Source organism: Chanos chanos, chromosome 2, assembly GCF_902362185.1.
Source record: "Chanos chanos chromosome 2, fChaCha1.1, whole genome shotgun sequence".
NCBI lineage: Eukaryota > Metazoa > Chordata > Actinopteri > Gonorynchiformes > Chanidae > Chanos > Chanos chanos.
Genome location: NC_044496.1, coordinates 17,762,135 through 17,834,223, shown reverse-complemented (window position 1 = coordinate 17,834,223; position 72,089 = coordinate 17,762,135). Strand labels below are relative to the sequence as shown.

Genomic DNA, 72,089 nt, shown 5'->3' with positions numbered 1-72,089 from the left:
GCTGTCGTCAACAACATTCAACTTTGCTATCCCAAAAATATACGAATTAAGTCTTAACTTACACAGAAATGAACTGAAACTTTGTAAATATTGGTCAACTTTCTGTTTTATTTCATTCAATTTCCCTTACATGTGATGACTTAAAATTCACTCTTTGGTTACTTTCTCTGGATAATGTGTGCTCTTAAAAACTATTAGAAAATTTAGAGAAATGCATGTTGTACTGGCGACCACCTTTGTGACCTGTAGGTTTAAATATGATTTTGTTGATTGCTTGATCTTATTCTATATCCACAAATCACCCCAAAAAAGCCAGTATATAACATGATGCAGAGTACCAGACTATAATAATCCAGTAATGACTGTGATGTTCATCATGATAGTTTCCTGCTCTTCTTCGACTAATAAATAAGATTTTAATATTATTAAAATATTTTCCATCTTCCCCTAAATTCTGTCAGACAAACAGTTTCTTTCCAAATGTGTTTTAAATTACAATTGTTCACACTGAAGACAATTTTAGTTTAAAAAATCAAAGTGTGTGTATATCATATCAATAATTACAAATGTGTCTATAAAGTGAAAAGGGAAAAAGAGTCGTCACTCACATAAGACACGTGCCATAATGAAACAGTGCATGCGGTGACAAGTAACCAATACCCACCAAGTTAGCATATTAATGAGCAGTCTATGCTAAGGTGGTACATTATTAGAATAAACATTTATTAAAAGTCCACAACGCAATCAGCACACTCAACAATAATTCACATTTAATGCATGACTATTACAAAATAAAACCAGCCAGGCTTTTCAGTGGCTGAAATCTTGGAGCTTTTAATAGTGAGTCTGGTGGCTCTAGTCAGCTTTCAGTTCAGTGTAGATTCTGTTGTGCACTGTGACCAACCCCGTCAGATGAAATGATTACACAGATATGAAGGTTAGGTAAGACATCCAGTGAAATATGAACTGTCTCTCAGAAAATCAGAGAGTAGAGCTTTAATTAAAAGAATTCATTAGAGAAGGTGGACATCCAGGGTAATTAGCATGCATAATTTATGCATTTCTTAATGTAAGTGGGCAGTGGTCTGAATAATGAGCTAGCCTTAACCTGGAGCAGGAGGAGATGGAATGGACAGAAACATGTTATTTATAATCAGACTGTGGGAGAGCTAATGTCAGGGGGCTGAAAATCAATGCACAGGATATGGAGTGAGCTCTTGCTCACAACAAGCTAAATGGGCTTATTTATTTTTCTCACTGTGATAACATTAAATTGGGGTATGCATATTTATGAGTGAAATACCTGAACGTGCACAGGCAGGCGATGACAGAGATATTTATATGACCATAAATCACCTGGCTGTAGACGACAGAGACTGAGGACAGAGAGAAAACAAAGACATTAGACTCTCTCAGGTTACAGTACTTTTCAGAGGCCATGCTGTGCACTGTAAACTTGCTGTAACCACAACCATAACCAATCATATGCTCGTCAGGATTTGCCTATACATTTGAACAAAGAACAAATGTGTTACCAGCTCGATGATGGCTTCTATTTGCGAGGCTGTATTAGATGTACTTTGTTTTAATGCTTACCATCATTGAAATGAATGTGTGGACCCCAGCATTATACTTACAGATGCATTTTATTTGTTACTCTTGGTGAATATGGAGAAAATAAAGGATAGAAATCTGTCACTTAAAATTCTGTCATTGTTAAATGATTCATTTTCACAAATTTATTACTGTACATTTATACATTAATAAAGCACAATTTACAGACCAGTTTCCTTTGCCTCTGGATTCGTAAGTAACATATTTTGTTACTCTGTCCTAAACCCATAAATATGGCCGATACAATATCTTTACACGTGTATATTTTTTCCATGTTTGTGTAGATTGCCTTTAATATTCCTAACTTGCATCTGATCAGTACTGTCTCTGAACTTGTAGAGAACACAGGTTTATAAATCAGTCATGATCTATCATTACTCATGATATATTTTATGTTCAGTCAAAACATAAGCCAAGATATAAACCATGAGCATCTTCCAATGACACCAAATGTCTGGTCAGCATTGTTTCATTTTCAGACACTTTATTTATTTTGGCTCATGGTGAGTTTCCATTAAAGTTAATAATTATCATAAGTCACTAAGAGGAGAATGAAAGTCACACGTGACGCTAAGAGGCCACTTGAGCAGGGCCAGATCAGTGCTGGAAGTAACAGGTGCTAGGGAGAGAACAGAACTTGACTCGACTAAATGCCCAAGTGTGCATGAAATCACTATGTCAACATCTGAATCAATGCTGCTGGGCAGAGACTGTGAGACAAATTATGTCAGTGGGTGGCACTGACAAAGGGAGAATAACCATTATCCTAAGGGAGCTGCAGCTCAGTGGTCTTTCTTGTACTACTGGACGTTTTCTGCCCTCCACATTATGGAAAGGGACAGTAAACTTCAATTTGTAAAAGTGCTTTTTCAATGTATTTTTTGTGTTTACAATCCAGGCAGTACTTGACATTCCAGCAGAATGTTTGGGAATTTTTAATCATATCTTTTAATCCTATATTTGCAAGAGTCTTCATAACTTCACAATGTATCACGTTTACTTTGTTTAGAGAAGATGACGAAAAACAGACATTTAAAAAAATATGTTTGAAGAGATATTAAAAATAACTTATTTAACAGCATGGTGAACAACTGAACCGAACAATACAATACAATACAATATAGCTGAATCTATAAAGTGCAAAGTAGCTATAATTTGAAGCATCAACACAAAACCCTTCACATTTCACCCAATGTGTTTGTCAACATGTATAGACACATTTTTGGGAATGGCCTTAAGCCATGGTTATTATACACCTGAGTTGGCTCTGTGACTGGAACCCTATGAGAGGTGACACTCATATGATTAGTGATTTTAGGAATGAAACAGACACTTGATCTCATGACTGTTTGAATAAAAGTCCTATAAATAAACACTCTTCAGCCTGTGAAGGGCTGTGAGAGAGTAGCAAGAACTGTCTAGTCAGCCACAAAAGATCACCCAGTTAACCAGGCCTAAAAGCCTAGACTATTGTGCCCCATCAATGCACTTAAGGCCATTCAACATGTTGCCAAGCAACAAGCTCTCTTGACATTGCGATGTTGGTCAAAGCATTCAGCTCTGTGTGTGTTTGAGAGACCTCTAGTGAGAATTATAGACCACATTTTAGGCCTGTACAACTTTGGGTCTGAGTTTTTAAGCAAGCAACAGAAGCAAGTGTGTGGTCCAGAAAGGCAGGGGGTTGGTGATGGTGGTAATTTTATTGAAATGCAACCTGTATTTCTCACCAAGCACTGATACAGCCCTCCTTCAGTCATAAAAGACATGGAGACAGTTTTACCTATATCCTTTGCACATGTTACCATTACTTGCATCTGCAAAACTGTGATGTCCCACCAATATTTAAAAAAAACGTAATATGTGTTTTAAATCATGTGCCCAGAGTGTTTCGACCCTGTCAGAGATGACTACAGATGTTCTGCTCCTCTCAGTGATGGCTGTACAGTGAAGGATATGGAGGAGTCATGCAGTCTGAGATCTTAGGCAGGTTCTGATCTGATAGAGCTCCTGAAACTTACACGGGGCACATGACTGACAGGACCCGAGGCGTAAAGGCCTTGGGGAGTCCGTATCAAAGCTGGTTGGCTGCAGTAAAGAACGCATGAAGTGAAAAGAATTCTTAGCGTTAATCATCCCAGAGGCTCCAGAACTGTCATGCCCAAACCTTTATGGGAAACAACACTTATTCAAACAGGCCTCTCCACTGCATTATTTGTTGTGATAAGTTATGGATCCCGTTGCTTGACCTTTTTGGTTGTGTATAACCTTCACGCTGAGGTTTCCAAAGAGTAAGATATTGTTGCTCTATCTCTCCTCATATTCTGTCCATTCACTGTCTCAGCTACCTCAAGCTGTCATATGCTGTACGAGAGCAAACATTTAAAATCATAGGATTTTAATGTAAAGAAATACTTATCTTGGACATTCCTACATTTAAGTAACCCTCCAGTACTGAGAGTCAGTAAAATAATGTATGTTGTAGTATGTGGTCTAAAAACATCTTTAACAGTCTTTCTCTAATGGTCAGCTCTCAGTCATACTCAGGTCTTTTAGAAATGACTGAGATGACCCTGGCCAAGCCATGATCTTCAATTTTCAGACACTAGCTAAGTGAAATTACACACATTCGCTAATTAAATCTATGTATGTATGTATGTATGTATGTATCTATCTGTCTATCTGTCTATCTATCTATCTATCTGTCTATCTATCTATCTATCTATCTATCTATCTATCTATCTATCTATCTATCTATCTATCTATCTATCTATCTATCTATCTATCTATCTTTATGAAAATGTATGTATTTATGAATATAAAACCATGAACTTTTTATTGAAGTTGTTGCTGTTTCTCGCAGGCATTCCAGGTATCAGGTGTTGTTTGTGACATGTGAAAGGTGTAAAGGTAATGACGGTGTCTGTGAGTTTTAGAGCCCTGCTATTTCCCCTGCAGCCTCAGTGTGACAGACTGATTTAGGATCACCAGGAATCTCTAACACCTCTGACACACCACTTCAAAGTGCTTGTCACACCCTAGGTGACAAAGGGCGGTGCTTTGGTCTACTGTGAGTGAGATGGATAGATAGTGCAGGAGAGCACTTATTGATTCGAGAGGTCAGGACGTGATTGGTTTCAGGGAATGATTGTTTTTTGAATTTTGACTGAGTAACGGGAGGACGCCCTCACCCCGTGCTTAAAGGCATATTCTGAGTCGCTCAGTGACACATATTCATTTGTCTGAAAGCTGTTACAGGGAAGGTCCATTTCAGCTTTACTCTCAGCAGTGTTAACTGTAAAACTTATTTTGTAGCATCAATGGTAATCTCATAAACCATTATACTGCAAATCAGCCGGTTAGCTGGTTAAAACAGACATCACAATCTGCTCCACATGAACTGTTAGTAGTCTAAATTTCAACAATGTTGCTCTGACAGGAAGGAAATTAGAATTCGCCTCTTACTCATAACAATGGATTGAATTTCTTTGATCTGTGTTAAATCCTTTCCCGAGTGAATGGGCTGTAACTGATCTTTTGTTATTGGGATTAAGTTATCTGTGCTTTGTCCACAGTTGCTTTGTTCTATTGTCTCTGCTTTAGCAACGTCAATGTGAAACTAATTAGCAGAGCAGAGTGCATTTTGCAATACCAAGGAATTAATTACTGCTTTGAGTTAGCTTTTGGAACAAACATTTCAGCTTATGCACACAACAGGATCATGTTAACAAGTGCTAAACCTCCTTTAACTCTACTAAATGCAACTCAGAGGCTGCACCAGTCTGTGAATCAACAACCACAATTATGAACTCTTCAGTTAATTTCAGTGCCATGAGCGTTCAAGGTAATGGAGCACTGGTAATGTTTATCCAAAGTCCTGTTCAGAAGGAGTGAGGTTGCAGTATCTAGGCTCCTGCAGAAAATGTGCCTGATTCAAGTTTTATTATCAATAATCCTCAAATATATGAGGTCAGCATAGCGACTGAAAATCAAAGATGTTAAATTACAATACCCTGGTATTTTCAGTGTAATCTCTGGAGTTGACTGGTGCCTGGATCAGTGAGAGCTGTTACCTCTGTCCACTACACAGGTGCACAGCCTCCAGCACACTGGGAGACACAGAAGGCATGAAGCTGTTAGGGTGAAAGCAGTTAGCCTACAAAGAGTAAATTGCTTAAACTTCAATAAAACTACTGCTGTGCCCAAACAGGGTTCACTTTGAGTACCCTGTTGTAATTCAGCCTTCTGCTAATTATCATACAAGCGAAGAGGGGAATTCGCTTGGTGTCTTCAGCCTGTCCCCTGATGGGGGAGGGGGTGGGGTGGAGTGGGAGGGCAGCTCTGACTAAACCTCACATCAAAATAAACCTGGTATGGAACAGACATTCAGTATTCAGTCAACATCCAGGTTTCCTACAGCTTCCCAGTAATACATAGTTTCTGGTCCAAAACATGTCTGATTTTTTGATCATATAGTTATAATCTTTTTGGGCTTTCTGAAAGAATATAATATTCGGCCCCCAAACCTTAATAGTATTATTAATAGTGTTCTATGAGGGCCCCATGTCAGTGCTGGGTCCTTGGAATCATCCCCCCCCCCCCCTTACGGCACCCCAGCACACACACACACATACACACACACACACACACACACATTTGGAGTACAATATGTCTGGGAGTAGTCATAACATGGTCCTGACTGTTGTGTTATTCAGGTCAAACTCAAATCAAACAGAAACACCTCTAGCTTAATGGAATGATTTATTGAAGTGTTGGCAGTGGATTGCTGTGACAACAGATTGCCTCTTGGTAAAGTTCCACTACAATAACAAAGCTCTCTGAAGAGCACATGCCATCAATTTTTCATACTGCAGAGTTTGAATATCTTCTCAATTGCTCATTTACATGATTATGACAAGGTTTTGGGCTTTTCTTCTATTCCAATTCCATATTTGACGAGAACACATATAAATACTGAAAGTTGCCTATTCAACAAAACATGAAATATTCCTTTGAGGATGCTGTTTGTCTGAGCGTGCTGCTCCTCACTGAGACATTGTAAGCACTCCTAATCAAGGCTGTGTGCTGGCAGAGTGAGTGATGCTGTCTTTTTGCCCTCTGGCTGCGTGTCAGTACTCCACTCATTTCTCAATGTGCTGATTATTTCGTAGTGTGTACACAGATAGTCCACAAATCTATGTGCCCGGGAAACCTTCAGCCGCTTGAAATTTGAAGAGAATGTTAAATCAACCTTATGTGTAAAATTCGGAAAATGTAAAACTTCAAAATAAAATATTTGTTTACTCTGAGTAGTTGAGAGGATGACTTTCACCTTTCAGTGTATATTATTTTATACAAAGTTAAAACAAACGTACAAAGTATAGATTAAAAAGAAAGATGACATCCCTCTAGTCCCTGAGATTTTACCCATCCTCTGACAGGAGTACAGTGTGTGTGTTGGACTGAGGACTCTGAATCTGGTGGTCTTCTACCCTTCACACTGCCTTGCCTGCACCTTCTCTGGGTACTACACTACTAGAACACTTCGCATTGCCCTGACTGCACATTCTCTGGGTACTACACTACTAGAACACTTCGCATTGCCCTGACTGCACATTCTCTGGGTACTACACTACTGGAACACTTCGCATTGCCCTGACTGCACATTCTCTGGGTACTACACTACTGGAACACTTCACATTGCCCTGACTGCGCATTCTCTAGGTACTACACTACTGGAACACTTCACATTGCCCTGACTGCGCATTCTCTAGGTACTACACTACTAGAACACTTCATATTGCCCTGACTGCGCATTCTCTGGGTACTACACTACTAGAACACTTCACATTGCTCTGACTGCGCGTTCTCTGGGTAGGCTAAGTAGAAGTCCTAAGTTATGTCTACTCTAATATGCTGATTAACATGCTTTATCTTGTAGAACAAATAAAGAAGAAAGAGCATGAATGCTTCCGCTTATTCATTTTTTGTGTCATTATATTCTTTTTCTTTTTCCTGTTCTTATGATGATGATAATGATGATGATGATGATGATTGCATCCAGAAAACTACATAATTAATAGAAGGCAAACATAGGTCACAAGATTACAGTAGGAAGGTGATGGACTTCAGGCAGGTTAAATAAATCAGTGCTTTTTCAGAAAAGCTAACTGTGGCTTGTTATAACATCTTTTCCATATGAATGACTGACATCACTTTCCTGAGCTGGGTAATTTCCAGATTTCCAGTTTTTCTTTGCTGTAACCTCAGCATCAGACCCATTTAGAAAGCTTAATGTTGGTTCTCAGGATTGGATAGCGTTAGAGAGGCTAAGGTTTGTTAAGAGCATCCAAAAATGAACAGGTTCCAGCCAGGCCGAATGTCTTTCCCATATACCTCAGAAAACCTGTCAAATATGTTTGAATAAGAGAGGTACTGCCATACTGCCTTGCACTGGATAAGGTTAAAGCTGGCGTTTATAGAACAGCTCTTCATTCCAGACAAGGCCTCTTTCCAGGTTTCATCAGACATGTCCCTGTTCAGCTGACCGGCTCAGGCTACGGTTAGGTGGCTGGCGTTTACCTAGTTGGTGAGAGGGCAATAATTTGAGAGGTGTCTTGTTCGAAAAGGAGTAGAAGGAATTCATAAAATGGGTGGCCTCGTGGTATAGCTCTGAATCACAGAAAATATTATTTAACATTTGTGTTTGATTTGGAGGTTCCTGAAGACATGTGATTGAAGAGGGTTGTATTTGATTCTAACCTGAATAAAAGAGGCAAACAGGTTACAGAGAATGTGGAAATGCAGATAAAGTTGAATCCCCTTTCCTCCAGGCAGCAAACACCATATCTGTCTTGGAAATGAAATACTGGCATATGGTTGGGGACATCTGGCATTTCATAAACATCTTTTAACTGGTTTTAGAATCCTTAACACATTAATTAGAAAAAAAGAGAGAAAAATCACTCCTTTTCACACTTTTTTTGAAAAGAAAAATTCTTTGAAAAAAGATTTCTTTGTTGCTAAGACCTCTGGCCTCAGCCAGAATGGAGCAGTGTTGAGCGCGACCTCATCTGGGAACCCTAATTTGAAAAACAATCAAATTGATTAATAAAAATATCCTTTCTTCTGAAAGTGTTAGAATACTTCCTCTTTTGAGCAGGGGACCCCATCCTGCCCCTGACTAACAGACTCCACTGTGTAGAAAAATAAATGGGCTGACTTCTCTGCATGCCATAATTCTTTAAAGTTAAACAACCATAAAGGCTAAGAACTCTGACCTTCACCATCTAACTAAGCAAGAAAAGCCAATGATGTGTGCAAGGCCCCACGCTCTCGCCACATACTGATTATGATAAAATATGTCTCAGCATTGCAAAAAATAACCGTAAGTCATCTATGGCACCTATAGAGCCAGACGTTCAATAAGACCCCAATTTCTTACGCACTAAAATCTTTTACTGGTGGCTGTAAAGAACCTGGAATATGAAATGTGTGTCAGAAAATGGCTAATTTGTAAAACATTATTTGCCATACTGTTTGAAACTACAAAATTTTAAAGCAGTTTATGTGTTACAAATACATAATTCCATACTGCAATTAAAAATATTACAAATACTTTTGGTTTATATGTTACAAGCCTAAATTTAATAAAACACAATTTGAAAGAGCCGCTACAATGTCTGGTAAAGTGTCTGCTAAAATATGAGAATGGTCCTTTAACTTAATTAAAATGCTCAGTATTCTTTTAATTTATGAATCTTTATTCTTGGTGACCACACAAATTATAAATTGGTAGCATAGCGCTTATATTTGGCACAACATACAGTATTATTAATTTAGCACTTGCTTTGTTAACAATATCTGGCAGGAGGACAGCTATCAGATCCATGATGCCGCTTTCAGTGCCTTTGTAGTAGATCCACGGAGCAGCGGGTGCCATGCCGAAAACGGTCTCCTCCAGGCCCTGCCTTCATCAATATCTGCGCCATATGTTTGGCTACCAAGTGAAATAAGAGTGCGTCCCCTTAAGCTTAAAGCTTAGCATTGTTTATTAGACATTTGGCAGGACATAGGATTCGGTTTTGTTGACCTGTTTTTACTGCTTCTAGAATAGGCCTACTGCACGGCTAAAATCAGATCGAGAATTCACAATTTTCATATTATATGTTACCATAAAAACAATCAAAAATCTGTCATTCAGACTCAAAGCAACTGATGAAAGTAACGTAAGGCAAGGCTTTACGCGATAATTTGAAATTGCAATGAACCTTAAGTAAGAGAGGAATGCGGCGCAGCGCACTGACGGCGTGCGGAGATTGACTGAGACTATAACGTGTTTTACTCTCTCCTTATTGCAGCAGACAGAGGATCTTCTTTCATTATCAGGGGTCGTTTACAATCCTATACCGCATTGAGACGCTGGAGGAACCGTCCCGTGATAAATTCTTTGTCGTGCCCTTCACAGTTGTCGTACCAGCACCATAAACAGCATTTATAATAATCTTGCACTCGAGACGCTCGCGACCCGCGCTGATTAGCATGCAGAATATGCTGGAATGTGAGCGGGTCATCAATAAATATTCTATATCGCTCATCAGTCGGTCTGCAATATGACCAAAAACAACAAACAGCCAATTACATAAAGCTTAAGGCACAAATAGAACAAATCGAGTCCTTCATAATTCTTGGAAAATCCAATGAATACATTTTACTTTTAACCACTCTCACAGAATCCTCTGACTGTAAAGCGGTGTGGCAAAGCTTACGCTTAGCATAAAATTAAAAACTGTTCGCAGGTACACAGCTGGTAATCAAACTGACCATTTAATAACATATAGTAGTAAGTAATATTTAACTTATTAGCTCTGCTCAGTTTTGAACCCGCACAAAACACAAAGCACCTAGACACAACTAGCCAGGTTTGTTTTTGATTTTTTGTTCAGTGAATCTGTGAGTTATGGACGTTTTCTAACGCATGTCGTTGCGAGTATCACTCAAGGTCGTTCGTATATGTTGGGACATATAAAATCAGATGAATAAATTGCTTTTTATAAAATGGACATTTACTTCTACATTCCTCCTCCTGTACACAAAGAAACTCTTCTGTTACACCTCCCAAGATTTAATTCTAGTTAATATGGTTTATATGCTTTGTAAAGAAAACAAAGGACAAAAAAACAATTAAGTGCTGTAATAAAAACTCAAGTACCATATCATGCAACATTAAATGCCCATCAGAGACTATCAATTACTCTTAGCACTCATGCTTTCTGTCTAGTTAAGATAGAGAAAGAGTTCACAGAAACTTGTGAGGTGTTGGTGCATCCCACATGCAGACTCAGCAGTCTGCAGGATCTGGGTGTGTTTCAGCTGTCAAAGCCCATTTATTCATCACTGACTGAAACAGCAGTAAGAAACCTCCTAACTCTCATATGGTGAATTTCTTACATGGCCCATTTGGGGAACAGGCAGTCTGAATTAGTGAATTTTGACAACAAAGAAGGAAGGAAAAGATATATATTTTTGAGGTCAGTGTGGTGGTAGGTCTAATGTCGGTGGTTGGTGGTACCTCACTCTCCTTTCACTCTCTATTTCTTTCTGTTTGTGTGTGTGTTTGAGAGTGAGTGTGTGTGCGTGAGTGTGTGTACTCTGGTGTTATCTTCTCCCTCATATAACATGTTTAATAGGAATAAATGAACACTGTGCCTCCAGTATGAGAAGTTTAGTATGTGCTTTTGGTGAGTACTGGGATTGTTTACTGTATCCGAGTGTTATATTATATTCATCAAAGGTGGCCCACATTACAAACAGCCCAACTCTGTTTGATTTCATAAATAAATTGCAGTCATTGGGGAGTCGTGTTGTTTTAGGCTGAAATCTGTTGTTTACTGATAGAGTGTGTAACGGGACAGACGTGATGGTTATGTTTGGAGAGAGAGAGAGTGAGAGAGAGGAACCTACCCAGGGCTAGAGCGCCTGGCACGGAAATGAGAGCGATTCTACTCGCAGGCTGACTGAGAGAGAGAGAGAGAGAGAGAGAGAGAGAGAGAGAGAGAGTTCAGCTTCAGTACTGCCTCAGGACCTGCAGGTCCCTAACCACCACTCAGCATGCAAAAACAATGTCTCCTCACCATCAGATCTACAGAAACATTCAGAGAGAGAGAGAGAGAGAGAGAGAGAGAGAGAGGATTTCATAGATGTAGTTACTGAACTGAAGACCCTACATCCTGGTGCTGGATCTGATCACCACACCTGTGCAAGTCTCACACTTGCCACTCAGTCATTCTGTACTCAAAGGTTATGACCCATCTCTCAGATTTTTAAGAAAGACATCTCCCTCTGGTGGTTATCAGCAGAAACACACATAAGATTGTGTTGGAACGTATTTCCATCAGTGGACATGAAAATAAAAAGTGGATGTATCAAGGTAGAGTCACACACAATTTTGCTGTTTTTTTGTTATAAATGTCAGTGTAGGATAAGAGTTGGATGCATAAGCACTTTATAACGGAGGCAGTGCTTTTATTACCCAACACATTTTGCTAGAGTCCTACAAAAGTCAGAAGTGCACTGATCAGAGTCTCTCTGAATTGTCAGTCACATTGTCATACACAGCAATATAACAGACTGACGCCTGAGGTCCTTCCTCTCTTTGACTGACATCCCGTCAACATCAATACACCAGAGACAAATCAACAAACCAATGTGATGTTCTGTCTGTCTGTCTATCTCTCTCTCTCTCCCTCTGTCTCTTGTTTCTTACTCTCTCTCTCCTCGCTTGCTCAATCACTCACTCACATACTCATACATTAAAACTATGAGAAACCTGTATTATGGGAAAAGAATGAGATGACTTTCTCACATTTTTCACTCACTCCTCAGCTGCTGATTTGAAATGTTGTGGAGTACTTTATTAAGAGACAGATGAGGACAAATCAAAATTCATCTCTGAGTGGTTTGGAGTGAGTGTGTGGAATATGTTTTGAGTGGTAGTGAACATTTGCAAAAGTCCCAGCTCACAGAACAATTATTAGCAGTGATAATTTGACATGCACAACTGTCGTCAACAACTTGCATTAAACAAAGTACAAGTTCAACGTAAACAATGTGAGGGGCCATATGAAATGGAGACAAGCGTGTCTATAAATTATACATGTAATCTAGCAGAGGGTGAGATGTCATCAGATGGACTCCTCTATCACAGTATCTATATGTAAAACAGCTCTGGTCAACGCTGCAGAGAGAAAGGGAGGGGGGGGGGGAGAGAGAGAGAGAGAGCGAGAGAGAGAGAGAGAGAGAGAGAGAGAGAGCTCCATGCTGTGTAATGTAAGATGCTTGCATCATTCTCACAGAGACATAATGAGGAGTGTTTTCCCTGGGGCCTTATCAGTTTGCTTTTCCACTGTTTTGTTTTTTCTATCTCTTTCTGTTTTACATCAAATTCTGCTCATCTAGAAATGAATGTTTTCCTTAAAGAACCCCTTTCGCTCCATTAATTAGCCAACACTACAGCTAACAACAGAGAAGAGAGACTAAGCCATCTTTTTAATGTCTAATTCCCTCGCACATCTCCGAAATTAAACGAGGGATGTTTTGGAAGAGCATGCTTTAGAATGCAAATTAACGCTGAAACAGCCCAGAGCCATACTTTTCCTGAATAAGATTTTGTGTGTCGGCATCATCTGATCTCAAGGATCAAGGGTGTGTGTGTGTGTGTGTGTGTGTGTGTGTCTGTGTCTGTGTGTCTGCGTACGTGTGTGTGTTTGTGTGAGTGTGTGTGTGTGTGTGTGTGTGTGTGTCTGTGTTTGTGTGTGTGTGTGTGTGTGTGTGTCTGTGTTTGTGTGTGTGTGTGTGTGTGTGTGTGTATGAGAAAGAGAATAGTTCATGAGTGGATATAATACATGTGAGATATGAATGCAACAAGGTCAGGTTAATGTGTGTAACAGAACCATGAGGTTGAGTAGTGAAAGATTTCCCATCTCTCCAAACATTCTTAGTCAAAATTGTAATGACAGGTACATTAACACTGTCCAGTGCATTGGTTGTGTGGCTGTATATATTTCTGAGTTGGATTTTAGGGTTATCAGTATAGCAATGACACAGAGAACATGCACTTCTCTCAGACTAATTACATTCTCCATTGTTAGCCACAGAGGTTCCACTCTACCATACCAAATATAGCTGACCAATTCCAAACACATCTATCATGAAAAATGAAGGCTGTACACTCTTTTTTTCTGAATTCTAGACATTGGCACCTACACTCCTAACAGTAGGTGACAATCAGTAGCTGGCTTTTGAGAAGACATTGTCTTCAGGAAGACTGATTAAGTTTTTATTTTTGCTCCCCTTATAATAAGAGATTCCTAAACAGAGTATGCATCATTGAGCATAAATGTTGTATTTGACATAGAGTCAGTCTGGTGTAATCACACAGTTTGCGTGTTCAGCTGTTACACAGAGTATTTAACCCAGAGGTTAGTGAAGGGGTGGTGTTCTCTAGCTGTCTTCAACCTAATTGCTCAGCTGAATAATTGATATTAAAATGTCCCTGCGTCTAAGCTCAGAGGATGGGAGCATTCACCTCCCATTGAAGCAGCACATCAATAATCAGATTATCAGTGGGCCATGGATAAACAGAAAGAGCTGGCCTTAGCATATTCAAGAGTCGCTTTAGCCGCCCGCTATTAACGCATCTCCCGGGTTATTTATTTCCTCTGCTGGTTAATAAGACTGGAGGCCATATTATTCTAATTATATCAGTCCAATCAGCAGTATTGCATGTCTGGCCTCATTTACATTAGGCAGTGCTTTGTCTTTCACACTATGATACTAATTCAATGACACATCAAACATTTCAATGGACTCAGCCAGCAGAGGTCAGCCTGCTCTGCCCTTCCAGTCAGTTCACACTGCTTTGTGTGTGTGTGTGTGTGTGTGTGTGTGTGTGTGTGTGTATGTTTGTGTGCGTGAGTGCACTTGTGCATTTGTGCATCCGTGTGTGTGTGTGTGTGTGTGTGTGTGTGATTGTACTTGGCTCTATGCATATGACTGATTGATCAGCTTGGTTTTCTTACATAAATATGTTTTGAGCACTGGTTGGTGTTTGAGGCTGTGTGCATGTTGTTATGGTGACAGCTACATGATTACTGCATAAATGTAGAAATACATAGGGCTGTGGTCTTTGATTATTCAGTACCTTACTTCAGATAAATAACTCCCGGGTAGACAACTCTATCAGCTGCAGATCTTTCTTTATTTTTCCTTAAACTTAACGATCCAATTTAGAGTGCGACACTCCAGTGTATTCAAGATGAGTTCTATGATCTAGAGTTGAAGAAATGTAAAGTATAATCTGGATAAAACAGTTTACCTCGTCATTAGAGTGTGACTCCTATGTTTCTCTACACATTGTAGCACTTTATTTGTGATATATTACTCACGCTGTATTAACCAGTGGTACTAGTGCTCCTGTTATGTTTAGCCACAGGGAAATGAACAGTGATGTAAATAAATGAGGAGGAGAGAAAATATCAAGGTGTCAAAGTTCAGAATAATTATTCATTCCCATTTGGCCATTGTTGGCTTTCCTACATTCTGCCCCTACAGAGTCTCTGCCAGATACATGAAATATTAATGCAAATCATGAAGATCAGAGAAAAATAAAATAAGATGAGTGCATGATGAGACCCTGTTAGAGCAAATCAAACCGTCTACCTTTTACACCCTGGACCTGTCTAAAGATAAGAACAAATGCCAGGATAGTTTTTTTTTATACTCTCTCTGTCTCTCTGTCTCTCTCTCTCTCTCACACACACACACACACACCACTGTAATGCATGAGCCTGTGGCTAATACTGGAATGGCATACATCAGCCCAGAGTGTTCCAGACAAAAGGGGATATGATTATGTCTCTAAGCTTTTCATACTATACATGCTCATAATAATATTATCAGAGAGAGAAACAGGGGGAGAGAGAGAGAGAGAGAAAGAGAGAGAGAGATTTTTGTATCATGCTTTAGATTTTTTTTATTGGCCTTGTGATGCACTCTGGTCTCAGCTGGGTTCCCATTCGTACACAGAGCCCAGTCATTAGAGTCTTATGGAGTTACAGAGTAAGGCTTTGATTGTTATCTTGCCTTAAACATGGCTTGCAGGAAAACTACAGATAATCTCACAATTCATTAGAGATCAGAGACATCCACTACATCTCAAACAAACACACACATCCACACACACACATATACACACACATGCAGAGAGAGAGAGAGAAAGAGAGAGAGAGAGAGAGAGAGAGAGAGAGAGAGAGAGAGAGAGAGAGAGAGAGAGAGCAGCAGCACAGAGCAGTCCATTTTTCTTACCTCAGTGAGAGACTTAGACACCCTTGTGTGTGAGTGTGTGTGTAGCCTATGCCTCATGCTTAGCAGCTGGGAGATTAAACATTAATGAGTGAATCTCAAAGTGTGGTCATGCCTGCAGGCCCATCCCAGCGAATACATCAAACTGGGAGAGACTGGAAGAGGCTGTACCAGTTAAACTGTTCAGCTGGGAAAGACGGCAGGGGGATGTTCCAGTTAAACTGTTCAACTAGGAAAGACTGTGGGAGGCTGTACCAGTCAAACTGGGGGAGACTGAGGAGGGGTGTACCAGTTAAACTGGGGCAGGCTGAGGAAGGGTGTACCAGTTAAACTGGGAGAAGCTGAGGAGGGGTGTACCAGTTAAACTGGGAGAGGCTGAAGAAGGGTGTACCAGTTAAACTGGGATAAGCTGAGGAGGGGTGTACCAGTTAAACTGGGAGAAGCTGAGGAAGGGTGTACCAGTTAAACTGCGGCAGGCTGAAGAAGGGTGTACCAGTTAAACGGTGGGAGGCTGATTAGGGGTGAACCAGTTAAACTGGGAGAAGCTGAGGAAAGGTGAATAAGTCAAACTGGGAAAGAGAGGAGGAAGCTGTAACAGTTGTTAAAATGTATAGAAAGGAGTTTGAGTGCGTAATTTGACTGTTAACATATGTTGTTTCTGTTTAAAGAAGGGGGAACGCAGAAATGAGTAAAACTTTATGAAATGGAACATAATAAGGCTTTCCTTATCTTTTGAAGGATCAAGTATGTTTAAGTAAGTGAGCTGATATATGCGTCTACACAGATCTGCGAATATAAAGGATCCACATATATGACGTTTATGGGTCGTCCTGCAGCTGAGACCTTCACAATTCAACTGTGCATAAGGCAGTTGGTCCATGGACTCAATGTGTCATAGGTATTATATGTATTCACATTTTTTTTAAAATACGCAAAGCATAACACAGCCTGAAAACTGAGGTGAAATCCACTGACTGACTGCATATTCCCCAAAGTGTTACTGTTTTAACCAAGCCACCACTGATCTTCCTTTAACATGTGTAAAAAGATCTCTCTCTCTCTGTCATTACGGGGGTTGAATAAGCATGTAGGAGGCTAGGGGGGCACGCTGAGGGCACGCAACACAGTGCCGTTTGATTTCAACCTCAGTGAGACGAGACACAACCAGCCGGAGTCTACTCAGAAAACTAGAGAGAGTCTCCATTCAGTCAGACCTCAAACTGTCAGTGAATACCATTTCAATACAATGGCTCTTTTCAGCAGAGCAGGTTCCTGACTGATCTGCTTAAGTGACCTATGGAGAGAGTTCAGGCATATAAAGGGCAGATAAAATATGAGATATAATACTCCGCTTTATGACCTAAAGATTAATCTGTCACAAGCAGCAAAGATAAATCACTCCTCTGCTAACAAAACACTCTCTCGTCTCTACTCTTCATATTTCATTTTTATGAGTAATAAATATATAACATCAAAAAGGATCATTTTCTTGTCAGTGTTACAGCCTGTTGATGATGCATTTTAGGGCTTTAGTTGTTTAGTTTACAGTGTTAAGACATGCAACGGATCTAATGAATAATTAGAGATATAATCAGAAAAATATTCCTGCAGCTATGGAAATCTATTTCACAGTAAATATATACAACCTTTTTTTAGCAATATTACGAAAGTATTATATAATCATTTTGTGTAATTATTGTGAGATACAGTAATGTGACCATGATATTATTGTGCCAGAATGAACTGATAGAAAAACACATTTTTCATGTCATGTAATGATGATGCCTTTTCATGAATCAAGAATATGTAACAATTCCATTCAGTGGTGAGTTCTTTTTTGTACTGCCAAGATGGTGTGTTTATGGGTGTGGGCTTTATATGTATATTTTACTTTATATTTGTATTTTTTCTTGCTATTTAAAGTTGATTGTTGAATAACGGCGGTTTTATACACAACAAAAATTAATAGTCCATATTCGATTTACAATAACCACAAGAAGCTGAAAATTGACAAGGTTTCAGCGCTCTCTGCTGGAGAAATTTTGAACTAGTGAAATTTGCGCTTTGTGCTCTTCACAACAGCCTTAACAAAGCGATCTGTTCATTGAAAACACTCAAATTTATTTTTACTCATGCGGCCTGGTTCCATGTCGTCTGGATAATATAAACCATGAATTCATCAACAGCAATTATTGACTTGCTAGTTAAATGTAATGAAATCTGTTTTGTGCAACCTCTGAGATTATGACTAGTGTAGCTGACGGTCAACAACACAGGTATGGGACTACTATCATGAGTAGAGCTACAACGGTACGTTTTTTCTTCATTAATGGTGTCCCCTGCAGTTCGTCACAATATGTGTGTGGTCACAGATTTTATTCCTGCATAATTTTAGTATTTGCACTGCACTGAAAATACACCTGTTCTGATCTGTCATACACTGTGGCAGATTCGTGTGTGAGTGGGTTAAAATCGTCCAATGATTTTTCCACGTAGGAAACGCGAAAAAACGTATTCCATTGTCCAGATTTCTCCCTGAACGATAGCGGGAGCTACTATGGCAGTTCTTGATGCAGCAGCACTGACCTACCATGACGACGTTTTTCAGAATCACGACAGAAAATTAAAACACAGCTTCCAATTCATCGCGCAAGGTAGCGGGATCCTCACAACATGGCGCGTAACCATAAAGTTACCAAAAATTCGACAAGGCGTGACGTCAACGTCACTTTCTCTACAGGTTCTGCATGATATTGAACAACGGTTCTTGCCCGTTCACATTAACATAGCACATAGATTAAGAAAGATGTAAGTACAATTAGCTTTACACAATTAGTTTAATATAATCAAATATGTTAGTAAAATTGCAAGTTCTGGAATTCCTCAGTTTGTGCCATAAAGGTCCTCTCATTGTTACAGAATGGTAAAAACATGGCTTTATGATGAAAAGAATAAAGTCACAGTTTAATACTAATGCAGCGGTAGTTTTTATAAGCTAATAGCCCCAGAGTTTCCTTCAGAGATGTGCTGTTGCAGGGTGATGGCACCTAATCATCCCCTCCACACAGGCTCAGTAGTGCTCTCTGGTAGTCACCCTTCGTATGTTCCTATAGACAGACAATACAGCAGAGAGTGAGATCCACTTTAACTGTATCTTATTTATCCTATGTGGATGGTGACTTGTCAACCAAACTGCACTTTGTCTCGTGTATGGATTTTTGAAGGATAAAAGGAAGAATAGAGGAGAAATAGAAAAATAGCATAAAGATTCTGGTAGATGAAATAACGGAATTTTACAGAGGATCCAAAGTCATGTATAATTTTCATTTAAATTATTGGAAGTGTAACAATGGCATAGTCAATTCCTTGAATAACCTGGATTCCTAATATGCTCCTCCTGTAATGCACCCCCCTGTAAAGCTTTGAGTGCTCATAGACTGGGCTGAAGGTGGGAGGTACTGACCGCAATAGTCTGGTAGAGGGATTTTCCATGTAGCTTTTTGAATTCTGTGCGGATCTTCATGAGGTCGATCTCACAACGTGAGACCACGATGCGTGTCAGAGTCTTCTCTTTTGCCCCTTTACCCTACAGAGGTCAGAGGTCAAAGGTCAGCGAGGCATCCGCTACCTCATATTAAACATCTACTACCTCAAGTTAATATTATGCTTATATCTCATAACTACTTTCCAAAGTGAGGTTCCAACACATGTAATATCATAGCTAATGAACACTTTGTCAGAAGAACATGAAAAAAACATGAGAAAATGTACCTTCATGGCATCAGCAAGTCTGTTGGCAAAGTATAGGTGCTTGTTCTCAAAGCATTCCACTGTAGAAAAGAGAGAGAGAGAGAAAGAGAGGGAGAGAGAGAGAGAGAGAGAGAGAGAGAAAAGGCAGTCTCACTTTGTCATAGATGCATTTCTGACTTCATAAGTTTTGGCCAAGGCTAGTATGTAATGAGAAGATGTAAATGGGTGTGTGGTATGTTCAGTATTCAGTACGAGGGTCCAGGCAGGTTTCTAATACCTAATGTTAGGAAGGATTTCTCCAGGTCTCCTTTCACCTCTTTACAGATGCTCTCCTTCATGCCGTAAGGACTGTAACTCGTATACCTGTCAAACACTGACAGACAGAGAAAAAAAATCTTATTACATTACCACTCTGGCTAAACCCAGGGTTAAAGAATGTATGTATGGCAGGGTAGCAGTGAGAGAAGTGTGGATGAGTGCATGGGTGAAGTGTGTCTTTCATTTTTTACCTTTTTGCAGGTGTGGGACACTCCTCTCAGAGAAGATGGTAATCCAAGTGGCTACATCAGTTCCCTTTCTCTTCACACCAGCCTCATATAGAGCCTGCATACACAACAACACACTGGAATGTGAAGTACACAGACAAATACGCACGCACGCACACACACGCACACGCGCACACACACACACACACACACACACACACACCCTATGAATTCAGTGTTTTTGGTATTATATTGAAGGTATGTGTAAAACTCACTTGAGCATCCTGATCGATACGGTCATAGTCCACTACGTTACCAGGTTCCTCCCTCTTTCCCTGTGCACAAAAACACAGACATATGAATTTAGACACAGGAGAACTTTAAAGCGTAGGAGGTATGTGTATGTATATGTGTTTCTGCTGAGAAGCCACTGGAGACCTGTACCTCAACAAGAGCCAGCAACAGCTTGGCAAAATCTCCCGATGTGTCTCCAGCAATGTCCTTCTCCATGTCTTTCTTAAACACTGCTCAGAGAGAGGAAGAATTATTGAATGAGTGATAGAGAAGGAGAGAGAGAGAGTGGTAATAGTGATCTATACATGAAATGGAAAAAAAGGCTGTTTTTGTTGGGGTTTCTCTCACTCACTTTCTTTGTAAGCTTTCTTAATCTCTACCAGCTCAGCAGCGCTGCGGGAACACACTATCTCAATCAAGCTCTCCTCGTCGGTTCCCAAACCCTGCGTGAAAACACAACACGCAATTTAAATATAACACCCAAACCCTGCACGAAAACACAATTTAAATATAACACCCAAACCCTGCATGAAAACACAACACACAATTTAAATATCACACACACACACACACACACACACACACACACAGAGAGACATCATTACCACTGAAGACAAGACTGACATTAATCTTTGCTGATTCTGACCTTTATGGATGCTCTGATCTCTGATGCATCAAACTGAGTTGTGCTCTTCATAAGGCCCAAAATGAGGTTCTCCAGAGAACCAGACAGTGCACTCTTTAGAGCTGAGACCATATCCTGAGGTGATTACACTCATATTAACCCTTGCACAACTTTAATTGTAAGCAGATGATATACATTAAAACCAGAGATGAAATGGGAAATACTATACAACAGACATAGTGAATGAAGCAGTGTTTACTGACCTTTTTTGCCCTTTTCTCATACTCAAAGGCAATCTCTCTTCTCTGTGAGTAACTGCGATTGGTCAAGATGTCAATGATTGTTTGCTCATCCACTCCTGTCAAATGTGTATGAGTGAGAGAGAGGTAATGAGAGACAGAGAGACAGGGACAGAGAGAGAGAGAGAGAGAGAGAGAGACAGAGAGAAATATCATTAGCGCTCTCATAGTATAGGAACAGAAGTTTTGAATTCAGTTATGAATGAGGTCTGAGGTGTACTCATAAAGGTTTGTGTAATGTCAGTATCTGGGGTAGTGGGGCGCTGCACTGAATGAGAGTCTGTGATACCTGTCTGAACCTGATTTCTTTCTTATATGACTCTACCTTAAGGGACTGACTAAACTCTTCAACTGCAGGCAGTGATAAATCATCAGAGCCAATCAGAGCAGCTAATGCACTGCTGAACGTACTGAAGCACGACTCTCTTGGTGTATTATTAGCTTAGAGCTGTTCAGTCACATTGAAAATTATTGGAAAACATACACATGCACGCACACACACACGTGCACACACACACACTCACACACACACATGTGCACACACTCATATGCACAAACACCAGCGCACTGACATTTGGGTGGAGGCATGGTCTGGATATGATTAGCCCCCAGTTTTTCCAGCAGAAAAAGTGGGGGCTGAATGAAGCATATCAGCTTCAATAACCCAATCAGATTTTACGACAGTCAGTACGTCTGTTTCCATGCCATCAAATACACATTTTTAATGTAGTGCTCCAGAGAGATTCTTGGGATTTACACAGAGCAAGTCAACTTGTCATACCCTTGGTTTTAATGGCAGTCTCTATTTTGGCTGCATCCCTATCTGGGTCAAAGTCTGAGGCTGGAACAACTGTCGGGAATCTTGCTTCACTCTCCTGAAGATTCAGACAGGCAAAACAACACCAAATGTTCAATGTCAAGCCAATTATATTCCTCTAAACATTCAAATTTACACTGTGCTAAAACTGATTGAGCTGAAAAAAAAGTGACAACCAAATGGAAACAGTAATAAAAGGACTCAGCAAGGATAAATATCATTCAAATTTAAAATACTGTCAAATACTGCTGATAAAGTAAATACACAAGAAAAAAGACTTGTCATTGTTACTGTGCCATAATAAAACGTAGAGCCAGCAAGAAATCAAATCAAATCAAATGCTACAAATGCCACCATGTCTTTATACTCACCTTTCCATATCCCAGAGTGAGCTGACCCAAGAACTCTGCAACCAGTGCCATCTCAAACTCTCTGGAAGGGACCGGGTAAGAACAGGATATGTCAGATATAATAAAAGAATGCGTATTATTTAGAAATGACAGAGACTAAACTGAAGAATTGCTCCAGGTTTCACACAGCTTTATCACGTTTGAAATGGTTCCCGTAGCAACCAAGTATTTGGGTCCAAAGGCCATATTTATGGCTGTCACAGATACACTGACACTAAGACATTTCAGTGAGCAGCGAGCCACAGCGAGTCACGCCCAACAGGAACTGATCTGAGGACAAGGAGTTTGTGCAGATAGCACTGTACTTATCAGAGGCTGTTCTTCTGGGACAGTCCCAGATTCATTATCATCAGCTCTCAGAATAACAATTACATGAAATGTGAGTAAATATATTTCTCTTAGTTTTTCCCATATTTCTCTCTCTCTCTCTCTCTCTCTCTTTCATGTTTTGGAGGAATATTAAACAGAAGAACTAGAGGTGTCAGAGAAGTTTTGCTCTGACACACCCTGTCCACCTAAGTCTGAAATTCCACAGCCCAGAGCTAAACGTCTCATCACTCTGAAAGCTCTGAGGGCTTTCAGCTATCACACAATCTTAGTATTCACACGCATAGCAGAGGAGTTACCATATCTCAAAGGCTTTCTCCATACTTAAGCTTTTAAAAAAGCAGGACAAAAAAGTGCCAACGTTTGACAATGAGCTGGGTGAGAAAATTTGATCAGTCCAGGCAAAGAGAGATGATTAAATTCTAAATATGAGGAAATATACAATCAGAAAAATGTCAGACAGTTAAAGAAAGAGAGTCCACATAACAGGCTAAAGATCAGTTGGAGCAGTTGCAGAAAAACAGCAGCGCAGAGTCAGAGTACAGAGAGAGAAGGAAACAGACACCACACAGACATGCTTACCGTAGTAAGATGAGGTACTGTTCAAAACTGAAGCTCTGGATGTGTTGTAACTTTGTAATTTGTGTTGCTTAAATACAGTAGGCCAGTGTGAGTCAGTGATACCTCCCATTCCCCTTGCCCACACACAAACACACACACACACACACACACACAGCAGTGGACAGCCCACACCCTTTCCAAGTATCTGTATATTGATTATCAGTTCTCTGTGATACTTTTGCAATAGGTTTACTCTTGGTCTTTCCGTCTCGGTTTGTTCCACCACTATAATTTAAGACGTTTCAACAATTTTGAATGAAATATACACAGTGTTGTGTAATGTGTGTGCGTCTTTGTGTGTGTGTGTGTGTGTGTGTGTGTGTGTGTACACCAAACACACACACACACACACACACACACACACACACACACACACACACACACACACAGGCTTATATATATATATATATATATATATATATACACATAGAGCTCTGTTGACACAGTTATATACATGCCTGTACATGACCTCTCTCAAAGTGAGTATTTATTCATCTCTTATTCATTTGTTTATTCAGCCTATGTGTGACTGGCTACCTGAGTCTCTTCACACAGGAAAAGAGGTAAAGAGGTAGTATCCAGGCACCAGGATATGACTCTGGCTGTGCATCTGTTAAGTGGTTTTAAATCTAGTTGATTATGTACTGTGATTGATAAAGTTAATAGGAGCAAGGGCTTTACAGAATTGCACACCAGGTGAGTGACTTATACAGGACAAAGGTAGCTCACTCTCTCTGTCTCTAACACTCATTGTTTATCTCTAGATGATTACACTTGCAGTGATAAGAGACTGGAGGCACAGGTTCACTGTGTGAAGAGATGACCCTGATACAGCAACACCCAAAATATAAACATACAATACCATCCAGTATGTACCTCCTTCATACATACACTCCAAATATGCAAAAACATTGATTATGAACACATTATATGGGCACATTTTTAAATTTTTATTGCATTGCCACTTATTGGTTGAAGTAAAAGGCTTTTAAAGGTCAAAGGTCTGTCTCTCTTGGCCCTGGTAACTATAGCAACATGTCAGTCAGCGGCTGTGCAATACTGTACCCATCAAACTGCGGTGTGATGAGTCACAACAGAGATGTATAAAACAATACACACACCCCTATCCACCCCCCCCCCAACACACACACACACACACACACACACACACACACACAGGAAATGAGAGTTATGACATCCAGTCAAAGCAGAGCACTGGAAAACACATCTACTCAGCATGTCTAAGAATGAATCATTACTAAGTTATGGCCATGTTCATGTTAGTGTGTAGATTTCTATGACATTGAACAAGCATAACAGACCAATCAGCAAAATGTCTGTAATAATATATGTGGACCTTAAATCTTTACATTGGTTCACTAAGAAAAATGAATGTCCAAAAGTTTCAAATCAGTGTGTAAGTCATTGTTTTCCCTGTGAAGGCCACAGACAATGAGTCGGCAAAGGACAGATCATACATATGCCCAGAGGTCCATAAAATTAAATCAGTTTCTCATAGTGTGACTTAATGGCACCCTCTTGTGTATTAAAGTAAGTAGCACATTCAAATAACTTGGCAGTAAACCAGCAGTATGTATTAAGGAAGACAAGATAGTATTTCATTGTTATATCTTAGCTTAATTAGCTAGCTATCTGCTTTAAAAGTCATAAATATTTGATGACATAGGCATGAGTATACAGTCTTACACTTCAGCACTATTCTGTACATGTGTATGACTGACAAAATGCACGCAGTCTGTTATTATAATGAGAAGTTCCAGTGTGAGATGAACAAAGGAAAAAACAGGAAAAACATCACATAGAAATAAGCCCTATTTAAAAGTTTCATCATGAAACAAATACTATTTAAATGGAAAAAAGCAATGTGATAATACATGTTAGCAAACTGACCAAAATGCATCCCCTTTGTTAACCTGCCATCCCCCTATATACTCTACAGAGTAGTGTCAGTGACCATTGGACCATCCCCCTGTTAAAAAATAACAAATCACCCAGTGAGTGTGTGTATATATGTGTGTGTGTGTGTGTAGTGTTGAAGTTATTCTGGAGAAGCACAACCGAGTATATACATATGTATATATAAAACCAGAAACCATCAAACAGTTGAGTAATGAGATGCTCTCTCTTTAAACACAGATATTTCTGACATACAGGCTCTGTATTACCAGCGCAGTCAGGCTCAGTGACAGCCCTGGATCACCACCTTGGCCTGACCATCAGGGCTGCTGGACTGTGGGAGTGTGAAATTTACCCTCTTCATATAAATTCGCAGACATTATCACCTGCCAAAATTGGCACAACATTACCTCATGTTAAAAAACATGAAATATTTCGAATTCTCATTTTGTATTTCTGAATTAGGGGCTTTGAACTAGTGTTAAAATGACAGGTTCTCATGTTTATAGTGACCTCCTTTGTCATATGCTGTAGGAACTTTGGCCCAGTGACCCACGCTGATTTCAGACATGGGGTTTTCACGCCTTATTCTGATGCAACGCTATAATCACACTTCAGCAAGTTTTTCGGTGATCAGTCTGAATGCCTGTGAATATATGTCTGAATAGTTCAGTGGAGTGGCCACGCTGATATGGAGGCATTACGGCTTAAATCTGAGTCTCTGTCTCCCCCTGTTGCCACATCTGCAATTCACAGACAGATCGCTCTTCACGATAACCGACGTGTCCAAACTTCAGTCAACACTGGACCTGCTCAAAGAGCATATATGTATATACAAAAACACAAACCATGAGATTCCTGCCAGTGGAATCTCATACACTGTTGGGTCTAAATACATTGTTACTTCTGAGCACTCCTCTTAAGGACAATCCTAACATCCCAAGTCCTACTGCTGACAGTATTTGGCAAAGTTGGATTAGGAACAGTATCAAAATGGTTGGTGACTTATATATTAATGGCATATTTGCCAGCTTCCTCCAATTATCTGAATTATTTGACTTACCAAGGCATAATTATTTCAAGTGCCTACAAATGAGACATTGGATTAGAAGTCAGTCGTTGGGATCATTCCCTAACATCCCTGAGGAATCCCCACTGGAAACCCTGTTGCTTGATACCAGGCTTACTTCTACAAAAGGCCTAACATCTTTTATTTACAACACCCTTATTTCAGTTTTTTACAATCACTAACAAGCGTTTACCTTTACTTAAGATGCTTTTTCTAACCTCTAACACAGCAACACACCTATATCACACAATTAGTCAAATAACTAATTTTCTGCTCAGAACCACATTTTGTTAATTAAATACCAACTCTACATTTCAAGATGCAAAAAAACTTTCTCTACATACACTGATTCTATCAAAACACGGCAAACCCGACTCAATATCAAATCATTCTTTCATAACACTAGCACATGTTTTCTATTCAAGAGGAACATATACTCAATCATCACACAATGACTTTCAAAATACCAACAGTTGATGCCATTACAAAAACTGCATTACTTTTCATGTTTCAGTTCTACAGGTACCTGTATACAATAGACAATATGAAATCCATTGTTGTTTTTATGTTTAATTCAGTTTCCTTTTACTGTAAACCAATCTACATTTTTTGGTTGAGTGTCAAATGTGTGCATAAAAGTGAATGAGTCATCTTTACTTTATAGAATGTACAGTAGAAAAAAAGAGTAAGTGACAGAATTGCTGCAGTAAAAGCTTTATTAGCAATATGAAATTGCTGCCAGTGATCAGCAAAATATCCAACATACATGGCCTTTGGTTCCAAATGTATAAAAATCAAATACACAAATACAGTAAAAAAGCCACAGCTACTCCTCTCCCTGGTCCTCTTCCTCTCCCTTATCCAGACATTATTTTTTCTCTCTCTGCTCCTCTGTGTTGTTCTGTATCCACATTGAACAAAATCAATCCTAAAAGTCCTCTTTTTACTGTGTATGTACATGTAATTGAAAGAACCTCGACACCTGGCTATGTCACTGATTGAGATTGGAATCAGCTGTAGTTGGTCTGTTTTACACAACTTACAGTAAATCAGCTATTTCTCAATGTTTAAACGATCTGTTCATTCAAAAATGCTTATCAGCTGTTTGTATTTTGTCGTACTTACAAGCACTGCAGCAAAAAAAAAGTATACTTAAAAACTGGAAATCTGAAGAATCCCCCAGCGAAGAAACACTGGATCAGTGAACTTGTATCCTATAATACCACTGAGAAAATACTGTATAATGTCAGGAAAAAACCCATGGCCCTTGACTGTGTCTGGGACCCTTTCCTTAATATCTTACCACTGTTAGACCCTAACAATTGACTAATTTGCATATTTACATTGACTATTTCTGGACTTTATTATTATTATTATTTATCATTTATCCAGCATAGTTGTATTTCTACCTTTATTAATTCTAAACAATTTTGAACTATTTAACAAATGTGCCATACTGGGGGGTTGTTATGTGATATGTTCTGTTTTTATTAATTATTATGAAGGAATGTGTTGTTACCTGTGGTGCATTTGCACATTTTATGCTTTGCATATTTCCAATAAATATATCTCTAAAAAATCACAAACCACGGAAATGTCTACACACACACACACACACACACACACACACACACACACACAGAGGTGTTAATTTCTTCAGATTTATTGATAGTTTCATTCCTCTGTTTTTCCATAAAATCCACCTTATGATGTGACACCATCCACTGCCCACCTGAAACAGCACACCATGTTTAAAACACGATGACTAATAAAACTAGAATACTTCTCTAAAACATTTCAGTTTTCATTATGGCTTGAAAAGTTTTTTTGAGAATGTAAACTCTTGAGGAATGTGTCTTAAAGAGTGTGAGCTTAAACACATCATAAAGACTTAATCTCCCAGTAGAGGTCTAAGGTATGCAGACTCATTACCAGCGATGAGTAATTGTCTGACTAGTTAAGAAAGTGAAGACCAGATAAGGAACAACAGGGTATGAGTGGCAGCACTGAGAGGATAGCCCAGTGAGTGTTAGATGGTGAGTTAAGTACACAATAATACTTGAGAGGTAGCATTTCGCAAGGATACTAGCTAAACACAGTGTGGGTAATATTCACTCTGTCTTTCCCCAAGGGGGAACAGAACCGCCTCTGTCACTCACCATCATCATCCAGTGAGCACTTCAGCCTGTGGAGGGATACTGGATGACTAATTATTATCATTGTTATTGTTTTCTGGGACTGGTGCCTCATCCATACATGTAGGCTTAAATAATATATAAAAGCTTATAAATGTTGTTTGACATCAACTGGTTTAAATGAGAATTAAAACAATACAAGTGTACATTGCCATGCATGATTATAATCAATTCATAATCATCATCAAAGTAATAATCTGTTTGATCGTTTTATTGAGTTGAAAAAACGAGCAGGCAGACAAACTGACAGACAAACACAAAGAAATAAACACACAGATGTCACATGGTGTGGTTTTTATTTTTATGGTATATAAGCACATTTAACACATAATTTGTCCATGTGTAAAATGCACACTTAATGACTCATTTAAAAGGTCAATTTACTAAGTACAGTATCACAACATTCAGAGTGGATTGAAAGTATTTCAAAAGAAAACAAAGTTCAAATGATCTTTACATGTATTTACAAAACCAACAAAAATACTTTTTTTGCATTTACAAATCAGACAGTATGGAGCAAAAATGACTATTGCTAGACAGTTTAAGAGTGCTTAGTTGATTAAAAAGGATCATCTGTCAAAAAACTGAAGATTCAGGGCTGATGATTCAGAATATCAAAGGTCCCCCTTCCATATATACTGTGATATTCATATTATTATTGAGGACTCTATACCATTTCTCACCAGGGTGAAAAAAATCCTCAAAGAAACAAAGGAAAAATAGAATCTCTGAGAGAGGATCTTGTGCAGACTTGAGAAGAGTAGTTCCATTTACCTTAATGATGCAACTGTTTCTTTAACATAAAAAAACCTTTAGCTAAAAAAAACGTCCCCTCCTAACTTCAAAGAAATCCAAAGAGGGTGATTTATTGTCTATAGTGTTTACTGGAGGCAATTAACAACTACACATAGTGTCAAAAAACCCAGATAAATGGGGAACAAGAAGCATATGTAAAAAGCAGAGAGTGCTACACTAATGAGATTTATCCACATCACTGTGGGTGACAAAGGACACCTCAGTGACCACAACAGCTCAGCTTTCTGATGTATCTGTGAAAAACTTGTGCCTCGTTTGATACCAGTTTGAGAACTGGACAGAGAGCATTGTCAGGTAAGGATAAGATAGGACAGGAGCACGTAACTTATGGACTATGTTGTCTGTGCATCAATTCAAAGTGCAAGGAGAAACAGGTGAGAAAGAAACAGATCATTTTGACCACATATTACGTCCTGAGGCGTGACCAGTCACTTTCATACAAAACAATGGCGACACGCAACTCTCAATAAAGTCACTGTCCATTGGTGTCTCCTGATAGCACACTGGCTATCTGGTGCATATCAATTATATCTTTTTTCAGCAAAGATATAATTTATAGGTTTCAGTTCATGCATATCACCAGTTTTAAGCTTACATATAACGTTAGCAGAGGGAGGGTGCAGAATCTTCTTAGGTATCATATCAGAAAACAAGACCGGGCAGATCATCACAAAACAGGAGTAAAAGATACAAATCCAACAATTAAAACGAAAAGGAACTGACACAATAAAATTCTAGATTATTTAAAAAAATGCAAATTCCCTCTAAAATCTCCAACATTAGAATGATAATATTATTGCTTTTTTTCTTTTTTTTTTGGTAGAGGTAATTTCATGGTATAGGGGATGAACCAGCTTGCTACTCCACATACATATTGCCCTGTGTATCTGTCTGTCTGTCTGTCACTCTGACACCTGTCATATACAGAGTGGGAAAAACACTGATACTGAAAGACACGACTAAGATGACTATCGTCATATTAGATGTTGAAAAATTGGGTGACAATGCGATAAAACTGAAATGACAAAAACAAACATTTTAATAAATAAAGGCAGTTAAGGAGCTGACAAATGTCATTAGTTTGAAAGCATGTTACATCTATTTCATCACTTCAGAACTCACCAGAAATGATTTTTTTTGTTTTTGTATGGTTCAGTTTAGCATTATTTAAAAAAGTTACATACTGTTCTAAAATTATTTTTTTAACAATTTTCAAATGTATTATTGCTGTCTTAGGTCACAGGTTACTTTGACTAATTTCTTGGCCACATGTAGATTTGAACTGAATTTCCATTTAGTGAAAATATCAAAACAAGACACCTCTCAGAATACGCGATTTACTCTGTGGCCTTTAAAAAAAATATTGTTCTTATTACATCACTATTACATTTATTTTATACTCTAATAGTGACATGTCACTGAAAGTGTACATAAATTGTATTGCTACAAATAAACCTCCTGTAAGTTTCTCTCTCTCTCTCTCTCTATTGCTCATGCGTTTCATGCATTGTTCTCTTCTCCCTGAGGATTCCTTAAGATAAGCTACTCACTTGTGAGGTCAGAGGTGAGATGGATTGTCTTTCACAAATTTAGAGTTTAACTGTTAACTGTGTGCATTCATGAGATATGAAGTATCTGCCTGACACCAAGTTTACACATCCTTGGTGACATCCTGTAAGTAACAGTAAATATGGCAGAGTCAGCCCTTATTGAAACAGTTATATAGGTAATGTCATTACAGGTCATGGATCTGGAATTGAAGCGTTGCTGCTTTAGCATTCATACTTTACGCTTAAACACAAAGGTCATGTGCATGAACGAGGAGCTAGTTATTACATGCCTGGTGTAAGTTCTTTTGATGAAAAAATCCTCAGGATGGAAAACAAACAAACAAACAAACAAAACGGCAAATGATACAGAAGATTCCATTTCTCTTCCTGCCACAATTAAATCACAAACAGATATTCTGACTATGATAACTGCTGTTCTGACTAAACACTGGATGATTAACAAGATGAACAATGACACAGGTAAAGCAACCAGAGAACTAAAGGAGCATCATATACTGAATGGAACTAACACAAACATGTTCCTCTCCTTTTCCCTGAGTTGTTGCACAGGGTAGTAGAGTCCTGCACAGTCTTTGCTGTACTAGAGAGGAATGGTCAGGGGCACTGCCAATCATAATTCATCACCATGATAACCCTGTTATCTAATTACAAGCCCCCTGGAATGTTGACATACACTCTTTATCCACTGTAAAACCAATTTCCCATCCATTCATTACATAGAAAGCTATATAACACTCACTATTGGCACAATTTGGCACAAAGCCTTGAAATATATTGAGAACTGAGAGGCAAAAATGACAAATCATTGAGATGGATCCATATAACACATTCATTCACACATACAATTGTTAATTAAGAAATCCCAAATTATTTATTGCTGAGAAATAGTAAGTGCTTCCATTAGTAAGGTTTTCTTTTACTGCTTCTTCACTACTTACAATGTTTTCTCCAAATATATACCTTCAGTTTCTTTTGTCTGAGCTCTACCCTTCCACTCTGAGCATGAAATCTGATACTCTTCCAGTTGTATTTTTCTTTAATTTTGGAATGTTGTCCTGGACAAAATGACAGCATTCTCATAAAGCCTTCAGATTTCATGACCTAAGCACTGCTAATGTGTGTGAGTGTGTGTGTGTGTGTGTGTTGCGTGCTGTGTGTGTGTGTGTGTGTGTTGGTGTACTTCATTTGGCTTCTCCCTCACCCTCAGCCTTTTGTGATGCTACAGCTGTTGGATGGTAAATTACAGCATACTCTCTCTCTCTCCTCTTCTACTGAGATTTCAGGATCCTACTCAGGGAGGAACAGAGGGGAAAATAACTTCAACACTTGACATGAGAGACTAAACAGACATTTGATAGGACAGACTGGTGCTGGTTGAAGGAGCAAAAGCCCCCACTGACAGATACAGGATCTTCTAATGGATCCTGATGGGGTCATCTTTATTTTCTGGCCACATCTTTACCAGGTGCCATTTTGGCTCTCAGGGGCTGAGTGTCCATGGCAGTCTGGCTTTGGTAAGTGTTTGTGTGGAAATGCAGCTGTAAGACTGTGGGTTTTTGTGCAGGGATGTGAGCTCCTCTCAGTGTTAGACTGTGGACATACAACCCCCAATGTAGTGCTTTTCTGTCTTTCTCTTTCTCTTTCTCTTTCTCTTTCTCTTTCTCTTTCTCTCTCTCACTCTCTCTTTCCATTTCTCAGTCTCATTGTACCTCCCTTCTGTCAGGCCTCCTGGGGAGAGGTCTGAGTGAACTCTGAGCCAAACAACTCCTTATACAGCGGAGGGAAGCGTGAGTGCACCGTGTCTGGATACAGGGCTCGAAATGCACTCAGCTTCTCCATGTGTCGGCTACACAGCGCTCGCAATGTGGAAACTTTGCACATTAACTGCAGAGAGACAAAACACAGACAGTCAGCATTTCATAACTAAGCACTTACACAGACTTTGCGTGTTTGTATGTGTGTGTGTGTGTTTGTCCAAGTACATACCTTTGAGAGAACACTATCATCTCTCTGATTCTTCTGTAGAAGGTGCTGCAAGGCCATCTGGATCCTCTGCTGAAGCTTCTCCACTCTTCCCTTTTCCTGGAGCCAATCGCGGTCTAAATTCAAGTGTGCACACAAACACACAGACACAGCCTTACAAAAGGGGCTTTAATGCGCCATATTTGGAGATCAGAGGAGGAAAGAGCTGACAGCCACAGTGATAGATGCAGGCGATGAATCATTCCTACAGATTATATGAGCTCTCAGGATCAGGTTGATGGGCAGACACTGATACCTACATCACTGTTACTCACTGATTCATATGATTAGCCCACATGCATGCGTAAGATAGAGCCAAATGTCTCTTTCACCTGCACACATGAGCACAAACGCTGAAAAGAGTCCGATCTCATCTTCAGTCAGCTTTAAGGAGCACATGCTCTTAGCAAACTCAAACACACAGCTGATCATGTCATCACAGCCTGGTGAAACACACACACACACACACACACACGCACACACACACACGCGCACAAACACACACACACACACACAATTGTATGTTTAAAAATACAACTCTACACCATAAAGAATAATAGCAGAAAAAAGTAGATCAATGTCTATCGAAGAGTAACAGAAAATGCTAACCCAGTGATTTGAAGACGTCTGGTCCAGCATATTTCCCATCAAAGTAGACTGTGTTGTTCTGTGGATCATAGGCCCGGCACATTCTCACAAACACCACCTCTAAAGAACCTGAAGAAACAGACATTCACTTCAGCTGCTCTCTCCCACTGCTCCGAGTCTGTACGTACAGACATCTCTCAAATCTGCCACTGGGTTGGACATTTCTGTCCCCAGTGTCACGAATACACTGAATATACATGCTGTTTCCACGCCAGAACAACTTACGCTTTGTGGTGTAAACAGATTTCACGTTACAGATGTCACTTTAACTTCTGTACTAACTGAAAAACTGTACAGTGTTTTTTTTTTTCCGGGGGAGGACTATTGGTATAAATGATATATGTGTGATTGTTTGACTGTGAGTAAGTATGTGTGTATGTGTGTTTGTAGTGCGCTCCCTGATTCAGATGACGTGGTTGTTGTCTGCGCGTCTGTATATGTCCGTGCGTCAGTACCTGCTTTCAGCAGCACAATCTGATCATTCTGACATAGCTCCATGAATCCATCAATCCGCTTCGCAAACTCCACGACGTACTGCACCGCTTCTGTTACTTTAACCGCACACACCAGCCACATGTCCTCCTGAGACTGCATGGGAGAGAGAGACACACACACACACACACATACAAATATTACTCGTAATCATACACAGTCAGGCATACAGAGACGTACAAACACACAAATATGCACAAACCTTATTGTGGTAGGTGTCCAATTCTGTCTGTAGCACAGTCTGCCACTTGTTTGGCTGTAATTCTTCTCTCAAGTACTGGCAGGTCTCCATATGAGACTTACAGATGTTCAAAGCCAGATGTTCTGTTTCAGACACGCACACACAAAAACAGAGACAGGCGAGCAGCAAAGCTAGAGCACTAAAGCTCAGTGGTGCATTCATGTGAAGTTTGTTATTTTAATCAGAGAGATTAATATGAATAAAAACTAAAAATTATTGGGAGTATAGTCAAGATGAAAGCCTGTTTCTCAGACGCGAGGGATCCTAACGGCTGATTTCCCCTGATGGGCGCCCTGCTGGAGCCTAATTGGCACTCACTAATGAAACACTAATCACAAATGCCTCAAGTAATGAGCTGAGAAGGCAGGTTCACAGTCTCCTGCTATTTTAAACCTCATCACTGTCAATCATACACTTTTTGCTTTATATCCTGCCATACTTGATGTGGGAGGAGTCACCAGCCAGTGTCATTTTTCATTTCATTGTACTTTCTTATAAATTCTGTAAATCTATGTTGATACTATCCTATATGCACTTAGCATTATGATGTAGCTTTCTTTCCCTCTATGACTGGTACTACTTAGCACTTGTTGTGATACTTCCTGTCAGTAGCTTATATTATAGGGCTATTGATCCACTCATAGTCCACTCGCTTATTTTCCTTCAGCATTCCTGCATTTGCATCTGGTCTAATATTAAACTTACTGTTGTCAATTATGTGACAGTCAGTTCCTTATGGCTACATAATTGGTTTGTACTCTGCCTGCTGGAAGTTGCTTTGGATAAAAGAATATGCAAACTGTATAACTATGAATGTAAATGATTTAATGCAAATCCTGCCCATAATCACTATCAAAGTCTTGTAGAAGTCACAGTTTGCGAATACTTGAATGTTGTCACAAACACCAGTTATATGGAGTTTGTATGTGCATGTGTGTGTGTGTGTGTTTGTGTGTTCATGTGCGTGTGCGAGTACGTGTGTGTGTGTGTGTGTGTGTTACCTAGCTCATTAGTGGACACTGTGGGTGACGTGTCTCCATTGCTATAGCAGCAGAACGTGGCAAGACTGGATTCTGGACTGAGGTCACACATGGGCTCCAGTTTGATGTCGTCCATGTCCAGTCCAGACTGGTCAGGTGACGGCTGGATGTCCACGTAAACACTGCTGGCCGCTGAGTCTGCCTTGCCTTCCTCGGGGGTGTGGCCCTCCACGTACCCTGTCAGGTCATCGGGGAGCTCTGTGAGGCCTGTGGCTGAGAGGGCGTAACTGGGCTTAAGGGCCTCAGCTTCCCCAGGGGGCTGGGGGTCTCTCCCCTCCTCCTGCTGCTGCTTACGATGCTTCTGCACCTCAGCAAAGAGACTGTCCCTCTGCTTCTTAGACATACGACCAAACTTCACCGCTACACACACGCACACACACACACACACACACACACACACACACATACACGCACACACACACACACACACACACACACACACACACACACACACACACACACACACACACAAGCACTGTTTTAGACTCTCCTGACATGCTCAGCCTCAGATCAGTGTCTCAAAGGAAACTTATCATGAAAATATCCAAAAAGAGAGGACAATATAACATAAGATAACATAACATAAAGAACAAAACAGACCTCTGAAGACTTCAACAAGCCATAAAAAGGCTACTCTAGAAAAGAACTATGAAACAGAATGTACAAATCTTAAGTAGTCTTGATCCACGTTATTACTTGCACTCTGCTAGACACACATATTGTATGAGCATGTGTGTGTGTATAATGTGTGCGATCCACGTTATTACTTGCACTCTGCTAGACACACATATTGTATGAGCACGTGTGTATGTGTGTGTGTGTGTGTGTGTGTGTGTGTGTGTGTGTATGTGTTTAACATACCATCACGAGACATGCCTGCTGCTAGGCATTTCTGCAAGCGGCAGTGTTGGCAGCGGTTTCGGCTAGTGCGGTCGATATGGCAACTCTTCTGTCGAGGGCACGTGTACGTCACGCTGCCCTGTTGACTCCTCCTGAAAAAACCCTGACAGAGAGAGAGAAAGAATCTCATTAAGCGTGTGGACTTGAATGTGAGATAAGGACGGTTCCTCATATGATCCACTGGCACGGTGCCCGCCCCTGCTAGCCTTTAGAGGACTGAACTGATGGCCAACAGGGTTAAATTTCACTGACGCCTGGCTCTTACCTTACAGCCTTCACATGTAATCACACCATAGTGGATTCCTGATGACTTATCACCACAGATCTTACAGGGAATGATCTCGATTTGAGCTGAACACAGAGATAGGGAGAGACACACAGATAGAGTGAGAGAGAGAGGAAGAGAGAGAGAGAGAGAGAGAGAGAGAGAGAGAGAGAGTGAGCATGCATTAAAAATAGACCACAGCTTAGCACAACAGATCATTGGTTTATACCGTTACACGAAACGTATTAACACATATGAGTTGCTTAGAATTAGCTGTCTATTCTTAAGGAAGCTGTCTGAACTGAGATACCCTGTATCTAGACAAAACTCACAAACCGTCAGTGAGCTGACTCTGCCTAACACTGTCTGCAGAAGCAGCAGAGACATGATTAAAATGAAAACGATTTAGGTTTTATACAGGAAATTGTTTCTGCTTGCCACTGTTCACCGTGAACATTAAAGCTTTGGAAATCCCATCTCAATATCCTCCGTTTCCAGATGTATCAGCACGCCAGGCCTCAGGGAGGGTTGGGGGGGGGGGGGGTAAAGTACTGATCCAGGAGCGGCTTTGCAGTTTTTTCGTCCGCCAGAATGAACAATGATCTTTTCAAAAACCATTGTCTTCGTATGTAAACGAGACTAAAATAAAGTCACTGCTTAGAAATGATGGACAATGCTTTGGCTCTGAATGCCTAATTGAGTGTCTTCGTCTCCTCATTAGAAATGTAAAACCAGTCTGCCTTAATTAGCCACTCTGAGCCCTGTGACATTAATCTTGCGTGAATTATGAATTCATACATCAAAGAGCAGATTCACACAGAGCGCCATCTTAAAAATGACTCTAATGCCTGCACTTCCTGCTTTAGTTTCCTAGCTGGTAAACAATCTCCTCTTTATACTAAGACAGCCTCATGTTTCATTGTTGGACATCCACTTGTTAAAATGTGGAATGGTAGCTCTCTCTTTAAGAGTGTTTTGGTTTAAGTTACCTTAGTGTGTCATGGTTTAACAAAAGATTTTTCATTGTGAATTCCAAGACAGTGTTACACACACACACAAACACACACAGACATGGATATAAACACACACACAAACACACATCAAGGGTTTCAATGAAGATGAGTGTGACTGCTGTCAGTGGTGTGTGTCTCTGTTGTCAGCACAGTGTGCGTAATCCTATCAAACAGAACTGCTGCTGGTATGTCTTCTCCCTACTGGTCTAGTGACAACACTCCAGAATAAACATTGAGAGCGCATGCAGAGAGCAGAGAGAGTCTGTCCACACACAACAACATGTACGTAAACAGACAGTGCACTGCTGTTCACAGGCCTCTTCCTCTTCTTCCAGTTAAGTTTCACGCCATGGGGGTAAACATGTTTCATTTCTCTCATTCACAGAAACTGCCAAAAACACCAAGCAACACATCCATCCAGCGCAATCAAAAAGCTGTCAACGGACACACACACACACACACACACACACACACACACACACACACATACACACACACACACACACACACATACACACACACACACACACACACACACAAACCTTTCAGGAGAATATGAATTTAAACCTCAAAGTCAAAAATAATAACCCTTAAAAATAAAAATGAAAACCTTAAAAATACCACTCTTATAAACAAATGAGCTCATCAACATGGGTACCCTACTATGAGTTAGTCACAAACACTGCCTCCTTTCATTATGCACGGAACAAGAGTAAGCCACAATTAGAGACTATAATCTAAAACCAGATTAGTAGCGTGTGTGTGTGCGTGTGTGTGTGTGTGTGTGCGTGTACGCGCGTGCGTGCGTCCGAGTGCAGGTTTGGTGAAGTCTGATGATTGTGAGTGGAAAATGCTTTCACAGGGAACATGCTCCCACCGTGGCATTTGTAGTGTCTGTGAATAGAGAATGCGGACATGAGAAATATCATGCCTGTCTTTAGAATGAGAGTGCAAAGGCCCTCACAGCATGGCTTTTTTATTCCTCCATCACATTAACGCTAATATGTAATGACAGCTGCCAGCATGACTAAGTTCAGACTCTGTGTGTGTGTGTGTGTGTGTGTGTGTGTGTGTGTGTGTTTGTGTGTGTCTGTGTCTGTGTGTGTGTGCCTGTGTCTGTGTGTGTGTGTGTGCCTGTGTCTGTGTGTGTGTGCCTGTGTCTGTGTGTGTGTTTGTGTTTGTGTCTGTGTGTGTGTTTGTGTTTGTGTTTGTGTGTGTGTGTGGGGGGATTCAGGGTGGGGGTAGGGGGGATTAAGTCAGCTGCATCTCCATCCCTCTTCAGATAAACAGGCAGCGTTTTCCACACAAACCCACCAGCAGTATTCTTTAAGCCCAAAAATAGGTCAGTGGAACAGCACTCCCACATCTGCCCACACATTTAACATGGCAGCCCATCCAGGTAGTGTAAGAAAACAACATGAGAATTCCACAAAACACATCACATACCCATTTCTCTCATTACAAACTAGACTACCACTATCTAATTATCACTAGGAATAATTATAAACCTCCACAAAAACAAAACAAAACACATGCACACACACATAAACACAACATACTTAAGCTACCATGCTTTATACACGTGTGTAAAGCATGAGTGGTTTTCTCACCCCACAAATAGCCTCACAAAAGCCACGAAATCTCAGAAAAACAATGCAATGGATATAGTACATGAGTAAATCTTACTAATCATAAGGATGTATCCCTCTCTCTCTCACTCACACACACACACACACACACACATACACACACACACACACACACACACACAAAGACACACACACCATCTCTGATCAGATCACTTATTCTAAAGAGATTTCACACTGAAATCTGCTCTTCTCTTACCTTTCATGGCTGTGATCATTAAATACATCCTGTAGCTGTGCGTCTTTCCACAGTGGTGTGAATTGTCTGTGGCAGTGCTGACTACAGCTCTGGTCTCCTCTGCTCTGTCTCTACCGCATGACAGTCCACGTGACTGTGACATCAGCTTACATCTATTTCTCACTGCCTGCTTCTCCGCTCTGAGTGACAAGTGGAGTCAGCCAATAGATGCTTAGTCAAAGTGTAGTGTGTGTGTGTGTGTGTGTGTGTGTGTGTGTGCGCGCGTGTGTGCACAAAAACGCTTCAATATATAACACCTAAAGTAAGTACCAGTGAATGTAAATATGAAATGTATGCACGACGCAGCGAATGCAAAACACTGAAATAAGCATTAAACACATTAACTGCAGTGATTTGAGATGACAAGTGTTTGCCTCCAGGGTAACTGGCATCCCTCACGTTCTGCTCATGTACATGTGCAGGGCCTGAGAGAGACACATGGTACGATGAGTCGGTCTGGCTGAACAGATGAGACTGCTTACGGAGACTCTAGAGACACAGGACAGAGACACTACAGAGGAATACATCCATCTGAGAGCTAATGACCTGGCAAAGATCCAATTCATCCCAAATCCTCCTCCTGCCCTGTACAATCCCTTTACATATGAGATTCACTTTAGCCTATCACAGACCAACCACTCTCACCTTAAAATCACCTCAAATCTCATCTAAAATCGACACAGACACAAGGCCATATCAGTTATATCTAAAGACCATCCTCAGTTAAAAAAAAGGACATACTGTATGTTTTTTATCCTGCTATAGCTGATCATGTGAGACAGCTTGGATAACTTAATAAGTTAAATGCCCTCAGAGCAGACATATGTATCTATGGAGGAACATGGACAAAATGTCAAATCTCTTGGTTTTTTTTCAATTGCTAGCTCTACCAGTCTATGCAAATGAAGACCATTTACTAGCTGTAGACCAGCTACCTATAGCCTGTTCATTTTAGTTTTATACCTATTCACGCGATTCTTACATTTACACAAATATTGGATTACTTCTAAAAGGTTACTGAGAATTTGCCAAATGTGCCTAGAGAATGGGCATTTTAATGAGGGTACAATTCCACCCATCTCACTGCATTTGAGGGTTAAACACTGAGACATGTTTGGGAGACAGTATTTGAGCCATGCCGTTCTCCACATAACTGCAGTGTGATGGAATGGATCTGAGCCCAGGCAGCCAGAGACACTCTGCATTCTGCCATCCTGAACATGAACTCTAACCAGCCCACACTAGACAAGCACACACTTGCTCACAGCTGCTGGTTATTTACAGAGAGTCTCTAACGCAAACATCCAAACATACACACACACACACACACACACACACACACACACACACACAAGCAGAGGGGGAGGGAGGGTTCACATATCTTTGGTCCAAATGCTTGTACACAACAGAATTTATTATTTGTCCTTCACACAAGTTTATAAGCAGTCTTCTTCCTTCTTTGGTTAGATTTCTCCACACAAGTACAGGCATATGTCTCTGTTGTGTAAGTGCTACAATAGGGAACTTTAAGAGAATACAGTTTCCTGTAGATTTAAGTTCAGAGGACAGAGTTGCGTAAGCCGTAAAAAACGCAATTACCCACGCAATTACTCACCCAAACTAATGGTCCTCTATTGACACAATGCCCCGAGGCTAGGGAATACAATTTTCTCACAACAAAATTGTTAATATGAAACAAACAATCCACTGACAGCTGTGCTCCACATTAAAATACTATGACTGAGTTAAAAAAACATTCTGCCAACTGATTTTAGTCAGTACCATTAATAGCAGGGGGAGGGGGAAGGTATCAAGCAGGGGCTCAAGTCAGTCAGAACCGACCAGTCACAGCAGAACAGTCAGCGCTGAACAGGGACGATGAGAATGAACGCTGAAAGTGATTAGCTTCATTTGTGTAGCGTCCGGTGACAGCAGATAGATAGTGACTCTTGGGTATCTCTGTCACTTTTGCTTTAAAGGTTTTGTTCAGTAATACACTGATACATAGATGTACTTACATGTGTGTGTCCTTTTGGCACCAGATGTATCTGAAAAAGACAGAAAATATATTAACTTTAATTATTGCATTTGTCATCATGTGAAACCTTGACGTGAGCTGTTAACATGGGTTTTGGTAACCAATGAGTGCTTACACAATCATAGACAATTATGACACTAAATGTGATAATGATTATGAACAGCTGGACGCAAGCAGCTGTGTGACACATTAACGACCAACCAGTCTACACAAGCTTGGTATACTGAGGAAAACAGCTAACAATACATTAACTAGATAACACTGCAGTGTATCCAGGACAAGGTTAGAGCTGGTCAGTTCAGCTATGGTTTGATAAAAAAAATGGTTGTTGTACAAACTGATGCAAATATCAGCACATCTAGATAGAACCTCTGCATCATCAACCCCTTTATACAGTATGTGACATTACTTCTCTATGATGAAGCTAATAGTACAGAACTGATTCGTGCTATATTGTTTCTTCAGTCAACATAGGCTATTGCAAGAGAGGGTAATAACCTCGAGTCATTCAAATTTTTTGTCATATCATAAAATAGTGCAATACTGCTGCTATCTAGCCATCAGATGCTGCTGTTTCAAGCTCAGAAAATGTTGAGGAGGAAAAACAAGTGCCAACTTGAGAATCTTTTTTTTTTTTTATGTCTAGACATGTTAAAATCCCTCTTTCCAGCTCTCTCAAAAAAATCCTTTAAGCCACAAGATACACACTTTATAGACAAAAGACAATACCGTTTGTCGGACATTACAGTTTTTAAATCTGGCCTTTGAAGTGTCTAAGCCCCCCCCCAGTACCTGGTTGAAATAACTATGAAATAATCGGACGTAAGAGTGAAACAGGCATTTCATAAAGAGCTTGCGAACGTTGCTCAGTATTCATAAAATAAAAAAAGAGACTGCATGGAAGAAAAAAGCTTGGCTGAAATGTGTGTCAGTTGGCAGCTCTTAAGTACTGACGCATATTGGGTGTGTGAATATTTTAAACATGGCTTCCAGGGGAGTGAATTCAAACAGTCAGACTATTTCAGTTTGTTAGAGAGTTGAATTTACAACAGCAGACACACACACACACACACACACACACGCCCTGAGGTCCCGGAGCAAAGCCTGGCGTCTGGTGATGTCAGGGCTTCTGTCCAACCAAGACACAAGACCATGTATGATTCAGTGAGGGCATGTAGCATAAAAGCTGAGTTTTCACATCAAACAGGGTCATTATTTCTTTGTGATTTTCTTTCCTATTCCCACAGTGGGTGATGACAGTTAATATTAGAACTGGTTTTACAGGGGGAATTATTCAGTACATTAAATCTCTAAATGACAATGATATCACTTCTTTCCTGTTACAGATATTGATAGGATTATTTAACAGCCCAGAGAGCTGATACATGTATGTATGAGGATGTAGGTTCATTGAGGTTGGTGTCAATTTGAAACCGCCTGGGTTAACTCCATCTCATCCCTTACACAAAACCACGTGCTGTCTCTGAGCACACATGACTTGAATGGATTCCGTCAGAGAAATGTGGTGGCTAAACGCGTGTGTATATGTGTATTTATGAGTCTATATGTGTATGAAAGTCTGGCAGACCAACTGAGTCAGTACAATTTTGACAAGGCCCAAAGAATGCCTGAGACTGCCCATTTATTCCAGTGCATGTGCAAAAATCCACAACTTCAATATCAGAAAATCTTTGGGCACCAATTTATACATCATAAATCAACCTGTACATCTGGCCTGTTACACTAGTTACACTTCTCAAAATCATGTTTTTTTTTTGCTTTCTGAGCTGAAAATTAAAAACAAACAAACAAACAAACAAACAAACAAAAAACCATTGATGATAACTGTTTTGCATTAAATGGTACTTTCCCTCTCAGTCTTACTTAAAATTCCACAACATTGGTTCTTATATATTACCCCATGCATGGTAAAGCTTAAGAACTTCAAACAAAACAGCAAAATAAACAAATAAATAAAATAAAGATAGTAAAACAAAATAACTGAAAGTGAAAAAAACCCCCAAAAAACTCAGTAACCTACACTACTATCTGGCAACCAAATCTTTTGTTTTGCTTTTACAACATTACATTTCACAGCTCAGTAATACTGGGTCTTTGATTATGGAAAAATCAGTGATACAGTAATAGAGATAGCGCCTGTGCTCAGGTTTCCATACAGCAGATCCAGCGTGTGGTACGGAAAATCCACTGAGGAATGACTGGGAGTGATGTGGCATTTGTAAGATTCTTTCTCTCCCTCTCCCACTTCTAGTGTAACCAGTATGGAGACACTGCACTAGCTCCAAAACCCCCCACCTCACCCCACTCATGAATGGAACTGCATTTTATCCTGGGGCTGAAACATGTGCACTGCTCAAATCATAAATAAATAAATGACAAATATTGCCACTGGGTCTTTTTTTCTATCGTTCAGCATGTTTTATGCATTAGCCATGCCCTGGTCTGACAGATTTTGAAAAACTGTTGCTGCACATCTGTTAAAATGAAAACCCAAATTGGAGTATTTGGAGTATTATTTCAGGTAGTAGGAATAAGAGTGTAATGAAACAGACAAAATAGATAAGGTCATAAACAGAAAAGGTCAGCTCTTTAGATACCAAGGGCATTTTTTTTCATCTTTGTTTCAAAGGCGAAATATTAACCAATTACTTCAAAGCACTCCTTTGCAACCCATCTGGTACTGGCAGCGTGGCATGAATCCTAACTGCATTCCTGCATCCCAGACTACTGTGGTCTCACTCTAACGCTAGCTGTAATAGATTTAGTTGAGTGTGTGTGTGTGTATGTGTGTGTGTGTGTGTGTGTGTGTGTGTGTGTTTGAGTATTAAGAATGTGTAAAAGTTATGTTGAAATCATTTGTTAGCAGTCTATATTTTGTTAATTAAAAAAGAGAGAGAACACTCCCATAGACTGAAATGTGACAAGACATTTAATTACTCCTTTTGCTCTTCTTAATTCAGGTTCTTCTATTTAAAAAGCGTTAAAAAGGATGAGGAAGACAAGAGACGCTGTATAGGAAACACAGGCTGGGGGTCAAACCGAGTATTATTTCCCATACAAGAACTAGGATGACATCTTCTTCCACTGTACAGGAGCCAATCAGAGTATGACATAGTAATCATAGTTTCCTTTTATATCATCTTTCCCATTTCCATCCCCTCAGTCTCCACCCCCCATCCTTTTGTGCACCATCACTCTCTCTCTCGCTCTCTCTCGCTCACTCTATCTTTCACTCTCTCTCTCTCTCTCTCTCTCTCTTTACTGTCCCCACCCGATTATTCTCCTTTGTATTTTTCCATCTCTCCATTTCTAGTAGCAGATCCCAGGCCTCTGACAAGCTAACAGGAAAGGATGACTTCACTTATATAACACAAAAACACAGCACGCGCGCACACACACACACATTTTTTTGTGTGCCTGCGTATACAAACACCCTCTTAAGTGCATTACGGCACTTTGCAGAGATTAGACCAAACTGGGTCAGTAGAGCGCTGCAGCGGGAACAAATAGGAACAAAGCAAAACAAAACCAGACAGAACATTTGAAAAGAGACATGAGACAACACTACACAGAAAGCTCATTGGTGGGGGGGTGGGGGTTGCAATCCTAGCCCAGAGCAGGACAAACTCGGCGATACAGAGATAGCAAAACCAGGCGCCGACTTTGCTGAATCTAATTCAAGTTTATCCAGAATTTGTTTATATGACAGATAAAAATGAAGTTGAAGAGACTGGGACTGTTCAGAATCCCTGACAAACACAAACCATAACGCACAAGAACGTCCAAATATCGTGTAAGTAAAGGAACACAAGGAACACAAATCTCACACCTTTCACTGGCATCTGTGACAGGATCAGAAGAGCAGTTAAGCTGAGTAGGGAAGACGACTTTTCATTTCAAACTTCCAGTTTGTTGATCTTGTCTCTTCAAGCTCTAACAACACAGTCTCTCCTCTCAGCTCTCCATGACATAACTTACTGAAGCCTCATGATGACCAGCTTTGGCTCTGGGTGGCAGATTACGATTGTTGGTCTATTTCCAGCAGTGGCATGTTTACACGGTCCATCTCAAAGTCACTCAAGTAGGCACGGTGATTTTCCTTAACAATCTAAACCAGATTAGCTTGTCGATGACACTCTTGCTTTAGTAGATTAAATGGTAGCCATTTCAACCTCTAAAACCACATATGCTTTAAACAGTGGGATACGTATGAGAAATAATGGAATGTGTGATGACAGTAAATTTGGCTGTGTCATCCATGCTACCAACATATCACAATGTTCAAAAACATTAAGAACTGGTTCAGATGTGGGAGATCGACACTCCCACATCTGAACCAGTAATATGCAGATTGTCTGGTATTGGGTGGGATTGATATTGACCACAATAACATTTCTGGGACCCATGCCAATCCAGGAGAGTAAGCACTCGCATGTATGCCTTCCAAAACATGATGGCCCAGTCACTGTCAAACAGCACACGTCGAGGCTATTTCCCGAGATTTGCAACCAAACAGGTGCCGGCCCAGTTCCAGGAGACGGAGTGCATCTGAACAGGGGCCCCTGTGAACCTGGGAATCACTGACAGGGAGAGTACCGGGCAGAGTGGTTGACCTTTCCACAACATACCAAATTGTGCTCTTTGTGAAACCTGTCCTAGCCAGTAGTAACACTGAGATTTAAACGAAGAAAATGGGTCACAGGGTAATTTGCTGTTCCACCACCATCCAGGTGCCCCCATGGCAGCCGTGGCCTAAAGGTTAGAGAAGTGGGCTTGTGGCTGAAAGTTCACCAGTTCAATCCCCTGGACCAGTGGGAAAAAATGTGGGCAGTCCCACCCCAATGAACAGCGCTTTCCCCTCCCTCTACACACCCTCTGAAGTACTCATGAGCAAGGCACTTAACCACCAACTGCTCCCTGGGTATGGTATTAGGGTTATCCACTGCTCCTGCTCCTGTTGAGTTTCACTGGTCACTGTTCCTAGTGTGTGTGGGTGACCAATAAAAAAATGTAACTAGAGCTCAGGTGAGTCTTCTGATCAGCCTCTGAAATCCAGGCAGTTTAAATGGTGCTTTAACCAAACAAAGATTAAGCCTGACCCTGCATAAAAAAAAAATCTTTGTTTAGAGTGCAATAAGCCATTATTTGCTGCAGTAAGACTGAAAGTCATAGCATCGATAAAGCAGCTCATCATAATTTATGAGTCAGAGGACCAGATTTCAAACACATTACTTTCAAGTTTGATGTGTCACACCTAGGATTATGAGACAGAATAATGGAAAACACCACAAAAGTCACAAGGTCAGAGCGATTTTACTTAAAGCAAAGCTAAAATTCTTGTCTGACAGGTAATAAAACAGGACAGTTGATTTTATTTGATAACTGTCTCTATATTGGCCAGAAATGTCCATTACCCTGTCCCGTTCTGTTGTGTACAGTGTTGAGATCACTAACACACACAGAACTCTCAGAACTCTCATTTCCTACCATATGACCCCTTTGGTCAGTCTCTGGGGAGAGAGAACAAAGAGAGAGAACAAGGGAAGAGAAGAGGAAGAGAGAGAATGAAGGAAGAAATGTGTTGCTATGGCTTCAGCTCTGCTCTAAACACATGACATTCACATAATGCATTTAGTACACATAATCTTTGAACACTTCAGCTGAAGGCTGCAACACTGAACTGTTTTCTTTGACGTCATCGTGTATGTTTCCTGAACGCTGCTGGTCTACGATTTGAACTATATGTACAGATCACTAACCACAAAGTGAAGTAGATTTGTGTTCAAGTTAAACTTCCTGTTGATGGTTATTATTGAAGATACCACAAGGCTGAGGTGGCTTCTACCCAGATCCTCTTTACATCAACAGAGCCCGCAGGAAGTAACAAGCGCTCTCTAATCTCATGGGGCATGTTTTTTTTTTATTTTTAATTCACTTTCTTCAAAAATCTGGGCAGAGACTAAGCCACAATCTCTCACAATTTGAGCTGGCCTTCCCTTCTCTGAAACAAATGACATCTAAAGTTCTCTGCTTACAAATGTCTCACGTCAGATGTCTGGCTCACTATTCAAACCGGTAGTTGTCCTATTACAATGAGATGCAGGTGCACATTTCTGTTTTAAATGACAGCAACAGTACATCCTGAGGTTGAAAACAAGAGATCAGATGACTGGTGCTTTTTTTTCTTTTTTTTGAATGGTCAGACATGACAGAACTCACAGAGGGAATGTCTCTCTAAGTCCAAAGACATGTCTGCAGTGATCCGAACCATCTCACTTACAGATGCTTTATTTCTGTGTGAATAAGCAACCAAGCTTTAACACATAAGCAAACTGTCACTGAAGACGAATGGTCTGGTCCTATCCAGCTGTGCAATTAATGAGATGTCTTCCAGTTGAGACTACATGTAATGTCTTAAAGCTTATTTTGTATGTAAGGGTGTAGTTGAAGCTAAGTTGGTTTACTGAGGCTGTTCTTTACTCCTTCACTTGGTATACCGATAAATGGTTCTCCTTATGACAGAAAGTGTATGTGTGTGTGTGTGTGTGTGCGTGCGTGTATGTGTATGTGTGTGTGTGAGTGTGTGTGCCCGTGTGTGTATATGGGTGTGTATGAGTGCGTGTGAGTTTGTGTAAAAACCTCACACAAAGGGAAGTGCAATAACACTTAGAGATGATGGAAACACAAAAGCAACCATGACAACCTCTGCCTATCACTCAGTTAACATCTATGCTCATCCATGCTCTTTCACCTTACAACCGACGAAAAAGAAAAAAAATCAAGATTAACTCACACTTCACAATATCATGATGAACTCACACAAGAATATTCCATGAGATAAACTAACATCATTGAGAAATGACCGCGCTGTTCTTACAAACTATGCATTGAGCCACCCTCCAGGCCAGCAGAAAGCTGAAAGCAAAGAACAGCAGAGATTAAACACTCCAAAGGCAGCGGAGGACAGTCAGCAAGACAGAGACAGATCAGAGATGGGCCGGGTGATCCTGCATGTATAATCAGAAACAGAGCGACATATGGAAAAGGAGAGGAGGGCATAAACAAGCTCCCCTGGGTTTGAGCAGGCTGAGTTGTATAAGAGCACAGGAGCAGAGGAGTTCAGCCTGACGAAGCCAAAGAGTCATATTTCCACCCTCCAAAACAAGAGCTTGGTGACAAAACACTGCAAATCAATTCAACCTGTATCATCTGTAATTCCTTCCACTGATTACTCAAAGAATTTGACTTACTGGTGAAAATGAATACATGAATAAGTGGCTGTCTTTGATAAAGACAAAATGCATGTATGCAAAGACGGAACCGTAGACGTGTGCTGAATATGAACTGCAGTACGAGAAAAGACGTTGGGTAATAATTCAAAGCTGCCGTCCGTTCCAGTGTTCACTGAGAAAATTGCTGATGATCTTGTTTTGGCACATTTTCCTTCTTGTCTCCTCTGGTTGTGCTACTATAATGTGTGTGGAGTTCCCCCTCTACAGCACTGTGAAAAAGCAGTATGGGCTTTACACCCAGTCCAGCCCCATTAGTAACATCCCCAGAGACTGACTGTGTCACCAAAGCCCAATAAATCATTCTAGCACTTGCTCTGACAACTTTCAAAACTGTGACCTTTGCAATTTTTTTTTACTCTGTCTCTCTGGAGCATGGAGACTGTGATCACTGGAGAGAGAGAGAGAAAGAGAGAGAGAGAGAGAGAGAGAGAGAGAGAGAGGGACTGAAGTGGAGATGCACGTTGAAGTGATACATCAAGGCAGATAAAAGATTCTGGACTAGGATTCCATTGAGATGTTCAGCCCAACAGACAAGCATGTTTCATGTAACCCTGAATCCACTACACAGTTTAAGGGATTAAAGCTTTCTTTTTAATTTGACTATGTCATCCTGTCATATCAGTGACCAAGTAATTAACATGACTAGACCATTCAAATCAAAGGACACACTTCTTATGGTGTATAATCCAGTTTACATTCTGTCCCTGCATTAGGAAAGCATTCTGGGTTGAATAAGTGTCATGTATATGTATATGTCCTTGATAACTAGTTAAAAACCATATACTTGTCTGTTACCAAAATAAGAAGTCCTTGTTTGTATTTACAATATAATGTGAAATAAATACATCATAACACGTTATACTTATCTAAATATTTTCATCACTAATATAAAATGAGCTAACATTTTCATGTCACAGTGAAAACTGCTGTATCATCCAAAAGGAAATTTGAGAGCAAAGTCACATGAAATGTTAATATTTAACATGTTTGTTTCACTGCAGCAGACAAAGAGGTGAGTTTAGTTTCAGAATGAGTTTAGTTGCCCTTTTTTTTTTTAACTATGTAACTGCTACAAACAGACAAACGGCCTGTCTTCCACCCCTCAGTGTTTCTGGTGTGGGTGGGATTAAGTTATGTTTAATATGGTAATGACGTCAAAGGCCTACCACATCCACACACTGTACCATGGCAGCTGCATTTTTATCTACAATTAAGCCTGGCACAGCGTCAAGTCTACCAATCTGAATGGCACACAGAGCCAACTCCTTTAGCTTGGCACGCATGTTGAGAGCCAGCACCTACTTTCTACAATTATCAGCCTGGCCTTATTCAAGCCTCCCAACCAAACAACCACAGGGGCAAACTAGAGTGACCTACCAAAAGATGAAGCGGTTCATACTCGAAAACGACAATTACGTGTTTTCTTCAGGTATTTGAAGCGACATGGTAAGATTCCAGCACATCGTTTTACCACGTCCTCTTAAATTACGCACGTCGTGTGAAAGTCAATCAGATAAGCACAAAAGATAATCCAAACTCTCAGGTGCTTTCAGATGAACATGAGAATGTGACATACTCTCTGCTGAGAAAGCAGAAAGACGGAATCCAGAGTTTTGGACAGTGGATGTTTTTCAGATTTGAAATCTATTGTGGATTAAATCACATTTAATACAGCAATGTGGGTTAAATATTCTAATATTTTAAATATTCTTAATCAACAAGTCAAAAACTCAAGGCAAGTACGCGATAGGCTGGAGGGTGATTTTGTGTCCAAGCTTGATCCAAAAACAAATCCCAAAAAGCCAAATAAGATGGAAGAAAACCTGGCACATCTAAGTATTTACTTCATTCATTCCTCTGATTTAATATGCAATCTGTTACTGGGGAGATTTATGGTAAAAAGTCATCGGCAAGCTGTTCTGACATCATTCCTAAAAAGTGCACTTGACTGCCAATTCAACAAAGCAGAGTGTGTTTATGCCTGGATATGTGTGTGTGTGTGCGTGTGTGTATCTGTCTACACATCTGTCAAACCAGCTGCAAAGAGACAAGAGTTTGTCTAGAATGCCAGGAATAGGTACCTGATGGGAAATTAAAGGATTTACACTTCACAATACAAGCTACATCCACACTCTCCTCAAATGTACAAAACATCCAAAACAGAGGGCTTCTTAAATCCTTCAGAAGGGATTACTGCTAAAACAGCTACACCAGTAGGACACTGCCCTTACTCTCTGTAACTTTTCAAGTCGCTTCATTGCTATAGTGTTCATGTTTAAAGCCACCTGAATCGGTATGAAATGAGACGGAAATTCCAAAAGGACTAATCTGTTTCTCTGACATATGTGACAATAATAATGCTTCGTTATCGATTTCACTCACTGGGATCCCATCCCAGATCCCTCACATCAACAGGCTGTTTTACAGTTCAGCAAAAACTGAGCTGATTCATTTTGTCTGTTGATATATTTAAAATAGCTAATGAGAAAGCCTAAAAGTAATATTGGCCCCTACTTAACATATGAACATCTCATACAACTATTCCAAACTTGTTACAATTTTCACTGTTTAAAAATGATCCCACCACACTATGATATCTCTTCATTTATCTTACTTTTACCTGCTGTAAATCAACCACTCATTCATTCAGCTGAATGCACACTATCATTTTCATACCATGTGGCAAATGTTGCATTTAGTTTCTGAACTGGGGTAAAAATGATTCGTCCTCAATCCTGATTGGTGGGTGAAATAATTCTGTAACAGGTAAAGTTTCTGCTGCCACAGCTGTAGAAGACATTTCCTGTAATGTGATATGTCCTCCACGTCAGTATTTCATGCAAATACGATTATTTAATTAGTTAATTATTATTAAATTAGTTAATAACTAAACTAGCTGATATTAGTTAATATTATTAATAATACTGCTTTTACTGCTGCCGGAACATAGTAGCCTAATAAGAACTGCCCAGAAAGCTGCAAGATAAAGCCTAGCTTAGCAGGGGTGAATCTTATGATATAATGTCTTTCCACATCTCCTGCGCATTCAGGACAAACTACATTACACTAATCTGAGTGGAGATAATGTGTGTTGATAGATTGGGACCTTCCATCCCCACAAAGGCCATTCAAAGCATGCAGTGTGTCTGTGCTTCAACAGAACTCATTAAGCACAAAATGGTGATATGCCTATTGCTGTAAGAATATCAGACAACAAGTAGAAGTATTCAGTTGATTTTGAAGGTGCCACTCCATTTTTTGAACTCCCTCTGCTTGCTTATAGAATACGATTCTGAAACTACGACTGAGGAAATGATGTTAGGCGTGTGGTATGATCTTATTAAAGTCTCCAAAAACTGATGATCTAACAACAGCAAAGGAGGAAGCCACACAGTCAAAACCCGTCCTGCCCACAAATGGAAAAATGGATCGAACAGAATAAAGAGAGAGAGAGAGAGACTTGAGCGTCACTAAACCGACTGACTTGTCTCTGTCTGATCTAAGGTGCTGACTGTGGCCTGTGTACTGCTCACCTGCAGACAAAGAACAGTCAGGAATCAGAATCAGTCTCAATAGTTAGCCCTCTATTCACAACTCTTAAATCATTCAGTCTGAGATTCTTGAGTTTCACACAGCTCTTCAAACTAAATGCCAATTAGTTCACAAACTGTTTTCTGATCCCTACGGATCTTATCATGTTCATTCAGGTCCAGTCATACTTATTCTGAGGAAAAGCAATACGATAACCCCCCCACACAAAGTTATGCAACCCCGAACACGGTATCCAGTTCTGTTTGCAGCTATCACTCAAACCACTGATTTCCTCTTTGTGTCATCAAGGGTCAGTGATGCCCTGTTCATAATGGTATTTCTTCATTAAGCAGACAATGTGTACATTTTTCATCAGACAGTCCAGCTGCAGCTAAGAAAAAAACCACACTCATAAAAGTGTGAAAGTGTGAGTGTCGAGACAAAGCCAAAATTAGAACACTTCTCTACCGGTTATTACATTCTTGTTGGCACCAGAGAATTTTTAAAGCGACTTGTTCTAAAGTGAGTGCTTGAACAAACAAATTGACTGAACTACACATATGCACTGAAGCTCTTGGGATAAACCTCTAATTAATTTCCATTAGCAACCTTTTAGCAGAAAACACAAGACAGCAGTAAAACACATAATAAATTATCTATCTGAATAAGGGAAGTGAAACTGCTCTTTTAATTTTGTGGAAAATTACTGTTTTCAAAAGAGTGAGAGAGAGAGATGTACCATGAGACCACTGAAAATTCATTTAGACCAAAAATATTAGCTAAAATAACTCTATGTAAAAGTTTGAGTGCCTCTGGTTAAACTGTATGTCTCATTGAATCTTCTAGTGATTTGACTGTCATTTTGATTCAACATTAAAGACATCTTGTTGCAATTTTAAACCATAATTATAATTTATTTCCATTTCTATTTGCAGAATAATAAAAAGCTGAACATGGTCTTCTATAACCTGTTTAAAAGGTGACTCTTAAGGTCCAGAAGTTTATTTAGTTGTTCAGGCTTTAGTTCAAGTCTGTTCAAGACAATTCTAGAGTCAAACTATTGCTCTTAAATAGCTTTGCATAACCTAATCTGTCAGTTTGACTGTTACAGTTGTTATCCCTAGGTAGTTTTCTGACTTATACTTTCAGTTGATACTAATGAAACATTTGGAGGCTCTAAAGCTTTCCAGCTAACAATTGCTAGAAACATTTTCAATAAACAAAGGTTAAATGTAACAGCTGAAATCAGGCAAGATTTGGAGCAACTTCTGAAGAGCCTGCCCACAAAAACTTGTCGTATCTGCAAAACAGATTGTAGACCACTTCAAAGGACCTGCAGAAAAGTTTGGCTAACTGACAAGTTAGTGTTCTCAGTTCCATAGAATAGGAAGTTTTCCCTTTGCAATATCGTTTTGTAAAAGAGGGCTGTCAGAAGGAAGCCTTTTCCATTGCTGAGTTGGAAATGTGGAAGAAGAGGTCTGTAAAAGAAAACCTTAAACAGCCTCCAGTTTTGGAACAAAGTGTGTTGGACCGATGACACAAAAATTGAACTTGAAGACATGATTGGGAAAAAAGGATGAGCCATTTGAAGAAAAGAACATCATTAATCACAGGGATTTATCTACTGCACTTTGGGACTGTGTGGTGGCTGGGGGGAACAAGTAATATTTTTCGGACAGGAAGGAAAAATAGCTTCAAGTACATATCAACAAATCCTCAAGACTAAAGTCTCATGGTTGGTCAACAAGTTCAAGCTGGAAAGAGGCGAGGAATTTCAACAAGACAGTCATCTGAAACATACCTTGCTATCAGCTTGGAGCACAAACAGGAATGTTAAATGAAGGCTTTTCAATGTCTATCATAGTCCCTAAACTTAACTAGTATGAAAGATCTGTCAGATGATCTAAGACGAGTAGTGAATGCAAGGAGACCTTACAGTATTCTTGAGCTAGGAGAGCTCTGCAAGGAAGAGTGGGAAAAAATCCAAACGCCAGAAGAGAAAGTCTCTTAGCTAACAGCAGGAAACAGTTGGAAGCTGTTACATCTGCCAGAGGATGTGTGGCTAGTGGCTGAAAGACTGACCCAAATTATACGCAAATTTTGAATCCTAAAAGAAAGAAAACAAATAGTATTTACTTTATGCATTAATGTGTCCAGAAAGATTTCATGTCTCTCTTTGCACTACTCAGAGGTAAGACAATTTTTGTTTATTTAGAGGCTCACAGAAACACACACCACAAGTGATTGCCTTTCCTTCATTTGCTTGTAAGTCAACTTCATATTATATTTATACCAAAAAAAATCTAAAGAGAAAATGTTTTTTTCCCTGTTTTTCTAGACTTTTTTTTATTTAAGAACTAAATGAAGCTGTACATAATAAAATAATATCTAAAATTATTAATTTATTAAATTACAATTCTAAATTATATAATATAGTTCTTTTTAAAAAGTAGGTCCTAAACCTAATATATATGCCTCGAATACAAGTGCGAGACTCACATAATAAAGTACTTCAATTTTTATATATTTTCGTGTCATGACCCTGTTACCTAACTTTGTAAACTGATGGCGATGAGGATCTATCTGTATTTCTAGCTCTCAAAAGACCGCTGCAGCAGCAAGCTTGGGGTGAGAGCGGAGAATATAGGTTAGCAGGTTAGGAAAATCAGTCTCACGGCCCAGCACTAGCAGACATTACTGGAACGACGAGGAACACTCACATACCTGTCCCTTGACCTCTATTACGTAACCGAGCGCCGAGTTTCTCTCAAAGAAAAGGGGAACGAAGCTATTGACAGATCAGCACAAATAACCTACCGCAATTGGTCACAACTAAATTTCATGGACATACAGAAAAATAAATAAATAAGAAGAGAAATTTGCGTGTTTAACAACGCTCTGAAAGTAGGTTTCTTACACCCTTTCCCTCGGTCTGAGTGACTTAACCGGTTACGTAACAAGGTCCGCATACACATAGGAGCTGAATAAAGGCTCTAGAGAGACGTCAGAAAAATCTCGAGGCTCTTCATCTGACGTGTATGATCGCATTTGTGTTGTATGGGTTGCATGGACCTATAATGGTGTCACCAATTTTCAACAAAATCATTTAAGTCTGTAATATTTATGGTGCGGAATACCGGAGACAGAGGGGTGTGGCTTCACTGTCTGTTCACTGTAAAATAGTCGCTGTGATACAGACTATGTTAGTCACCAGTTTCTCTTGTGAATAGAGAAAATGTCTCAAAAGTCGATAATAAATCCCACTCACTGAGCCCATCGCTGTCGAAACTGCCGATATATTTTGTTGTTACATCAAAGAGTGATATGTGGAACTGGCTGGTTCGCAGACGGGTAGAGTTACAAGGTGGTGTGACAAACGAGTGAAGTGGCAGGACTCGCTCAATACCTTAGCGCAAGTAAATGAAACAATGCGTGTCCCTTTTTCAGGTGACATTCGGTTAATGCCACTTACCTATGCCTTTAAACTAGAAAGTTTACACCTAATTTTCTAGCCTAACAAAAATCTCAGTATACGATTTTTAAAGCCTAATATTAATGTGATATTTTAGCGAGGGTTCAGTGTTTGAGTACAAGCATGTTATACAGACATGAAAAACTACATGGTTAGCTGCCCCAGAACTAATATCACAGACAGGCATGGCACGTAATATATCGAGACGACTTTGAAATTGCAGATCAGCCAGTTTATCGTGGTAAATTATTTAAAGTAACTGATTTTAAAACATTTTATGCCGCTTACCCCTGTTTGTGTTGCAACAATTCTGTCTCCTAACCGTTTGTTGGTGATTGTCTTCTCCTTGAATGTCCAGCTTCACCGGAGTGTCCTTAAAAAGAGTACCCGGTTCAGAAACATTGTCGCCTGGGTCTGTAATAGGATCCTGTGGCAACTCCATGTCCCCCTTGGAACCAGTTTACTCCTTACATAGGTCTACGCAACAATTCATTCATACACGGTTTGTTCTTGGGGACTAATTCACTGTAGGATAAGCTATGGCAGGAGAATATCTTTGTGGGAGCGGGTGTGGCTATTCTGTCCACTGACGGCGCTGTTGCGCACTTTAGTCGTAATACATACAGAGCGCCTGTCAATAACCGAGATCATTTGGAAGGGGACTTTCCCAGAACAGTAAATTGCATAATGGTGATCACCATCAGTCCTACACAAATTATTATAAAATGAAATAATTTCATAGGATGGTTCAACCTTAAGACAAAGCAGCATTACAATACAGCTATTCTGTCAGTGATGAAAGTAATTTCATGAAGTAGCTTCTACAGCAATATGTGAGGACACACCGGGGGCAAAGCTCCCCATAAAATCTTTGGAAAATCTCTCCATCAAGCTGAGTTGCCCAACATCCGGAAACAAAAGTTCAGATATCTGTAGACTGCAATTTGAAATATAAATGCAGTTACAATAAGTTGCACAGCCACATTTGTTGTAACTACAATCCATATATTATTTACCATTCATAACACAATCACAACAATACTACTACTCCTACTACTACTCCTACTAATAATAATAATTATAATAATGGTAATGAGAAGAGGAAGAAGAAGAAGAAGAAGTTTATATACATTTATATTTTTTTGCTGTTGCTCAGTGGTGACTTCCGCCATTTTTCACTGATTTTAATTTTGCGCTGACTAGAACATGAGAAAGAAAGAAGGAAAGAAAGAAGGAAAGAAACTGAAACTTGATGGCCAACATGTGTTGAACTTTGGAACATAAGCCAGACTGCTTGAACTGAACTGAGCTGTTCCTTCAGTAAATTACTTTAAAACACAGTGATATTCTTTTGTCACTGATAAACTCAGACATCTCAGAGATGAAAGCATCAAACCTAGAAGGGGACTGACCTGGTTCACTTATCTACAGTCAGTTGACCTACTTCCCGGGCAGTGCTCTTTAAAACACATCACACCCAGTGTTTCATCACCTTTATCAGGTACACACGGTGTCACTACCCCCCACAGACACTCACACACACACACACACACACACACACTCACTCACACACACTCACACACACACACACACACACACACACTCACACACACACACACACACACACACACACACACACACACACACACACACACACACACAGAGAGATGCATATCTAGAAGTGGTACAAACTGATGTCAGTTCATTTATGCAAGTGATTCAGAGTGGCAAAGTGTCATACACAAAACATACTTTCTTCGTTTATAAGAATGAATTAATAAAAACAAATGATTGCTGCATTTCTGAGTAAAACCTTAAGCATGACTATGTGAATGTGGGTGATATATCAAACAATACTCTGTAATATTTCAATTGATATCTTACACAAACCAACTGATCGAAACAGCTACCCTATTCCAATTAAAAATATATACGGTGTAAGGCCATGCAAATTTCTGAAGGTTTTGTACTGTATACTTCTGGTTTTAGCTTAGTCAGTGATTGCGGTGAGGGCTGAGGTAGTCAGTGGTCACATGGTTTTAAAGCACTACATTAAAGGTGATCCATGGACATGGAACAGAAACTTCAACTCCTGGCTACGTCTCAGAGATCCCGTTGCTGTCTAGACAACCCATCCATAGCCTTGGATGGACATACACAGTGGAGCTCTCAGACAGGCAGATAGGGAAGACAGTCAAGAGGCAGCTCTCAGACAGCCTGGCCAGCTCCCTGGTAAGTACAAAGTGTGGTGTTACCAATTCACACTGTACCAAAGGATAATGTGACCACTGAAGCTGTGTGAAGTATCCTCCTCAGCAGCAAGCAAGATGGACGGGCTGGCGAACTCTTACATCAGGAAGTGGCTGGGGCTGCTGAGATGTCTTTCCGACACAGGCCTCTTTGGTAGGAACCTGCTGCAGCTCCCACTGTGATCCATCAGCTGGGATTACAAGCAGGAGAACGCACAGCTGGTTCTGGAACAGAGGGAGTCCACCGACCACCTGGTAAGAGCTGTGGACATCCATGTTCGAACCGGGAGGAAGTGGAAAGCACAGCAAGAGGTCAACCAGGCAATCAGCAGGCTGCAGCATCACGAGGTTGTCAGCAGAGTCCAGGAGGGACAAGCAGGCCTTGAATTGGGCGAGGCCCCTGTCTTCTGGTTGAGGGCTAACAAGGAAGAGAAGAAAACCATGGTGGTGGCGGAAGTGACAAGGGCTGAGAAAGAATGTTATAAGATCAAAGCGGTGTCCCAAGGCCGGCAGGGAGGCTTGACAACATGGGAAGGACTCATGGACAGGCCATTGTCATGGTCTGATCTGTGGAAGATCTCTCAGGCCAGGCTCAGCTTCCTGATCAGAGCAACATATGACACCTTACTTTGTCCCCAAAATCTCCACCAATGGTTTGGCATTGAGGAGACCTGCCCCCTTTGAAACACCCTCAACGCTAGCCTGCAACATATCTTGTCTGGGTGCAGGATAGCATTGTCCCAAGGGCGCTACAGATTGTGGCATGACCTAGCGCTGGCAGGGGTGGTAGACACACGCAGGCGGTATGCAAACAGCAGGAGTTGGGGGCCGAGCAACACCTAGAGCATCAGCAGGGGGTGGCAGGGAGAAACCTTCTACTAGGGCACCAGTGGAGGTGCTGATACAGCAATGCCCAGCAGGTTGACCACCAACCTGTAATGCAAACAGAGGTCATTCATTCCACAGTATAGAGAACACAAAGCTACTGCATCATCATGATAATTCGCTACTGTGTCTGAGAGTTGTTGGCCAGATGCTCCAGTAGATGTGGTTCAAGGATCAGTCTGTTGTCTTATCTTAAGGCTGAACTGGGACAAATAGTGTACAGGGTAGATCTGTTGTTAAAGTTGATTTTGGACTTTCAGGCATGTACAGTTTTAGCAGCAGAATATCCAAAACCCTCTTATACAAGTGACTGCTAAAACAAACTTAAGACCATGTTTCATTAGGCATGATCTTGTTTATGGAGCTCATGGACGATATTTCAGCATGACTGATGGGAAAACAGTCTCTCTACAAACAAGCCAATAGCCACTCGGAGGTCTATGAGACTGAAACTTATCACTTCCAACCACAAACACACACACACACACACACAGCCACTGCCCTCACATTATGTTTTGGCATTCAGCACATTTCTTCCCCCTTATTCACAGTGTTTTGAGACCCACCTGTGACCAATATGTTGTTAGCTACATACTGTACAACATCAATATTGATACTTTTAGCCCCCAGCTGAAGTGATACAATTGCATGAACATAAACACTGCAGAACATTAAAACAGCTCTGCCAACACACTACATAACCTTGCACAGGGTCAGTTAAAAAGGGAAAAGAAAAGAAAAGAACGAAACCTCCTCGCGAGCAGAGCTAAGCTTATCCAAGTGTAATGGGCGTGTGCTGTGATACTGTGGTCCTGCCTCCTCTAACATGCTGGGCTTATGAGGTGTTGATGGAGAAGAGGAAGTGATCTCAGCTCAAACACAGCATGTGTCATCATGGTACTAAATCTGAAGGGCTTTGGAGTGATTGGGTAATTATGAAGTTTCTAGGGCCAGTTTTTCCTCTGTATGTAGGGAAGTTACTGTGTATGTGTAGAAGTTGCTATGGGTGTATTCATATTCACCAAGGTTTGGATCAAAACTCTGTTTAGTACCTTTAAGCCACTGTATCTTTAATTTGAACATATTTTCAGAACAGTTTTTTTTTCACTTCCAATTATTCTTCAGCAGAGTTTGAAAGCAGTTTTGTCTTCTGTCAGTGCAATTCAAGGCAGGGCAGGACGGAAATTACTTTTGATCTCAAAGGAACCATTAAGTTTAATAGTGCACTCTGGCCATTCTCCAACACTTCTCTGGGTAACAAAACGGTAAGAGAAGACAATCAAGGTACGTTTTATGCAACTGGTCTCAAACTAGGTCTTGATTTTATTTAAATAAAAGTTGTCTTTGATGAAATATGCAGGTGTGGGACCAAGCATAAAATCCTCACGTTGTAAGAGTTATGTCCTGAGAACATGAGTGTTCAGTATCACCTTGTGCCTCTTTGTCATGCCCACTCAGACTGGCATCGCATGGAGTAAGGTATGCACCATACAGCTGTGTGAAGTTCACAGCATGCATGAGCAAGTTACCATGAGAGCCTTAGAGGATATGACATATGATGCCCTGCCCCTTTCCTATCAACACCAGTTCAAACTCAAAAGGAGAGACGAAGACAATATGATGAAAACCTTGCCGTTGTGAAGAGGTCTCTGGTCAAACACTGAATGTGGATGTGCCAACATTTAACAATGATATGAGTTATCTATCTATCTTCCCACATCTCTCAAGAGACAGATGATATGACAGGATTGTATTACCTTACTGCGAATTCTCTATTGACTTCAGTCAAACATATTTAAAACTCACACCCTCTTTTTTCAGTCTGACACAGAGTACACTCACACAGCGAGAACCAGCTAATCTCTTGTAATGAGGACTCCACCTGGCAGCAACTTGTAAGTTAAAGGTGGAGCTGGCAGGTACAGAATCCCTGGAAAATCCCCAGAAACATACACAATGACGCTTTCTAGCCTCCACTGCTGAAGTCTGTGCCTCAGTCGAAAGGCAGACAGACGTAATAAGTGAAAAAGACAGTGCTGTGGTTTAGGGAGAAATGAATTTTCACTATGCTGAACTTCAGATTTCTAAACCTGAACCAAGCTGTTCATTGAGCCCAGACTTTAAACTCCTGATTCAAATAATAAAAAACTTGGAGATTAGTTGACATGTTGTGTCAAGTTTGTTTATGTTGAACAGATCCAAAAATGCTGTTAATTGGGTCTGCAGGACTGGAACTTAGAGGAGGTGTTGCTGATATATATATTTTATACATACATACATATATACATATACACATCTCATAAGGAAGAGGAGAGTACACATTGCCATGTGTACATATACTGCACATACTATTTCAGTAAGTCAAGGATCACTCAGGCACAACACATGAATGTTTAGTACTTCAGTCCCAGTTTATTCTGCTTGCATGCACAAAAAACATGCAGAATTAGAGTTTTTGTATCATAGTTTGAAGTTATGCTTATTACATTTTATTGAAGGTGATGTTATAGATTTGGAATATGACAGTGCTATCAGTTATTATATGTGTGGGATTATTTTAGACATGTGATCCCAAAATACATGTACTGTTATTTCAGGAATCACTTTTTTCTTTGAGGGTAACGTTATCAATATCGACATCATTATCAAAGCGGCAGTAGTGAAAAAAATGCAGTACAGGGCGTGATACTTAATAATATGAGAAATCGTGTCTTTGGTCCAATAGTTTCTGTCAGACAAACAATTCAAATATTGCTGAAAACAACATAGTGCATTTGTCACTCCTTGGAGGGAATTTCATGAATAAGCACCTTACATTCATCTTTGTTTTGAACTGTGCTTATTAAGTAAAGTGCTTAAACCTAACCATGTAAATACGCAAAAGGACCCTGGCCAACAATATTTTTGAGCTAAGAGGAGGATTAGACAGTAAACTTCAGTGAAACTTTCACCATCTTCTCAGTTGCCATTTAAAGGCCAAACAACACAACACTGACCTCTACAAAACCACATAACTGTACAATTATCAAACATTTGATCGACAGTTTGGCCGAACATAGCACGTGTGTAAACTCTGGGCAGTGCTGAGCAGTAATGGTTGGGCTTGCATATGTAGACAGCAGGTCTGTCCTGGAGGGATGGGCTGCAGGGTTGGGTTGTATGGTCTTCATTATGGGTGTTATGTAGAGCAGAGGTACTGAACTCAGGCAGCGTTTTAAGGCTTGAGGAAGCGCTGAGATTTCTGCCGCGCCATCTGATGCTGCTGCCGTGCCACTTGGGCATTCTGAATGGCATCTCGCAGTTTCTGTGGATTAGAAAGAGCAACGGGATAGTCAGGAATACGCCCAGCATGCTGCAACACAATATAGTCATTATGACCAGATTATGGTCAGGTTTTACTTGAAACTGTCTTATGAGCAGTGTAATGAAGTTGTCATAACAGGTGAAATATTATGCATACACTATAATTACGTGTTCATTTGTTAATAATAAAAAGAATTTTTCTATACTGCCTCATTAGGTTTTTTTTGTCTGGAAATGGCATGAGCTGGTTACTACTCTGCTGTTTTACCTCTGCAGTGCCTGGATCTTTCATATGGATCACTCTGCCTGGGCTTGAACCATCCTTCTTTGGAATCTTCAGTTTATTCTGCTCCTGAACAAGCAAATCATATATTAACACACATTAGCTGAATTTGTTTTGAATGTAAAGTCATACATTTACCATATGTAAATGTACCACATGTACTTACATTTACCACATGTATTTACTTTGCAATAAATGAAGACAGGTTTCTAGAAGCATTTATTCATGAATTGAAGCTGAGTGAACTGAAGAAAACAATGCATAAAAAATAAAATAATATTTGCGGTAAATATACCTATATACCTATATCTTAGTGAGTGAAAGAAGTACTTCACTAATATTGGAGGAGTTACAGTTTCTCAGACTTTACCTTATAGAAGATCTTCAGATCTCCTCCTTGCACACTGGGTGGCTGACAAAAAAACTCAAACTGGCATTCCCACTCTTTGTTAAAGTGTCCTACAAAATCAATCTCTTTCACACACATAACTCTCCTGCAACACACACACACACACACACACACACACACACACACACACACACACACACAGAAAGAGAGAGAAAGAGAGAGAGATAGAGAGAGAGAGGAGACTGAGAAAAGCATGCTGTGGTGGCTTTAGGAGCTTAGGAGTTGCATGTCAATACAGAGTCACACACTTATGGTACTGTTCATGTTTATAACTCTTTCTCACATCTGTATCTAAAAGTGTACCTGTTGGTGACTATGATGTTGGTTTTTCTATGACCAGGGTATTCATAGTGCTCTCTGAAGACCTCTCCATCCAGCTGCTTGATCTCTGACCTCTGCAAACACAAACAGGCACACGGTCTAGCAGCGTCACAGAATGCGTTTCAGTCTGTCAACGTCAGTATCATTGTCTTATTGTTTTATACATGTCGTACCGAGCTCTTAAATGTGCATAGTTTGATGTGTGATAGTGTGAGTGTCTGTAATGATTCTAGACTAAGTTCTTCACTTTCTCAATTATGACTCAGTTCAATCTGTCTTTTCATGAATTGGCTGAATGTGAAACATTTCTAACACAACAGTGTTTTCAAACATTTTCTTTAAAATTAATCAAAAATATAAGACTATTCTCTGCCTTGGTTGGGTGTCAAGAGAATTGTAGTATGGAAACATAGTAATTTAACCCATAATCTTATAAACAATCTTATAAACTGATCTTTGCTTGTTAGTTTGTTAGGTTAGTTTACCTGTTGCAATCCAAACAAAACATTCCAACTCTAGTCTTGTCTATGGAGGAGTACAAATTTATTTAATCTGTGAACGTACTGCAAAATCATGGAATGCAAGCGTATAAGGAATAAACCACACCAAACATAATGACCACTCACAGACATCCATGAACATTAAGGCATTCAAAGCTTTACACTTATGGCCAGATTCACTATCATCACTAAAACATTACATTATTGGCACATTCAAAACCAATAACATGACCAGTATTGTTATACATTACAAATAGCTTGACCCTTAGCATGTTACTGGTATTGTATGTGCTAAACAACATGCCACACTGAAATGTTTAGTAAATCAGGCTATTAAATTTGACTTTAAAAGTTACCACATGGAGTATACTGAGTGAAGTCTAAGTATAAAGAGTACATAGTAAAATATATATCACACATTTATTTATCATGCTCTGTTAAATATGCTTCTTAAGAAGTAGTAAATAGTTTTCCATATATCTGAGCATAAACATGTTCATAAACGTATTATAAATAGGTTCTACATTAAGACAATGGAATGGATTTGTATTTACAGAGATGTCACTGACAAATTCTTTAGAAAAATATAGCAAACTTTGCCAAAGTTCCTCTCTTCACAATTAACAAATTAGATTAAGACTAATTATAAAAGACTGTCCAATATGAAGATGACACATCTGTGGCTTAAGTCTGGTTACGTGAAAAGAAAACTTGGATCACATAGTTTATGCACTCTAACTTTCCAGTTTACATGTAAAGTATATAGAAAATCACATACTTTTCAAAGTAAGACAAATTAATTGCATTCAAAGTATCGTTTGCTATCAACTCATAAACGTATTGTAAAACAACAAAAAACAGCTTCTGGCAAGTTTAAAATGAGGTAAGCGATTTGTTTTGGCAAGTAAGAAGTGGTTCCACAGTTCACATACACTGTACCCTCCAAAACTAGAAACAATCTTGATAAACAAGAGCAAGGAAGGTTGCATAAAATGAGCAATACAGTTAATCTTTTATATTTTTATGTCTTCTAAAGCGGGAAATTATGCTCTTCTACAATGATACAGCTGCTCAAAGATCTTGCGGCATAATCCCTAATCTAGTTTTCTCCACAACGTTTAACAGTTATTCATACTCCCCATTAAAATAAATAAACAAATAATTGGCATCCATATGTTTCACTGCAGTTTTAGGGAGCTGAGCATGGTGGCGCACGTCTCAGAATGAGCCGAAAAATGATTAATCAACTAGAAAAGCATTGCTTTTTAATGCCAATACAAGTGTCCAGTTTGGAACCTCAGTTGGAAATCAATTACAAGGGGGAATAGTAAGATGCCATAATATATTCACTAATACCACTAAATAATATTCACTAAAAATACAGCAGAGAATGAATAAGTATTCTTAGGCTCTCGAGTAGTGGATGCACAAAATATTGGAAACAGGTACGTGAGTGTGTGTAACATTTCTTTTTCTGGCTATTATTCCGGGTGACTCCTGTGAATAATGATGCAATTAGCACGGTTTTATTCAAATGTCTGAGAATTAAAATGCTCTTCAATGCATGTCCTATCAACTTTGATCAGACTTTCCTTGTTTATTTGTATCAAGGTTGTGAATCATTTTGGAGGGTACCATAGATAAAGCTGAACTCCAATAACATGAGAGTGTGATAACAGGAGTGACGAACAGAAACACAGAGAAAAGCTAACATCGGGCTACATATCTGTACTGCATTCTACACACAATGACTGCACACTTGACCTCAGGTAGATCTGTTTTTAGCATTACGTAACCTGTCATGGTCAAAATAAGTGCTACTATTTAACAGTCTACTGAACATTTTTTAAAACTATCAAATGGTAAATGAGCAACCCCTCAATCCCATCAACTCCCCACATCTATTCCTCCTCAGGCTGCATGAAGAAAAGAAAGAGAAGAAAGAAAGACTAATTAGACTCTAGAATAAAACACAAAAGACAGCAGAGTAGCACAAAGACAAGGAAAGTGCTGGAAAAAAAAGGCTTCCTGCAGAAAGAAATTACCCTGCTTATCAGATCTGGAGTCTAATTGTTTCTCAAAACTACATGGAGGGACACATGCAGAGTGAGGGACGTACAACTGCTCTTCAACTCAGTTGGCGTCTCACCTGGAAGAGGTCATAGCCCTTTGACTCCTGCTGGTCGTATGGGCGAATGATGCCATCTTCTTGGATGAGTCGGACCGGACGCAGCTTGGTCACCTCCTCTGTGGACTCTGCCACCCTGTCGGCGATAAGTTTACAGTTGGCCGTGTGTTCAGTCTGCAAATGCCTTCTCAAAAGAACTGCACTACTGACTTCAGAACAGAATATTCTTCTGTGACTGAAAGACCTGACATCTGTGTAAAACTCTTTTATCAACTCTAACACACAGCATGAACTACATCTTGATATGCTTTATGAATCAATGCCAGATCACCTTTAGCTAACATCCTTTATCAGTCTGGACTCATAAAGTATCCAAATTACACTATTACATAAGTTAGAAAAGTTTTTGAGCGATGCAGTCTGATAGGGGTATGGCTGTGGACTATAGTTTATGTTTAGTTTATTTTGATTTTGTATTTAGACTGCGTGCAGTGTCCAAACCTAAGTGCATTATCTCACCTTTCATTACCTCTACATTGCAGGCATGGAACAATAAGGCGATTAGATTATAAAGGAGTTTTGGTTTAATGTGTTGGGTGAGGCTGAGTGTGTGATGGATGAAAGGGTGTGCATTTGTAACCCCAAATCACCAGAGAGCTTAGAGGTGTGTGTGGCGCCACTGTATGGTGGTGGAGAGGGACATGAATAAGCCTGGTAGGGAAGGAGCATGGTTAAAAAATATGATGATTTGAGTAGCTGTTCATCTTTCTGGTCAGAGAGCAAGGGAAGAGCAGTAAATGTGATTAGTTAATTCGGCTCAGGGGGAGGAGTCATTGATGTGAGGTTGCCATGGAGATGATGATGCTCTTCATTTGTTATCAGTCAGTGTGACAGAACCCTGGTCAGGTCAGGCAGAGACCTAGCATTGCCTTATCTAGGAGTCCAGTCTCTCAGCAGGCTGGCCAATCCCTGGCAATGCAGTGAACTCGTGCAACGTACCACGTCTGAGGAGCAGCGCATGCAGATAGAGGGAGCCTAGCCAACAGCCGTCAACATACCATTCACCATTTTATACCATTTAGACACCATGACAACATTATCTGCCTGACTGAGGATATTAAAATTAGACCCTAACATTTATGAAGGTCTTCAAAAAAAGGACACCATGACTAATGAATAATCATTAACTTAACATGGCTCAGTGACTTAGAGTTAACCGCACCGACTAATTGATTTGTTCACTGTTGTTGATGGAGAGTTCCTAATAGATGGTAACACATGGACAAAAAAAAGGAAATTAGTGTGTCTATGGTAGTGTGTGTGTGTGTGTGTGTGTGTGTGTGTGTGTCTGTGCCGTATGTGTGTGTGTTTGGGCTGTTCCCTCAGCTCCGCTCTGTTAGAGCTGCTTTGCTCATCAGACACATCTTTAGCATCAAAATGCTCCAGAGGAGGGCCGGGGTTTCAGCGGTGGCGTTAAAAATGAGAGCGAGGCACATGTTGGGATTAATCCAGTCATACTGGCTCTGACAGAGAGGTGGGAGGGGTCAGACAGTAGATTAGAGAAGAATAATGCAATTATATCACGGCTTGCATCTTTGACTTCTCACGATGCAATGCTTACCTTCCCACCATTTCAAGCTCGGAGGAAAAAAAAAAAAAAAAACATCCATGCCAAAAAAACTCTCTCTCTTCAGGCCCCAACCCTCACACCCGCCATGATCAAGTGAATGAAATGGGTTCATTCAGTCTGATCACACTGATAGCAATCCCCATACCACCCCCACACACACACAGTCACATTGACAATCAAATACTCACTCAACTAAAATAACAAAACATATCCAGGCATTAACTTAAGAGAAATATGAAAGAAAGAGTTACAAAAAATTAGTCAGCAAATGGGAAAACCAATGAGCACAACACTGAAAATGTTACAGGCAAATAAAATAAAGTGCAAATAATAAAAACACTTAAAGACGACACACATATATTAAGAGTTAGGATAACCATACATTTCGGTTAGTACTAAAAAGAATCGAAGAAGTCACTTAAAACCTTGTTCGAACTTGAGTGAGCATGTGAGCCCGTTTGCATGCGTGTGTGTGCGTGCGTGTGTGTGTCCCTGCATTCGTGTGTGCGCTCTAGAATGAGTCTCACCTCTGAATGCCCTGAAATGTGCTGCTGGCCATGTCCACAATGCCCCCTGTAGGTCGAGCGACCACGCCCACAAGACCTTTTCCAATGCCCTTAAAGAAGCCCGCCGCCCCCTCTTTCTTCGCCCCTGTGGCCAGAGATGAGAGAGAGTTACACTTCTTCTTTTACAGTAAGACCTCATAACATCAGCCTTATGTCCACAAATACATCTATAACCCACAGATATACATACCTTCCACAGGTTTAGTGACAATACCAGTAACTCCTCCAACCACACCCTGAGAGAGAGGACAGCAGAATGTCAGGAGACTAGAGACCATGCGTACATGACTCTATTAGGGGCAAAGCTTGCGTCTGAAAGAACAGAACTAGGAAACACATTATTTGGTAAGCCTGTAGCATAAGCTATGGCACATTACCTTGAGGAAGCCCTTTCCTCCCTTAGCCAGACTCTCTCCAAAGTCTTTTGGAGGTCTGTTCATTTCCTCTCTACGTTTCTGTTGATATTCTTTATCCATTGTGATAGCAGCCAAGCCTTTCCCCACTGAGCCTGTTATACGAGATACCATCCCTGCAGCACCACCTACAGGCCAGATGGATAACAGCCGGTGGAGGAGGTTAGGGGCAGATATCTTTTGCACGAGCAGCGTATGTCTTTTTAGCAACTGTATCTGACAAAAGGAGATCCGGTCTTACCGACTGTATGCCCGAGTAGGCTACGAACTCCGATAACAAACCCTTCTGCAAACTCCTCTGGTCCTTGAACAGCCCCCTGAATAGAGACAGAGAGCCTGTGCCACTCTGAAACTGACAAACTGCCATGGAGCTGCCCCCCACTGGTGTTAACAGAAACCCTGGAGCCTGCTTATCTTATCAATCTTTTTCAACAAAGACCAAACATCTTCTGAGTTACTGCTTGTATGCATTGCTTGGAGTCCTCCAGTGTTATTATTAAATGACATGGATGGAAACTTGTTAGTAATAGATAAATGAATGAATCAGTCTGTCTAGTGTCTGACCTGGATGGGTTCGTAGAAGAAAGCCTCCACTCCCTCTGACAGGCCTCGGATGAGTCCAAACGGGTTCCCCAGCACATCCAAACCCAACACTAATACATACATCTGTTTCAGGAACTGCATACAAATAGACAGTGTGATTAATGAGACTTACATTGCTCCATGCTTGTGTGAGAACGCATGTGTATGTGTATGTGTATGCGTATGTGTATGTGTATGTGTTTGTCTAAGTGAAAGTGTAAAGGCCACTCACTTGTTCAGAGTAATGTTTGATTACTGCCCACATCAGTTTCTCTCTGCGGTAAAACTGGTACTTGACCTCAAAGAAAGCAAGTCTGCAGAGAGAGAGACAGAGGGAGGGAGGGAGAGAGAGGGGGAGAGAGAGGGGGAGAGGGAGAGAGAGAGAGCGCAAACTTTAATTTGTTAAATTATGTAACCTTTTAATTTGTTAAACTGGGCTGAGTCAGACAATGCAGTTCATTCTCTATAGTCACTTAATTAATGGTAAGAGTGTGGGAGAGGCGTACTTGAAGATCAAGTCATCCACATCAGTGAGTGTGGCTCCAATGCTCTTCAGCAGAAGGTTAACAGACTGGATGGCCACCATGTCACCTTGTTCAGAATCATCCCCACTAGAACCTAGAGACAGGCTCAGGTGCAGCTATCACACACACACACACACACACACACACACACACACACACAAAAAGAAAACAGACGGCGTGATTACATCTGTCATGGCATTTTAGTTGCTGCACACTGCCTGTTTAAAAAGGCAAAAAATCATCACATCTGTCTGTCTGTCTAGCAAAGCTGTATTTGCTCTGTGACAAGAGGAAAGATTTACCTTTATGGGAGAAATATGGAAGTGCTCAAAGAAACTCAGGCCTGAAGTGTCTGTCAGAGAACTCTCCATCAGCTGGGTCTGCAGGGATGCCAGATCTCTCTCTATCAGTTTAGTCTGTTGTCACACACATAAACAGAAACAAAACTTCCCTCAGTTCACTCACATTCATTTGCATACACAGCGGCACTACGGTATGACCATTGCTGGATGAAGCCTCTCAGACATTCTTATCTTATCCAGTAGGGGGCAGTGTTTGGAAGTTTAATATTACAACCAGGCCATTGGTGACTTGTAAAAGATAGTTACCATAGTTACCTTTTGTTTGTCAGCTTGGGAGTCTGTAGCAGGGGTGAACAGAGAGATGATAGCCCCTAGAAAGCCCTGATCAATCTTCACAGCCATCTCCTGGACTAATGCCATGAAATACCTATATATAAACGTACACACACACACACACACACACACACACACACACAGACACAGACACACACACAGACACACACAGACACACACACAGACACACACACAGACACACACACAGACACACACACAGAGAAACCCAATGAAAATACAGGGGAAAAACTTCATTTACAAAGAGAATGCAGTCCGCGGTTGACAGTGAGTAGTGGCAAAGAGAATGCTTACTTAAATTGCATGACCTGGCTGTGCTCATTAAACCTGGTGATGACACTCACATCAATGAAAGGTTTTGGCTCTGAGAGGAAAATCACAGGTGACAAGACTAGTTAGACTGACACACACACACACACACACACAAAAAGAGAAAATATGCACAAAGCACCTTGCTCTCCTAAACACCTAGTCTTACACAGAAAAAGCACTGCTGCAGCAGGACACTCATGTACCTGAGTCTAGAGCAATAGATTTGGGGGGAGGGACTGGGTGGAACGCGATGGGGAAGATAGCCCCAGGAAGTTGGTTATCCACCTGAAACACACACAGAGTCATCATAACACAAACACTGCTTTACTAAATGCTGCTGAAAAGAGCAAAGACAATTAGTGTGACCTTTGAGAATCGTGGGTATGTATGTGTGTGTGTGTGTGCGCCTCACCTGTAGCCAGTGAAGTTGTGCTCGTAAACTCCTCTGATGTGGAGACTGCTTCAGCTCGACATGTATCCCCGGAAGGAAGTTTCTCCGAATAGGACAGGGGTAAGGCTGTCGCATTTGCATTGGTGCCTTTCCAAAGTTCACCTGGTCAACACATACATACACATACATATGCAAAAACACACACTCTCTTCAAATCAAACATCATGTAACACCTGGGTGTTTGTCATATAACTGATATAATCAGTTCTCTGTGATCCTCACCTCCAGGTTGCCCTCTATGTGGACCCAGCCTGGTTCACTTTTGCCTGTAACGTAGCTCTGATAGGCTTTTTCTAGCAGGGTGATGTTCTTACGATTAAAAGACTTCCATCGGTTCTTTGGCCTCATCTCCCAAACAACTCCAGAGCTGTATGGAGCAGAGTAACTCATTGGCATTGGTTGTACCAAATCATAATCATTCACAGATCTTTAAATCATCCATAACTAGCAGTCTGTAATGTGACCTATAATTATATATAGGTCTTGGGACAAATACCAGCTGAAAACTGTGTTCCTACTTCAGAGAAAGAAAAGCACGATCAAATGTGGACGTGCATCCGTGAGCGTTTACCTCGTGATGCCGACATAGGCTATTTCCTGTCTGTTGTCATTGTTGATGAGAGAAAGCCCAAGGTTCTGCAGTGAAATATTCACTTCCTGTTCAAACTGTTCCAGTTCTTCTGCCTGTCGTGCCTTTGAAACCACGGCTACATCCTCAGTGAACAGAAGAACACGCTGGCGACCGTCAAGAAAAGAAACCCAGTGCACCTGAGCCAGGTCATCATACGGAAACTGCCCACAGTCGTCCTAAATAAGAGAACATGACACAGTCCACATCATTACAGCACATGCA

At 40.3% G+C, this 72,089-nt stretch overlaps 3 protein-coding genes and 1 non-coding gene across 6 annotated transcripts in view; 1 reads left to right on the top strand and 3 right to left on the bottom strand.

Annotated features, from left to right (window-relative positions):
• Positions 1-19,019: 19,019 nt before the first annotated feature.
• On the bottom strand, positions 19,020-22,664 carry anxa2b (annexin A2b). 2 transcript variants are annotated; one of them, XM_030765971.1, is made up of 12 exons: positions 22,614-22,664; positions 22,207-22,300; positions 21,390-21,484; positions 21,148-21,261; positions 20,854-20,944; positions 20,652-20,731; positions 20,483-20,542; positions 20,232-20,325; positions 20,000-20,095; positions 19,744-19,802; positions 19,436-19,558; positions 19,020-19,079 (listed from the first exon to the last, which is right to left on the bottom strand). In XM_030765971.1, exons 1-12 carry the CDS (start codon positions 22,662-22,664, stop codon positions 19,020-19,022), a joined length of 1,017 nt encoding a protein of 338 aa, XP_030621831.1. The 2 variants fall into 2 exon arrangements, with proteins under 2 accessions (XP_030621831.1, XP_030621832.1); XM_030765972.1 differs by having other exon boundaries at positions 22,207-22,297.
• A 1,209-nt stretch (positions 22,665-23,873) lies between these two features.
• On the top strand, positions 23,874-24,068 carry LOC115806241 (small nucleolar RNA SNORA23). The gene has a single exon (XR_004025143.1). It is a non-coding gene; the product is annotated as a small nucleolar RNA SNORA23 (small nucleolar RNA).
• An 8,732-nt stretch (positions 24,069-32,800) lies between these two features.
• rorab (RAR-related orphan receptor A, paralog b) lies at positions 32,801-56,553 on the bottom strand. Of its 2 annotated transcripts, XM_030764679.1 has the most exons (11): positions 56,316-56,553; positions 41,692-41,721; positions 36,777-36,862; positions 36,473-36,614; positions 35,573-35,971; positions 34,533-34,654; positions 34,294-34,426; positions 33,800-33,907; positions 33,523-33,633; positions 33,155-33,267; positions 32,801-33,052 (listed from the first exon to the last, which is right to left on the bottom strand). In XM_030764679.1, the coding sequence occupies exons 1-11, from the start codon at positions 56,467-56,469 to the stop codon at positions 32,888-32,890; spliced, it is 1,563 nt and encodes a 520-aa protein (XP_030620539.1). In that variant the 5' UTR covers positions 56,470-56,553; the 3' UTR covers positions 32,801-32,887. The 2 variants fall into 2 exon arrangements, with proteins under 2 accessions (XP_030620539.1, XP_030620540.1); XM_030764680.1 differs by lacking the exons at positions 41,692-41,721; positions 56,316-56,553 and adding an exon at positions 39,635-39,662.
• Positions 56,554-61,585: 5,032 nt separating this feature from the next.
• The window catches only part of vps13c (vacuolar protein sorting 13 homolog C), a 43,470-nt gene continuing 32,966 nt past the window's right edge, over positions 61,586-72,089 (bottom strand). Inside the window, exons 65-83 of the mRNA XM_030766857.1 lie at positions 71,808-72,043; positions 71,459-71,603; positions 71,198-71,338; positions 70,989-71,070; positions 70,768-70,837; positions 70,438-70,549; positions 70,123-70,236; positions 69,803-69,936; positions 69,529-69,610; positions 69,279-69,392; positions 68,956-69,031; positions 68,679-68,842; positions 68,492-68,537; positions 68,263-68,386; positions 66,127-66,241; positions 63,460-63,551; positions 63,118-63,241; positions 62,733-62,816; positions 61,586-62,465 (exon numbers count right to left, since the gene is read on the bottom strand). Of these exons, the coding sequence (XP_030622717.1) occupies positions 62,376-62,465; positions 62,733-62,816; positions 63,118-63,241; positions 63,460-63,551; positions 66,127-66,241; positions 68,263-68,386; positions 68,492-68,537; positions 68,679-68,842; positions 68,956-69,031; positions 69,279-69,392; positions 69,529-69,610; positions 69,803-69,936; positions 70,123-70,236; positions 70,438-70,549; positions 70,768-70,837; positions 70,989-71,070; positions 71,198-71,338; positions 71,459-71,603; positions 71,808-72,043 (2,145 nt within the window). The 3' untranslated portion in view covers positions 61,586-62,375. The remainder of the gene's footprint in view (positions 62,466-62,732; positions 62,817-63,117; positions 63,242-63,459; positions 63,552-66,126; positions 66,242-68,262; positions 68,387-68,491; positions 68,538-68,678; positions 68,843-68,955; positions 69,032-69,278; positions 69,393-69,528; positions 69,611-69,802; positions 69,937-70,122; positions 70,237-70,437; positions 70,550-70,767; positions 70,838-70,988; positions 71,071-71,197; positions 71,339-71,458; positions 71,604-71,807; positions 72,044-72,089) is intronic.

Bases quoted from the DNA above. Each gene is read 5' to 3' on its own strand.
- anxa2b (XM_030765971.1), bottom strand. From the start codon at position 22,664: ATGGCACTGGTTGCAGAGTTCTTGGGTCAGCTCACTCTGGGATATGGA. The intron at 22,301-22,613 runs GTGAGTATAAAG...CTGAATCTTCAG, and splicing joins TCACTCTGGGATATGGAAAG to GAGAGTGAAGCAAGATTCCC. The intron at 19,559-19,743 runs GTACATTTTCTC...TGACCTCTGTAG, and splicing joins GACTTGCTGATGCCATGAAG to GGTAAAGGGGCAAAAGAGAA.
- rorab (XM_030764679.1), bottom strand. From the start codon at position 56,469: ATGGAGTTGCCACAGGATCCTATTACAGACCCAGGCGACAATGTTTCT. The intron at 36,863-41,691 runs GTAAGTACATCT...CTCTGTGTTCAG, and splicing joins TGCCAAAAGGACACACACAT to CTCAAATCGAGATCATTCCC. The intron at 33,908-34,293 runs GTACTGACGCAC...CTGTTTCTTCAG, and splicing joins GATTGTGCTGCTGAAAGCAG to GTTCTTTAGAGGTGGTGTTT.